Raw genomic sequence first — 71,087 nt, 5'->3', positions numbered from 1 at the left:
CAACATAATGAAGTCAAAGGGATACAAATTGGAAAAGAAGAAGTCAAACTATCACTATTTGCAGATGATATGATTGTATACTTAAGTGACCCTAAAAACTATACTAGAGAACTCCTACAGCTGATAAACAACTTCAGCAAAGTGGCTGGCTACAAAATCAACGCAAGCAAATCAGTAGCCTTTATATATTCAAAGGATAAGCAGACTGAGAAAGAAATTAGGGAAATGACTCCCTTCACAATAGCTACAAACAGCATAAAGTATCTTGGGGTGACTCTAACCAAACAAGTGAAAGACCTATATGACAAGAACTTCAGATCTCTGAAGAAGGAAATCGAAGAAGATCTCAGAAAATGGAAAAATCTTCCATGCTCGTGGATTGGCAGGATTAATATAGTTAAAATGGCCATCTTGCCAAAGGCAGTCTACAGATTCAATGCTATCCCCATAAAGATCACAACCCAGTTCTTCATAGAGCTAGAATTCATCTGGAATAACAAAAAACCAAATTCATCTGGAATAACAAAAAACCAGGATAATTAAACTATTCTCAACAGTAAAAGAACTTCAGGGGGATTCAGTATCCTGGACCTCAAGCAATACTACAGAGCAATAGTGTGAAAAACAGCATGGTATTGGTACAATATCAGGCATGCGGATCAATGGAATAGGATTGACGACCCAGAAATGAACCAACACACCTATGGTCACTTGATCTTTGACAAAGGAGCTGAAAGCATCCAGTGGAAAAAAGATAGTCTTTTCAATAAATGGTGCTGGTTCAATTGGAGGTCAGCATGCAGAAGAATGCGAATCGATCCATTCTTTTCTCCTTGTACTAAGCTCAACTCCAAATGGATCAAGGGCCTCCACATAAAACATGACACACTGAAACTAATAGAAAAGAAATTGGGGAAGACCCTGGAGGACATGGGAACAGGGAAAAAGTTCTTGAACACCCATAGCTTATGCTCTAAGATCAAGAATTGACAAATGGGACCTCATAAAACTACAAAGTTTCTGTAAGACAAAGGACACTGTCAAAAGGACAAAACATCAACCAACAGATTGGGAAAGGATCTTCAGACAGAGGGCTAATATCTAATATATACAAAGAACTCAAGAAGGTAGAACCCAGAGAACCAAATAACCCCATTAAAAAGTGGGGTACGGAGCTAAACAAAGAATTTTCACATTAAGAACTTCAGAGGGCTGAGAAACACCTTAAGAAATGTTCAACATCATTAATCATTAGGGAAATGCAAATCAAAACAACCCTGAGATTTCACCTCACACCAGTCAGAATGACTAAGTTCAAAAACTCAGGAGACAGCAGATGTTGGCGAGGATGTGGAGAAAGAGGAACACTCCTCCACTGCTGGTGGGATTGCAAGATGGTGCAACCACTCTGGAAATCAATCTGGCGGTTCCTCAGAAAACTGGGCATGACACTTCCTGAGGACCCTGTTATACCACTCCTGAGCATATATCCAAAGGATTCTTCAGCTTGCAATAAGGACACATGTTCCACTATGTTCATAGCAGCCCTATTTGTAGTAGCCAGAAGCTGGAAAGAACCCAGGTGTCCTTCAGCGGAGGAATGGATACCAAAAATGTGGTATATTTACACAATGGAGTATTATTCAGCCATTAGAAACAATGAATTCATGAAATTCTTAGACAAATGGATGGAACAGGAGAACATCATACTAAGTGAGGTAGCCCAATCTCAAAAGATCAATCATGGTATGCACTCACTGATAAGTGGATATTAGCCTAGAAACTTTGAATACCCAGGACATAATCCACAAATTAAATGATGTCCAAAAAGAATGGAGGAGTGGCCCCTGGTTCTGGAAAGACTCAGTGCAAGAGTATAGGGGAATTCCAGAACAGAGAAGCAGGAAGGGGTAGATGGAGGAACAGGGGGAGGGAAGAGAGCTTATGGGACTTGCAGGGAGTGGAGACCCAGAAAATGGGAAATCATTTGAAATGTAAATAAAAAATATATCAATAAAAAAATTCCTCAAAGTATTCCATATAGAATGAACACTCTCTAATTCATTCTATGAAGCCCCAATTACTCTGATACCTAAACCACACAAAGATGCAACCAAAAAAGAGAACTTCATACCAATATCGTTTATGAATATAGATGCAAAAATATTCAATAAAATTCTTGCAAACCAAATCCAAAAACATATCAAAACCATCATTCACCACGATCAAGTAGGCTTCATCCCAGAGATGCAAGATTGGTTCAATATATGAAAATTCATTAATGTAATCCACTATATAAACAAACTCATAGAAAAATCACATGACCATCTCCTTAGATGCAGAAAAAGCATATGAAAAATCCAGCAGCCCTTCATGATAGAAGTATTGGAAAAACCAAGAATTCAAGGCCCATACCTAAACATAATAAAAAGCAATTTACTGCACACCTAGAGCCAATATCAAATTAAATGGAAAGACACTTGAAACAATCCCACTAAAATCGGGGACAAGACAAGGATGCCCACTCTCTCTATATCTATTCAATATAGTACTTGAAGTGCTAGCTACAACAATAAAACAACAAAAGGAGATCAAAGGGATACAAATTGGCAAATAAATAAAGGTATCACTATTTGCAGATGATATGATAGTATACATAAGTGACCCCAAAAATTCTACCAGAGAACTTCTCCAGCTGATAAACGACTTCATCAAAGTGGCTTGATATAAAATTAACTCAAATAAATCAATACTTTACCTTTATACAAATGATGAACAGGCAGAAAAAGAAATTATGGAAACAACTCCCTTAACAATAGTCACAAACAATATAAAATATCTTGGGGTAACTTTAACCAAACAAGTGAAGAATCTGTACAACAGAATTTCAAGTATCTGAAGAAAGATATCGAAGATCTCAGAAAACGGAGAAAGCTCCCATGCTCATGGGTTGGCAGAATTAACATAGTAAAAATTGCTGAATAGTACTCCATTGTGTAGATATACCACATTTTTTGCATCCACTCTTCTGTTGAGGGATACCTGGGTTCTTTCCAGCATCTGGCAATTATAAATAGGGCTGCTATGAACATAGTAGAGCATGTATCCTTATTACATGGTGGGGAGCCTTCTGGGTATATGCCCAGGAGTGGTATAGCAGGATCTTCTGGAAGTGAGGTGCCCAGTTTTCGGAGGAACCACCAGACTGCTTTCCAGAGTGGTTGTACCAATTTGCAACCCCACCAGCAGTGGAGGAGTGTTCCTCTTTCTCCACACCCTCTCCAACACCTGCTGTCTCCTGAATTTTTAATCTTAGCCATTCTGACTGATGTAAGATGAAATCTTAGGGTTGTTTTGATTTGCATTTCCCTAATGACTAATGAAGTTGAGCATTCAGCCATTAGAAACAATGAATTCATGAAATTCTTAGGCAAATGGATGGAGCTAGAGAATATCATACTAAGTGAGGTAACCCAGACTCAAAAGGCGAATCATGGTATGCACTCACTAATAAGTGGATATTAACCTAGAAAACTGGAATACCCAAAACATAATCCACACATCAAATGAGGTACAAGAAGAAAGGAGGAGTGGCCCCTGGTTCTGGAAAGACTCAGTGAAACAGTATTCAGCAAAACCAGAACGGGGAAGTGGGCAGGGGTGGGTGGGAGGACAGGGGAAGAGAAGGGGGCTTACGGGACTTTCGGGGAGTGGGGGGGGCTAGAAAAGGGAAATCATTTGAAATGTAAATAAATTATATCGAATAAAAAAAATGGGGTACAGAGTTAAACAAAGAATTCTCACCTGAAGAACTTCGGATGGCGGAGAAGCATCTTAAAAAATGCTCAACTTCATTAGTCATTAGGGAAATGCAAATCAAAATAACCCTGAGATTTCACCTTATACCAATCAGAATGGCTAAGATTAAAAATTCAGGAGACAGCAGGTGTTGGAGAGGGTGTGGAGAAAGAGGAACACTCCTCCACTGCTGGTGGGGTTGCAAATTGGTACAACTGCTCTGGAAAGCAGTCTGGCGGTTCCTCCGAAAACTGGGCACCTCACTTCCAGAAGATCCTGCTATACCACTCCTGGCCATATACCCAGAGGATTCCCCACCATGTTATAAGGATACATGCTCTACTATGTTCATATCAGCCCTATTTATAATTGCCAGATGCTGGAAAGAACCCAGGTATACCTCAACAGAAGAGTGGATGCAAAAAATGTGGTATATCTACACAATGGAGTACTATTCAGCCATTAGAAACAATGAATTCATGAAATTCTTAGGCAAATGGATGGAGCTAGAGAACATCATACTAAGTGAGGTAACCCAGACTCAAAAGGTGAATCATGGTATGCACTCACTAATAAGTGGATATTAGCCTAGAAAACTGGAATACCCAAAACATAATCCACACATCAAATGAGGTACAAGAAGAAAGGAGGAGTGGCCCCTTGTTCCGGAAAGACTCAGTGAAGCAGTATTCGTTAAAACCAGAACAGGGAAGTGAGAAGGGGTGGGTGGGAGGACAGCGGAAGAGAAAGGGGCTTATGGGACTTTCGGGAGTGGGGGGCTAGAAAAGGGGAAATCATTTGAAATGTAAATAAAAAATTATGTCAAATAAAAAAAGAGAAAAAAATGAAAAAAAAAATTGCTATCCTACCAAAGGCAATCTACAGATTCAGTGTAATCCTCATCAAAATCCTAACACAATTCTTCATAAAAATGGAAAGAGCAATTCTCAAATTCATCCGGAAAGGCAAAAAACACCTGGATTGCTAAAACTATTCTCAACAATAAAAGAATGGATGGGGGAATCACCATTCCTGAACTAAAGCCATACTACAGAGCAATAGTCATAAAAATTGCATGGTATTGATACAGGTACAGGCACATAGATCAATGGAATAGAATAGAAGACCCAGAAATAAAACCACACACTTATGGACACTTGATCTTTGACAAAGAAGCCAAAAATATACAATGGAAAAAAGCAAAGTATCTTCAATAAATTGTGCTGGTCTTGCTGGCTGTGGGTATGTAGAAAAATAAAAATAGACCCATATTTGTCACATTGAAGAAATCTCAAGTCCAAGAAGATCAAAGATCTCAAGATAAAGCCAGATGCACTGAATCTAATAGAACAGAAAGTGTGAAAAAACCTCAAATTCATTGGCACAGGGGAAATTTTTTTCTTTTTTTTTCTTTTTTTATTCAATATATTCTTTATTTACATTTCAAATGATTTCCCTTTTCCTAGGATCCCCCCTCCCCTAAAGTCCCATAAGCCCTCTTCCCTTCCCCTGTTACTAATCCACCCCTTCCCGCTTCCCTGACCAGGTATTCCCCTACACTGCTGCACTGAGCCTTTCCAGGACCAGGGGCATCTCCTTCCTTCTTCTTGGGCATCATTTGATATGTGAATTGTTTCTTGGGTATTCTAAGCTTCTGGGTTAATATCTGCTTATCAGTGAGTGCATACAATGTGTGTTCTTTTGTGATTGGGTCACCTCACTCAGGATGACATTCTCCAGTTCCACCCACTTGCTTAAGAATTTTATGAATTTATGGTTCTTAATAGCTGAGTAGTATTCCATAGTGTAAATATACCACATTTCGGAAAATTTCTTAAACAGAACTACAATGGCTCACACTCTAAGATCAAGAATTGATAAATGGGACCTTATGAAACTGGAAAGCTTCTGTAAGGCAAAGGCCATAGTCAATATTCAAATCAGCATTCTACAGATTGGGAAAAAATCTTCATTAACCCATATCTGATAGAGGGCTAATATCCAAAATACGTAAAGAACTCAAAAAAAAAAACAAACAAACAAACAAACCAATCAAAAACTTGGGTATAGAACTAAACAGAGAATTTGCAACAGGGGAATCTCAAATGGCTGAGAAGCACCTAAAGAAATGTTCAAAGTCCTTAATGATCAGAGAACTGCAAATCAAAACAACCCTGAGATTCCACCTTACACCAATGAGAATGGCTAAAATCAAAACCTCGGGTGACAATACATGTTGGCAAGGATGTGGAGAAAGAGGACCACTCATCCATTGCTGGTGGGATTGCAAACTCATACAACCACTCTGGAAATCAATCTAGAGGTTCCTCAGAAAATTGGAAATAGATTTACTTGAAGACCCAGCTATAACACTCTTGGAAATACACCCAAAAGATGCCCCATCATGACACAGCGACATGTGATCATAACAGCCTTTTTGTGATAGCCAGAAGCTGGAAACAACCCAGATGTCCCATGACAGAAGAATGGATACAGAAAATGTGGTTCATTTACACAATGGAATACTACTCAGTTATTAAGAACGAGGACATTCAAGTTGTGCAGGCAAATGGACGGAACTAGAAAATATCATCCTGAGTGAAGTAACTCAGGCCCAAAAGGACATGCATGGTATATACTCCCTAATAGGTGAATATTAGCCCTAAAAATTACAGAATACCCAAGATACAGTCCACAGAACTCAAAAAGGTCAACAAGCTGAAGGGCCCAAGTGAGGATGCCCCAGTCCCACTTAGGGGGAGAGAAAGCAATCACAAGTGAGGAGGAGGGGGGGACCTGGATGGGAAAGGGGACAGAAAGGGGAAGAGGGGAACATGACCAGGTATTGGTTGGGGAAAAAGGACTGAAGCCCGTATAGCCAGCAGAAAGAATCAAAACAGGCAACCTTGGAAGGTACGAGGTGGGGGGACCCTACAGAATGTACCTGAGATCTGAGAGGTGAGTCTCAGGACTTAAAGTGGGGAGAGGGAACTTGTAGCGCCCACCTCCAGCAGTAAGACAGGGCATCAAGTGAGGGAAGAGGTTGCCCTCCCACAGTCAAAACTCTGACCCATAATGTCCTGTCTGAAAACACTGCAGGGACAAAGAACCTGGGGAAAAGGAAATCCAGCAACAGGCACAAAGAGGGATCCAGCTCAAGGGGAGGTCCCAAGGCCTGACACTATTACTGAGCCTATGGAGTGCTCACAAAAAGGGACCTAGCATGACTGTCCTCCAAAGGACCCAACAAGCAGCTGAAAGAGACAGATGCCAATATTTACACCCAACCAATGGACAGAAGCTACTGACACCTGTGACTGAATTAGGGAACGGCTGGAAGAGGACCAGCAGTCTCAACTAACCTAGACCCCTCAAGAGCTCTCAGACACTGGACCACCAGGCAGGCAGCATACACCTGCTGATATGAAGCCCCCAACACATACATAGCAAAGGACTGCCCAGTCTGGGTTCAATCAGTGAAGCCACACCTAACCCTCAAGACATGGAGGCCCCAGGGAATTTAGAGTTCAGGTGGTGTGGGGGTAGGCAGTGGGGGGATATCCCTGTGGAGACAGGGTGGGGAGGAGGTATGGGATGGGGAACAGTCAGAGGTGAACTGTTCCCTCCTAAATTAAAACCCATCAACATTTTTCACATTTTCTCCTTCATATCACCTCTATCCTAGCCCTATGAAACTTAGTTCTCAGGGAGGATTTGAGGTCATGTCATAATTCTGTTGTTATATAATTTTATGACATTCCGTTGTGTACATGCACTATATTTTCATCATATATCTGTCAGTTGTAGGACAGTTAGGGTTTTTTCCCTATTTCTTAGCTATTGGGAATAGAGTAGTAATGAAGATGGCTAGGCAAGTATCTGTGGAATAGGGTGTTGAGTCCTTTACACATATGCCAAGAAGTGGTATAGCTGTGTCATATAGTGGCTGCACCAGTTTGCAGTCTCACCAACAATGAATGAAATTTCCCCTATTCCCCTCATTTAGGGAGCAGGGATCAAGACAGGGTTTCTCTCTGTAGCACTAGTTATCCTGGAACTTGCTCTGTAGACCAGGCTGGCCTTGAACTCACAGAGATCCACCTGCCTCTGCCTCCTGAGGGTTGGGATTACAGGTCTGTGCCACCACCACCCAGATTCCCACATCTTTTCCAGCATTTGTTGTCAGTTGTTTTGACACCAGCATGACTGGAGTAAGATGAAATCTCCTAGTTATTTCCGGGGGTGTTGCTTTGTTTTGGTTTCAAAACATGGTCTCTCTGTGGCACACAGGCTATTCTATAATTCATTGTATAGATAAGGATAGCCTCAAAATCTCAGAGATCCACCTGCCTCTGCCTCCTGAGTGCTGGCATTTATGATGTACAACACCAAGTCTGGCTCAAAGTTGTTTTGATTTTCATTTTCCTAATTGCTAATGGTGGTAAACATTTGAGATATTTATTTCTTAGCCATTTCTTCTGGAACTCCCTGCGCAGAGCCATAACATGTTTTTTTAATGAAATGTTTGTTTGCTTGTTTGTTTGTTTTGACACTTTGGTTGATTAGTTCCTTATTCTGAATATTAATCCTCTATATAACTGTATAACTGGCAGACTCTCTCCCACTCTTTGGGCTTTTTCCTCACTTTATTATGTCATTAGCTATGCAGAAGCCTTTTAGTTTTACAAGGTTCCACTTCTCAGTTGGCATCCTTCATTCCTAGGAAAATGAAGTCCTATTCCGGAAGTTCCTTCCTACACCTTTATCATGTAGGGTGGATAGCTACCTCCTCCTGGAGGTCTTACCCAGTAGTTTCAGTGTTTCAAGTTTCACTTTGGGGTCTTTGATTCTTTTGGAATAAGGTGCCCTCCTCTTCCTCCTCCTTCTCCTCCTCCTCCTTCTTCTTTTTCTACTTCTTCTTCTCCTCCTTTCCTTCTCCTTCTTCTTCCTCTTCCCCCTTTCACCTACCCTCTTTTTCTTCCTCCTCCTGCTTTCATGTTTTTAAATAATCACATAATTTTCATCTTAGCTTTCTTCAAACCCCTTCTTGATCCTTCTGGAAACTATGGCCTTTTTACCTTTGGTTATTATTGTTTTACACACACACACACACACACACACACACACACACACACACCTGCTCTCAATATTCTTTGCCTGTCTGCCATTATTTGTGTGGGAATAGAGTCCTATGAGATTTCCTTCTTCCATGTGAGCATGTGTACTGGTACTACACTCTAGGAAGTTGAAAAAGATCAGAGTTTCTAAAGTCCTAAGTGGATGTGTGCTGCTTGTATGGCCACAGATATGACAAGGACTCCAAAACCTCCATCCCATAGGAAAAGAGTAAAGCCTTACTCCTAAGGGGTTCATATATGTAATGATGTAATGTGTGCAAAAAAAAAAAGTCCACCATAGCTTTCTCCCAGTCCCCTGGATATTTATGGCCTGAAGACTGCTACCCTACAGTGATGTCTTAATCTGCCATTAATGAAACCTGTCCCCTTGTACAGCTCTAAATAATAACTCTGTATGTATAAACCCTGCCTTTGGCTCTCAGACCACTGCAATGGGAATCCAAGAAATTGGGATTTTCCTAAGAATCTCATGTTGAGAAAAGTAAAAGAATGAATCTTATTACCAACCAGAGGAGTTTACTTCCTGAAGAGAGATTTCACTTAGTTCTAACAACTTCTCACACAACCTTATGAGAGAAATAAGCATGGTGTTAATGCTGGGTGGGTCCATACCTCAGACATTCAAAGCCAAAAATGAGGGAAGAAGGTGGCAACCTCCTTACAACAGCTGTGGGCCAAGCAGTGACATGATGCCATTAATTCTCGTGGCACTATTGGTGCTGAGATTCTGGACTATAGTCATAGTGCCACCATGTTCTTGCAAGAACAAGTGCTGACAATGGAATGTGCACATTGACACGAACATACTTTTATACTTTAAATCTTGAAGAATTTTTAAGAGTGGCCTAAATTTTAGTTGCTACATGTTTGAGTGGTACTACGATATGGGATGGCAGATTACTGGACTAGCAATGACAATAAAAATGGATGGATCTCTGATATCGTTAGATAGCTCAGTTAACACACAAGAACATGAAACATGATTCTTTGTTGTGATATGGCCACTAAATCCACTTAAACTCATGTAAAGGGCTAAAAGCTTTAATATTTGTTGATAGCTACCTCCTCCTGATACTCCTTGTTCCCTCTTCCCTCCTCCCTCTCCATAATTCCTTTTCTCATAGATCTGATAAAACACCTGACAGACACACCTTAAAGAAAGAAGGGTTTATTTTGGCTCCACTTTCAACAAATCCACTGCATCACAAGAGGAAACAGCTGGTTGCATTGCATCCATAGCTGTTACGTTAAACTTAGTGAAAGTCAACACTGTGATAAAATTCTAGGTACAGATAATGCCAGAGACATGGACCTGAATGGACTGATCTGCCACCATGACAAGGGCCAAGATTCCACATTCTGGTTTAATATTTTTTCAACTGACCTTACACTTTAGCAGAGTGCTTGTCCACTCCTAGAATTCTCTTCACTGCATTCTTTACATCTTTGTTTCTTAAGGTATAGATCAGAGGATTAAGGCTGGGGGTGACTATGGTGTAAAAAAGGGTAAAAAATTGTCCTTCCTCATGGGATATGGTATTCTGTGGTTTCATATACATGTAAATGAGTGTTCCATAAAACAGGGTTACTACTGTGAGGTGAGAACCACATGTATTAAGGACCTTTCTCCACCTTCTCGCTGACTTGATCTTCATCACAGCCTGGGTGATAACTGAATAGGAGATGAGGATTAGAGATAGAGGTACTAAAAGAAATATAACTCCAAGAGTAAACACAACAATCTCAATTACTCTAGAATAAACACAAGCCATCTTGATCAATGCTGGCATTTCACAGAAAAAATTATCCACTTCCCGGTGCCCACACCTTGGTAACTTCAAAGTTAAGGAACAAAGAATTAATGCACTGCCAAGACCACCCAACCATGCTGACAGCACCATCTTCTGGCAAAGAACAGGGTTCATTATCACTGTGTAGTGAAGAGGTTGACAGACAGCAGCATATCGGTCATAGGCCATCACAGCCAAGAGGAGACATTCTGTGGCTCCCAGGTCCAGGGCAAAGAAGAACTGAAGTGCACACCCTCCATATGTAATAGACTTCTTAGAGCCCCATAGATTTACCAGCATCTGTGGGACAATGCTAGTTGTATAACACAGGTCCACAAAAGACAAATTACATAAGAAGAAATACATGGGAGTATGGAGCTGAGAGTCCAGATAGGACACTAGAATAATGGTTGTGTTTCCTACAAGAGTCACGATATAGAAGACAAAGACAACTGCAGAGATGATGTGCTCCAGTTGGGGTCGACTGGAAAATCCCAGAAGGATGAAGTCTGTCTCAGAGCTTTTGTTATTTATTTCCATTGCTCCTTAGGAAAGGCTGGGAAACAATATTATAATAATCAAATTTTATTTCAGCATTTTGTGGAATGGAAAGTCTCTGACTTTTGTCATTTGTGTCTAAAATCCCTGCATCTGCCTGTGTCTTCTTATTGACCATAAGTAAATTTTAAAATATTTGTCGGTGACCAGAGCATCTCCATAGTTACTTGTAGCTGAGTGATTCTATAATGTGCTGAACTCAGTCCCTGTGCATTATAAAACACTGAAAACTATGAATATTTAGTATCATCTCACTCATTTTGGGTTAAAGCATAAAAATTATAAAAGTAAGTTTACACACTATACATGTATAATATATACATACAAATGTGTGTGTATGTGCGGTGTGTGTGTGTGTGTGTGTGTGTGTGTGTGTGTGTCAGGGTTTTGAACTGTTACTTGTGGTGGCCTTGAACCACCATACCCTGCTGGAATAGAAAAGATCTTGAAATTTTCCTCTGGGACTATGGCATTTATTACTTGATTGCAATTAATATTTCCTTTATCAAAGAAGATGGGCTTCAAGCAATTATCTTATTTTTACATGCTCCTCCACTTGATAACAGAATCACATTTTCTTATATTCATTTACAGATGCCTAGATCCCAGCCATTATAATGATCATAATCACACCACGTCCTCCTATTCCTTGTCTTCTGAGTTCTTTTCTATTCAACATCATGGGCATTGTGCTTTCTGTATCAGCTTTGGTGTTCACAACTACACTTTTTTGTGATTGCTGTTGATATGTCTTTGTCAGGAAATAATAAACTTTCTTAGTATTAACCTTTATGTGTTTATCCCATTTTAATACCTGTAAAGTATTGTGCTACACATGCTGCTGGACTTTGTGGGTTTCATATATGGATTTTATATATTTCAGAGTTAAACATTGAACTAGTTCTAGAATCTTTAGCCATCACAGACACAACAGGGATGTCAGCTTCTGGTCACTCAACCACTCCACAGAAGTAGCAGGCAGATGATCAGCAAGAGACAGTTCATGGGATAAGCAGTGTGGTAACTTTCCTTATCAAATTCACCAATCATGAATGGCTTTTCTGGTTACTTTGCAGCCTTAATGGAAAAACTATCACCTGGTTACCTTTAAAAGAGAATAGATAGGGAATAAAATTTTCATCAATCTTACTATTTCTGAATTATGTGACATATCCTTACATACATGCTATGTTTAGTCATTCAATATCTCTTTTGTCAGTGAACTATGACCATGAAGTTCAGAACTAGAGTTTCTTATACTTAGAGTCTTCGTAGGGGCATGAACATAAAGCCTTGTGTTTATTGAAATAAGGTAGGGATAAATTATCTGGAGTAAATCATCATGGCATAAACCTTATTTAGAGCATGAAGATACCTTAATTATAAAAAAGAAAGATTTATTCACAAATTACATGGATTTAAATTGTAGTTTTCCAAGTGTGAATGTGTTAACTACATGAGTATAAGGTTTTTATATTAATAGAATGTCAACTAAGTCAAGCACAGTGCTTCAATAACTTGAGTTTCTTTTCCTTTTCCTTTTAATTTTTTCTTGGCAGGTGAGGGGGCAAGGCTTTTTGAGACAGTCTCTTATAGCGCAGGCTGGTCCTTGAACCTACTATGTAGCAAGGTATGATCATGAATTCCTAATCTCTTTGCCTCTCCCAAGTGCTGGAGTTGCAGGAATGTGCCACCACCCCTGATAAACTTTACTCAATGTTCATGGCATGAAATCCAAGGCAAGAACTATACTCTTGGGTAGGAATTTAACATGTTTGAATATTAAGCTCTTCATATGTGAAGAAAATATAATTGTATTCCCTTCTTCAGTGGTAGATTATGAAAACTCATGAAAGTTCTAAAACTTGAGCTTATATTAAATTTTAAAAGAACAGACTAGCCACACTTCAAGCGAGCATTATTCTCCCTGACCCCTTCACATTTTGTGTCATTAGTTTTATATGACGGTTTAGAGTTAAATTAAAATGCCTTGATTTTTTTTAACCTGGCTTCTCAAATATACAAATGCACTTCTATGTGCAACACAAAAGCATAGTGCAATACATTTGTTCTGCAGAGAAACCTTGGAGCAGGAGAAGATGTCAGCTCCCAAATTTCTGTGCTTACAAATTACCCAAGGTCATTGGATTTCTTAAAGAAAATGTTCAGAATTTACAAGCCATGATATCTAAAGAGGAAACACACCTCAGAAGTTCTGACTTTAGCCTTCTGCAGCAGCATAGATGTTCTTTCCAGAGAGCATTCAGCAACCCCCATTGTGCAGCTCAGTGAAAGGGAAATCAGCTTTCCATTGAAGTGGTGCCTCAAGGGAATCTTAGACTAAGCACAAACTCTCCTTTGGTGAAATCTAGGCACTGGCTCTGTCTTTTAATTCCTAAAGTAACACCAGTAGGTCTATTCACCATAGCTTCTCATCTAAAATGGTATTTATTAATATGTAAAATGGATACAGTAATGAAACAAGGAAGATGCTGAGTAGATAAACAGTCTAGTAGATAGGGTGCAGTCAAAAAATGGTACAACCATCTCAGAAGCCTCCTCTGCATCTTCCTCTTCAGAACTCTTCCTGAACCATCCACTACCATAATATTTACGGCTTGATGACACTTGCTTTTCATTTTATTGGATTAAGCATATAAATACAAGTGTATGTTGGAGCTTATCCAAAAATGGAGGTCCAACAAAATGGCTCAGCAGTTAAAAGGAGTTAAGATCGTGGGTTCAGACGACCTTTGTGACTACTGCCACCAGTCTCTGCTGCTCCTTTACTGTATGAACTCTAGCAGGATAATTGGCTTTTATACATCTTGGTTTCATTCACAATCGGTTATTCAAACAGCATCTGACTGTTCAATATTTGAAGAAGGCTTACACGGCAGAGTAAATCTAGAATTCTTAGCTTGGTGCTTGATACCTGAAGACCATTCAGAAACTTCACAGTACACAAACTATTCTACTCCTTTGAGGCCTATACTGATCCCTTTTCTGTTGGATGCAGCAGACAATACTCACCCACGGACAGGATAATTAGAATCTGTTTCCAGCCAGGGAGAGTTCAAAGTTGCCATACTTTTCTCTAGTTCAAATGTACCCATGTTCCCACTAGGATGATCTCTCCTTTCATTAGTATCGCACAGAAATTATTGCATCCTTGTGCATGAGGATCTGAAAGAACTGAAAGAAAAGTGACATGAGCTACCAGCCATATCTAGATCAATCCCACAAACCCATTCACACTTAAAAGCAACAATTGGACTTAGGTTCAATAGTAACAGTATCTATTTAATTTGAGTAGTTGGATTGAAATTAGATCTGAAAACAATGAAAGAACCAGTGAACCAGTCTTGACTAACCATTTTTGGTTATCTGTGATAATATTTGAAACCATTTATGGCATCTTTTTACTAATTATTAGACCTACTGTCTTGTATGAGGGCACTGTGTTCTTCGACTTGTATTCCAAGACTACTTGACTATAGCAAGGAAGTACTTGTGCACAACTCTAAAGGCTACTCTGTTGGTGTGGTTTGGACCTGAGGGGATTGGTGTCCCACAGAGGTGATTAAGGAAGTCTATGATTGTAGTCAGAATCCTATCCAAATTTTATGATGAGATCCCTTAAGACAATGCTTTTGCCTCTTCCTTTTTATATTTCAAAAGAAATTAATTTCATAGTTTTAAATGCATAGTATTATATTAAGCTTATATTGAAAATCAGATGTGTGACATATCTATGAAGATTAATACATAATTTGAACTGTCTCTTGGTAAATGGATATCAGATTGAAAAACTTGTTGTCTAACTGTCACAGCTATAGAAAATAGTTTCATCTCTTAACATACTTCTGAAGTAATTGTTAGTATATGAATTATATCATCCTTGTTCCATTGTCAAGGAATTAAAATAACAGATGAAAAAAATGGCTTTGGTCCCTGTATCCTTTTTACAGGTGAAAATTCTTGAGGCTGCCTTCAGTCCAATGACTGGAAATTTTAACACTAGTTGAGAACCTCCTGCCTTCCCACTCCTCCCTGATTTCTATCTGATTCATAGGAAATCATAGTAATAAGTCATGGTCATTACACATGCATGTTTTAAAAATATTTTTTTTACCCCACATTCATATGTGAGTGCTTAAACAACATGTGTTCTTAAGCTTATTTGCTTTGAATTTAAGCAAAAAATGTAGTTTATGGTAGTCTGGAGGATTTTCTTTTTCACATAATATTTTTGTAAGATTTATTCAGTAAGTTGTGTCTAGCTATGGGTCACTGTACATTATTATAGATTGTTATAATCATTATATATTATAACACTATTATAATGCTGCCATTGTTACCATGCATTCCCTTGTTGATAGACATTCATACAGATTATAATTTTCAACTTATGTGAGTCCATGATGAGTGATTTCATATAGGTCTAACTGAACACATGCTCAGGAAAGTCATAGTCTCTATGCCTAATATAGGGAAATTGCTGGTGTATGGAATATGTTAGGAGTAATAACAATCTATTTCTCCCAAATGAATCTTATCAGTTTGTCTTACACTTATCACATACAGATTATTCTATTGATCCACATTTTCGGCAGCACATAGCATTATAGACATTCAAATTATTGCCAGTTGAAATGTAAATACTGTCTACCTGTGCCCTTGTGCTGTGGGATTCTGATAAAAGAGTAAGGACATCAAGGTTTCTTCAGGGAAAAGGTATTAATATGCATATGCAGACTTGAATATTTTCTTGTTCATAAAGAACCCAAATGATGGAGACTGGAGAGATGGTTCAGAGATTAAGAGCACTGACTGCTCTTTGCAGAGGTCCTGGGTTCAATTCCCAACAACCACATGGTGTCACAACCATCTGTAATGGGATCTAATGCCCTCTTCTGGCACACAGGCATATATGTGACTAGAGCACGCATATGTATAAGATAAATAAATAAAAGTCTTCTTAAAAAGAAAGAATCCAAATGGTTTAAAAACTTGAGGTGTGCTCTATTCACATATAGTACTATATAAAATAAATAAAGTCTTTAAAAGAAAAAAGAAATTGAATGGTTAAGAAAAAATGGAGGTGGGATGATCTTTTCTTCTTTGACTCCCTGTATGGTAACTTACTGGTTTAAAAGAAAAATTAAGCTGGGATTCTAAAGATGCCCTGGATGTAGAAGAAGGATGGATCACTGCAGCATGGAACAAGGTCCTGTGTATGCATTTTGACAGAGACTAAACCACATAGAAGATTTTCTGTCCTTTCTTCAAGGTCTCTGGAAGGCATACTAAGCATGGCAGGAGTTGTGGTCAAGTTTAATATGTATTCAAGAACAGTGCTTGGCCTGCCTGGCTACTTTTGTTTTACTTTTCCGTGGTTCTTGGGGCCCTTACTCGCCTTAGATGCTTGAATCCATTCAGGACCAATGCACATCATCCTGGCTTACACTCCTGTAGCATCATCACATGGGTGTCTAGTTTTTCTTCCAATCAAGGCTTCAATAATGCTGGAGACAGACCTTGTCACCAATGAGACTATGTAGAATGGAATCAAAATGGACTTCCAGTGCTATAATCATGTTATTTATGGAGATTTTAAAGACATCAAAAGTTGAAAAGTATCCTCCAAATATGTTACTGGGGTTCTAACCAAGTCTGTTTGGGGACATGAGCAGGATAGCAGGTTTGTGATATACAATCTGTTGATGTCCCACTTTGGGAACTCGATCTAATGTTGTTGGATGCATTTTTATATGTTCATGTCTTGAGTGCATCCAAATGCCTTGAAAATAAAACTTCTTAGACATTCTTGTACAGGACCTCCAACATGAGCTGTTACATTCCTGGAAGAGTCTCCAAGTGTTCAAGTGCTGGATGGCAGAGTCCCTTGGAGGACAGTATCCCGGGAGGGGAGAGAGAGAGAGAGAGAGAGAGAGAGAGAGAGAGAGAGAGAGAGAGAGAGAGAGAGAGAGAGAGAGCCTGTGTATCTATGTGTCTGCGTGTCTGTGTTCCCTTTAATTATTTCCTCATTCTAAGTCAAGGTTATCACATGGTTTCTCAGACTTCATTTCCAAGGGCTTACATACATTAAAGTATATGATGATTGCTTCAAAATCTGTAGTCTGGACCCTGGTGATTAAGATTCTCTGTGTGTGTGTCTGTGTGTGAGTGTGTGTGTGTGTGTCCCTCTAGCCATTCCCCAGCATGGACATTTGGGATTGAAACATGCATAATGACCCTTATATTTACAAACAGAATCATTCCATTTTACATACATAACCCCTTGAGTCCCCCCTGGCATTCAAAGCAGATCTAATTAAGCAGGGTTCATGTGGTTCCCTGGCCATTTTGTGGTCAGATGTGGTCCTGTGGTCACAAGACAGAGAGTCTGGGACTGTAGTGGTGAGACAGAGAGGGAGACAGATTAGTAACAATAAATGGCAGTAATACATCCTACACACACAAAAAGAATTATTGCCAAAAAAAGCTTTTTACCACACTTTCATTCAACTAGGACAGTGACTGGGACAACTGTAAAAATAGATGAAGTCCAGGAGTGGCAGTTTCTATGGAAGACAAGCAAGAACAGTTTGTTTATTTCATCGGCTAGTGGAATCTCAAGATAATACTGCCTGTAAGCTGGTCAGCCTCTGGAGTAACCAGGGCAAGTCTGGAGTCCTCTGGAGCCACAGCTCAGCCTCTCGGATGGTCAGTTTTCAAGGCATGGATGGCTCAGGAACTTGCTCTCAGTTATCCTTCGATGCCTGTGCTGGATCCCGGGAATCACCTCTGCCACCTTTACTTTAATGGGAGTGGAAACAATCAAGCAAGCAATTCCAGCAGGAACCCAATGAGGTTTTACTCATAACCTAAAGGGATCCTGTGCTAGGTTTTCAGTGGTCATAGCTTGGTCTCACATGCTTGCATAGCTGGCTAATTGAAAACCATGTTGCTGAAAAGCTAAGACAACTTTTTAGAACAGAATACAACCTTGAGCACCTATTTTGAATACAAGTGGTACTGGCCCTGGAGGAACAAGCAGTTTCCATATACACACAAACAAAAAAAAGTTAAAGGTTTAATTTGACCCTTTGATAAAAATACTGCATATTTTATAATAACTTTTTTGTCTTTAGAACATCTTTTTAAATCTTTTTCAAAATGTAATTAAGATCTAATTTTTTAGCTGAGCCGTGGTGGCACACGTCTTTAATACCAGCATTTGGGAGGCAGAGGCAGGTGGATTTCTGAATTCAAGGTCACCCTGGCCTATAGTGTGAGTTCCAGGAAAACCAGAACTATACAGAGAAACCCTGTCTCGAAAAAAAAAAAAAAAGAGAATCTAATTTTTAATATTTCTGCTTCCCTCCACCCCCCCTCACCTCTCCCATCTCTTCCACACCCACTCCCTCCAAAATTTACAAATCTCTTTTACATTAATCACTATTGGGGCATATATATAGATGTATGTATATATCAACAGTGATATATATGTGTGTGTGTGTGTGTGTGTGTGTGAGAGAGAGAGAGAGAGAGAGAGAGAGAGAGAGAGACCACTGAGTCTGTTCAGTGTTGTCTGCATCTATATGCTCCTAGCACTGACTACTTGGTATTGATAGAAATCAGAGGGCTTATCTCTTCCTCCCAGCCTCATGCTCCCAGAAGTAAAACTTAGACTCAAAATATATTTACAAATACCTTGGCCATATGGCTAGTCTCTTCTCTGACTAGATCATAACTTAGATAACCCAATTCTTTTTTAATTTTTTTAGATATTTGCTTTATTTACATTTCAAATGTTATCCCCTTTCCTCATTACTTCTCTGAAAACCCCCATCCCAACCCACACAAACCCTCTCCATCTTTCCTGACCTGGCATTCCCCTACACTGGGGCATCAAGCCTTCCCAGGACCATCTTCTCTCATTGATGTCTGAAAAGGCCATCCTCTGCTACATATGTAGATGGAGTCATGGGTCCCTCCATGTGTACTCTTTGGTTGGTGGTTTAGTCCATGGAAACTCTGGGGGTACTGGTTGGTACATATTATTGTTCTTCCTATGGGGCTGCAAACCTCTTCAGCTCCTTGGGTCATTTCTATAGCTCCTCCATTGGGGACCCAATGCTCAGTCCATTGGTTGGCTGTGATACATGGGCATTTTGATCCTCCTTCTAAGAAGGACCAAAGTATCCACACTTTGGTTTTCCTTCTTCTTGAGCTTCATGTGGTCTGAGAATTGTATCTTGGGTATTCTGAGCTTTTGTGCTAATATCCTCTTATCAGTGAGTGCAAACCAAATGTGTTCTTTTACAATTGGGTTACCTCACTCAGATGATATTTTCTAGTTCCATTCATTTGCCTAAGAATTTCAGGAATTCATTGTTTTTGATAGTTGAGTAGTACTCCATTGTGTAAATATACCACATTTTCTGTATCCATTCCTCTGTTGAAGGACATCTGGGTTCTTTCCAGCTTCTTATTGTGATCATTTCATTAGATGCTGAGAAAGCATTTGACAAAATCCAACACCCCTTCATGATAAAAGTCTTGGAAAGATCGCGAATTCAAGGCCCATACCTAAAAGCAATATATAGCAATCCAGTAGCCAACATCAAACTAAATGGAGAGAAACTTGAAGCAATCCCACTGAAATAAGGGACTAGACAAGGCTGTCCACTCTCTCCCTACCTGTTCAATATAGTAATTGAAGTCCTGGTCAGAGCAATTAGACAACAAAAGGAAGTCAAAGGCATACAAATTGGAAAGGAAGAAGTCGAAGTATCACTATTTGCAGACGATTTAATAGTATACTTAAGTGACCCCAAAAATTCCACCAGAGAACTCCTAAACCTGATAAACAACTTCAGCAAAGTGGCTGGATATAAAATTAGCTAAAACAAATCAGTAACCTTCCTATAATCAAAGGATAAAAAGACTGAGAAAGAAATTAGTAAAACAACCCCCTTCACAATAGTCACAAATAATATAAAATACCTTGGTGTGACTCTAACTAAGCAAGGAAAAGATCTGTATGACAAGAACTTCAAGTCTCTGAATAAAGAAATCAAAGAAGACCTCAGAAGATAGAAAGATCTCCCGTGCTCATGGATTGGCAGGGTTAATATAATAAAAATGTCCATCTTGCCTAAAGCAATCCACAGATTCAATGTAATCCCCATCAAAATTCCAACTCTATCCTTCTTAGAGTTAGAAAGAATTTATCTGGAATAACAAAAAAACCCAGAATAGTGAAAACTGTTCTCAACAATGAAAGAACCTCTGGTGGAATCACCATCCCTGACTTCAAGCTACACTATAGAACAAGCATGATAAAAACTGCATGGTATTGATTCAATGACAGGCAGGTAGATCAATGAGATAGAATTGAAGACCCAGAAACGAACTCACACACCTATGGTCACTTGTTCTTTGACAATGGAGCTAAAACCATCCAGTGGATAAAAGACAGCATTTTCAACAAATGGTGCTGGTTCAACTGGCAGTCTCCAGAACCCAATTATTTTAACCTACATTCTGCCACATGGCTGACTGCCTGTGCTCAGGTACAGTGTGTCCATTTACTCACATCAGCCTGGGCAGATCTTCCCATGCCTGACTATCCCATAATTCTTTCTCCTCCTGGATGTCCCACTTTCTATTTCCTGCCTAAGCCATAGGCCACTGGCTTTTTAATTGACAAGTGATGCATCTATACAATACACAAGATACTCACTGTACATTGCCTTGTCTATGTTGGCAAGTGTCAACTGTTGTTGACATGTTGGTATGTTGATATGTCAACTCTTGTTGGAATCGTCAGGTCTACTTTAGGCAGCCAAATTGTTGAGATTCCATGGGTGGAGTTCCCTGTCATTGCAAGAAGGCACAATCTCACAGCAGACTTTCCTGTCCTCTGGCTCTTAGAGCCTTTCTGCTCTCTCTTCAGTGATGTTCCCTGAGTCTTTGGTGCAGCAATTATGTTGTATCTGTTGGGGCTAGGTATCTGTACTCAGTTTTTCTCTGCATTTAAATTAGTTGTGGCTTTCCATAATGGTCTGGTTCTTCAGCCAAAGGAAGCTTCTTTGATGAGGAGCAAGATCTACACTTCTCTGTGGGTATAAGGATACGAATTTGGAGTGTAGTTTGGAATTATACTGGTTTAGAAAAGTAGTAGTAGATTCTTATCTCAAGTCTATGACCTCTCCAACCATGGGCAACTGTCTAAAGTTACAAGAGCAGGAATAACAACCTCCTGTGAAGCCACTCTTAAATACAATTAGATATCATTGGTAATCTCCAAGATAAAAGTATCACTATTTCATCATTTTGGAAATGATCCTAACCCAGACATTTTATAGTTGAATAGGACTACATAACGTGCCTCTCACTTGGCACATTGCAAAGCACATTCTGATTCTGTGATAGCCAGTCCTCAAGTATGAAGCTTCTGGAAGAGTTCCAGCTCAATTACTCCAAGTCTTGTATCAAAGGTGTATCATACTTTTGGCAATAGGGCCTTAACCTTCAAATTCTGAAAGGCAACCAAAAGTAACAGTAATAGCCTATCTTGTTTTGGGAAGGGTGCTATCTAAATTTTGTATCAACTGACACAAGTTGCTTGGAGTCATTTGGCAAGAGGGAATCTCAACTGAGAAAATGTTCTTGCCAGACTGGCCTGTGGGCAATCTTGTGATGTATTTTCTTGGCTGATGATTGAACTTGGAAGGCCTACCACGCTGTGGGCGCTACCATCCATGAGCTGGTTGTCCTGGTTGCTGTAAGAAAGCAGGCTGGGAAAGCTATGAAAAGCAAGCCAGTAAGCATGACTCCTCCATGGGCCTCTGCATCTTTGCCTACCTCCAGGTTCCTGCCTTGAGTCTCTACCCTCACTTCCTTTGAAGAGGAACTGTGAAATGGAGTATAAGCCAACTAAATCTTTTCCTCTTTATATTGCTTTATGGTTGTGGCCTTTATTGCAACAATGAAACAATAAGACAGAAATTGGTACCAGATTCATGGGCTATTACTGTGAAAGATCTGGTCATATTTTGGAGAACTAGACAGTTGTTAGCTACCATGTGGGTTTTGGGAATTGAAGGAAGGGACCTCTGGAATCACACCTGGTACTCTTAACCCCTGAGCCATGTCTCCAACCCCTCTACAATAGATCTTAATATCTGGAATGATAATCCCTCCACATTATTCTTTTTTGCCCTGGATTGCTTTGCCTACCCTTGTTATTTAATTGTTCCACATGAATTTAGGATTCTTCAAGAGTGAGAAGGGTATTTTGATTAGGATTGCACTGAGTATGCAAATGCTTTGGTAAAATGGTCATTCTCACAATACTAAATTTCGCAACCTATGAACATGAGTTGTCTTTCGTTTTCTAGTGCTTTCTTCACTCTCTTCCTTCAGGGATCTCACGTTTTCATTGTAGAAGTCCTTTAGCTTTGTCAGGTTAATTGTAGATGGTTTTTATGTCTATTGTGAGTAGGAGTGCGAGCGTGCTCTTTCTTGGCGTGTTTGTTGGTAAATCAGAAAAGCTATTGACTTTAAAGGTGATTGTTTCCTGTCACTTAGCTGAAATTGTTGAGCATTTCTAGAAGTTTTCTGGTAGAATTTTCAGGATCTCATATGCATATCATTTGCAAATAGGAATAATGACCTTTTTTCTCCTGTTTATATCTCTTTAATTTCCTTGTCTTATTGTTCTAGGTAGTGTTTCAAGCTCTGTATTGAAAAGTAATGGGGACAGAGGGCAGGCCTATCTTGCTCTGATTTCAGTAGGATTGCTCCAAGTTTTTTTCATGTAGTATACTGTGACTGTGGGTTTGTCACATATCTGTTGAGGTATGTTCTCTCCAGTCCCACAGTTGTATCATGAAGGCATGTTGAATTTGATCAATTTTTTTCCTGCATCTACTGAGATGATCATGTGATTTTTGTCTTTAATTCCACTTATATGATTTATTACATTTATTGATTTATGTATTTTGAACCATCTCTAATATAAATCCAACTGGATTATGGTGGGTGATACTTTTTATATGTGTCTGTATGAATTGTAAGTATTTATTGAGCATTTTCTTATTTACATTCATCAGGAATATTTCCCTGTTTTTGTGTATTTCTTGGGTACATGTGTCTTTCTTGATGAGGATTGTTTTTGAGTTTTTTTGTTTAAATATATATGAGAGAGAGAGAGAAACATTAAGTGTGTAAGAAGGTGAGGAAGATCTCAAAGGAGTTTGGGAATAAAAAACATGATGTAAATTGTTGTATGAAATTTTTTTCAACAAAAAAGAAATAGCTTAGAAATCCCATTGATAAGTTAAATGCAAAATGGGGAAGAAGTACAAACTTTATTTGAAGAAGGTTTTAGCTACATAAATTTTAGTATCAGACATGTTAGACTTAAATAATTAATGTATAGTTGAGTATTTAAATAAATTTCCTATAGATGTATTGAAATTAATAAAATGACATGGATTTGTGCCCATTCATTTGTGGACATTCTCTCATTCTAAATGGAATGACAACAAAGTCATTTAGTTTGATTCAGCAAATAAAATTTCTACAATGGATGTTTATAAAATAAATTAATAAATAACAAATAAACCAACAGTGAATGGTTCTCCATACTCTTATTGATTGCACAGGCTAAGCCAGGGTGCTCTACCCACACACAGCATTGGCTGTGGCCACACACCTTGGCTGGACCCTAGCTGGCAGCTCCGATGACACTAGGACCTCCAAGGTGGCTTCATTAAAGACTGGCATCAGGCCTAGAGTGTCCATCCCTGATTAGGATTAATTCTATCAAGGTATACCATCTTTCCATAGATTTGGGAGTTTCTAGTAGAAGTTTTCAAGCCTCTTCTAGCACCTTCTCATGCCAAAGCACATCACAGAATCACAAGGGATGGGAAAATAAATTGACAGTGAGAGATTTCTTGGAGGCCATGTTTATAGGAAATCTACAAAAATGTAATCCCACTCACAAAAATAAGGCAATAGATACTGACATTTTTTTTTCAAAAACACACAACAATGTAAATGCAGGTATGCATGACTGCAATGACCGCAATCAACATATACCTTCAAAAAATTACTTTAACAGCCTTGGCTCTCCAACCAAAAGACAGAGAGCTGACTGTGAATTGAAACAACACCCATCCTTCTATTATCTACAAGAAAGTCATCTTAGCTTTAAAGACAGGTACCATCTTAGATTAGACTGAGCAGATAAACAAAATTTCTCCAAACAAAGAGGATTAGGAATCAAGTAGGCATTGTTATTCCAATAGCTGATAAAATATAGACTTTAAACAAAAAGAGACAAAGAGCTAGAGGAGTCAAGGACACCACAAGAAGACCTACAAAGTCAACTAACCTGAGCCCATAGGGGCTCAGAGAGACTGAACCACCAATTAAAGAATATGCAGGGGCTGGACCTAGGGCCCCGCACATTTGTGGCAGATGTGCAGCCTGGTCTTCATGTGGGTTCCCTGACAATTGAAGTGTGGGGGAGTAGGCTGTCTCTGATTCTGTTGCCTGCCCTTGGATCCCCTTCCCCTACCTGGACGGCCTTGTTGGACCTCAGTGGGAGAGGATGTGCCTAATTAGCCCTGCTGGGACTGGATGTCCCAGGGTGGGGTGGCACCCAACAGGGACATCACCTTCTCTGAGGAGAAGAAGGTATCATGGGGGAAGGATTTATGGGGGCAGGACTGGGAAGAGAGAAGGGAGGGGTTGCTATTGGAATGTAATGTGAATAAAAACTGAAATTTTTAAAAAAAGAGAGAGACAAAGAAGGTCACTTCACTTTAACCAAGAAGACATTACAATCCTAGGTTTATATGTGCCAAATTCTGATTCACCCAATTTCATAAAAAGTATATTACTGGAATTAAAGATACAGATTAATATTAACCCATTAGTAGTAGTAGTTTAAATACCCCACATCCTACAATAATCAGATCATCTGAACCAAAACAGAGAGAAGCTGTAGAGATGACTTATCGGTTAGTGCTTGTTCTAACAGAGGACTGTATTTGATTCTCAGATCTCACAACCATCCATAACTCCAGCTCCAGGGAATGCAGCACCTCCAAGGACACCTGGCAGGCACATGATGACCAGACAAGCATGCAAGCAAAACACTCATACACATAAAATAAATATTTAAAAATTAAAAATAAACTAAAACATCAGAATTAAATGGCATCATATATCAAATAGACTAATAGATTATCTATAAAATATATGACTCAAATACCACAACACTGTCTCTAAAATAAACCACTTCTGGGACACAACATAAATGCTAACAATTCAGAAAGATTGAAATGAGTCCTTCAATGCAACAAAATTTAACAGCAAACAATCTCTAATAAGTATACAAACATATAGACATTAATCAAGTCATTATTGAATGATAAATAGGTCAAAGATGAAATCGGGAAGGAATTTTAAAATTCCTGGAACACACCAATACTTAGAAACAGAATAAAGACATACATCAAGAAGATTGTCCACCATGAGTTAGGTTTATTCTAGAGGTACAGGGATGGTTTAACATATGTAAATAAGATGTAATAAATCACATAGGTGGACTGAAAGACAAAAACCACATGGTCATCTCAGTAGATACAGAAAAGGCCTTTGACAATAGTTCAGGACTCAAGGGAACATGTCTCCCACATCATAGAAGGTATATAGAACCCACAGCCAGCATCATCCCAAATGTAGAAAAGCTTGAAGCAATGCCACTGAAATCAGGATTTAGGCAGACCTATCCACCCATCCCTTTTTTATATCATACTCAACGTACTAGCTGGAGCAATAAGACAAGAGAAGGAAATTAAAGGGATATAAATAGGGGGAAAGGTCATAAACTACTCTTATTTATAGATGACATGATTATACACAAGAAATCCAAAACTACTTTTAGGAATGGTCAACAATATCAGCTAAATGGCAGCATACAAAGTCAAGTTAAAAAAAGATCTGTACGCTATCAAGTGTTGTGAGAAACAGATCATGGACACACTCCTATTCACACCAGCCTCAGAGAAAATGAAATATCTAAGCATTTACCTAACCCAAGAGGTAAGATATGTCTAAAATATAAACTTTAAATCTTGAAGAAAGAGATAAGGAAGATACTAGAAAGTGGAAAGACATTCCGTGCTCATGGATTAACAGAATTAGTGTTGAGAAGATTACCATTCTACCAAAAGCTATTTATATATTCAACACAATCCCAGGCAAAATCCTCATCTCATTCTTCACATAAATAGAAAAAGTACCCTAAATGGAACCACAGATTTTTCAGATAGCTAAAACAATACTGAGGGGGCAGCAGAGAGCAATACTAGAGGGATTACCATTCCAGACTTCAAAATATAATATAGAGCCGTAGTAGTAAAAGCAATATGGAGCTGGCACAAAAATATATCTGCAGACCAAAGGAACAAAATAGAAAAACCAAACGTGAATACATGTGACCACAGCCATCTGATAGGTGATGAAGATTCCAAGCACTGGAGAAAAGAAAGCACAAATAGTGGTGGAAAAACTGGATGTCCACTGTGGAAGAGTGAAATTAGATTCTTATCTATCACCATGCACAGAAAGGATCGAAGATCTAAATATGTGAAAACTGAAACTGTTTAAAAGTAAACATAGACAATGTCTGACATAAAATGTGTGTAAAGGACTTTCTGAACAGGACTGTTTTATCCAAAAGTTAATAGCAGCAAACTGCCAAGTAGAACCTTGTAAAACTGAATAGATTCTGCACAGCTAAAGAAACAGTCAATGGAGCAAGGAGGAAGTTCTCAGAACAGAAAAGAATCTTTGCCAGCTATGTAACTAGCAGAAGATTAATATCCAGAATATAATTTTTTAGAAGAACCAAAATGAACAAAAATGAACTGTGAAACTTGAGTAGAAGGTTCTCAGAAGAAATGAAAATAGCTAAGAGTTCTGTCTGGCTCTTCAGTTCTACCCCACTGTTCATTGTGTCTTTCCTCATAGACCAATACAACATTCTTTTTATTACTATCGCTCCATAATGCCACTTGAAATCTGGGGCACTGATTACTTCATCAGTGTTTTTATTATCTAAATCTTTTAACCTATCTTTGTGTTAAGGGTACTTTGTGTTTCCATGTGAGGTGGAAGACTGTTTTTTTCTATTTCTGTGAAAACTTTTGGTGGAATTTTTGATGGGGTTACATTGAATGTGTAGATTGCTTTTGGTAGGATGGTCATTTTGACAATATTAGACTTACCAATCCATAAGCATGAAAGACCTTTCCATATTTAAATCTTTTCTCTTCCATGTCTCAAAGATTTTATTATACAAGTCGTTCACTTGCTTGGTTAGCATTATTCCAAGATATTTTTGAGGTTATTTTGAAAAGTATTGTTTTTCTGATCTCTTTATCACACCATTAGTCCCTTTTTTATAGGAAAGTTACTGATTTTTATGGATTAATTTTATATATTTTATATAATATATAGTATAATATATACAATTACATATATAATTATACAATTATAAAAATATAAATGTAATTATAATGTGTCATATATATATATATGCTGTAGAAGTGTCATAATGGAGTTTTTAGGCTCATTTATGTATATAATCAGATCATCTGTAAATTGATATTCTGAGTTCTTCTTTTCCTATTTGTATTTCCTTGATCTCCTTCAGTTGTCTTACTGCTCTAGCTAATATTTCAAGTACTATATTGAATAGATATGGAAGAGTTTCTGTTTTTAGTGAAAATGTTTTCAGTAATATGAGTATGTAGTGCCCTTCCCTATCTTTTCTGAGTGGTTTTGGTTTGGGGTTTATTTTGTCAGCTATTTAAATAGCTGTGCTGCTTGCTTCTCAGGTCCCACTTAGAATACCTTTTTTATCCCTTTACCCTAAGGTGCTGTCTATCCCTGGTGATGAGGCTTGTTTCTTGGATGTAGCAAAAAGTATGCATCTTGCTTTCTAATCCAGTTTTTCTTTTATTTTTTGGAGACTCGAGTTATTAATATTGAGTTATTAATATTTAATATTGAGGGTTATTAATTAGCAGTGTAAATCTTGGGTTCTTCATGGTAGTGGTGTGGGATTTCCTGTCCTCTTTTTATAACTGTTCTGGGATTATTTGTTTCTTGCATCCTCTTGGGTTTAGTTAACCTTCTATTTATACTAAAGGCTTCCTTCTAGTGCCTTCTGTAGATCCAGATTAGTAGTCAGAAATTGTTTAATGTTTTTTGTCATGAAATGGTTTCTTTCTCCATCTATTGTGATTGATAGCTTTGCTAGGTATAGTAATCTGAGCTGGCATCTGTAGTCTCTCACAGTTTATAGAATATCTGTCTAGGCTCCTCTGGCTTTCTGAGTTTTCCCTGAAAGCTTGGGTATTGTTCTAATAGACTTGACTTCATATGTGACATGGTCTTTTTCCCTTGAAGCTTTTAATATCCTCTTAGTTTTATAGTATTTGATTATGTGTCACAGGGAATTTCTTTCCTAGTTCTGTCTCCTTGGTATACTGTATGCCTCTTGTGTCTGATAGATATCCCTTTCTTTACATCGGGAAAATTGTCTTTTATGATTCTGCTAAAAATGTTTCCTGTGCCTTTGACTTGGGTTTCTTCTCATTCCTCTGTATCTATTAATTGTAGGTTTGATCTTTTCAGTGTCCCAGGTTTCCTGCATGTTTTTTGCCTGAATTTTTTTCACATTTTCTGTTAGTGAGCTATCCATTTCTTCTGCCTTGTCTTTAGCACCTAACTTGCCTCTTTTGCATCCCCTAATCTATCGCTGTAACTTACCTCCGAGTTTTGCATCTCCTAATCTATCCCTGTAACTTACCTCCGAGTTTTGCATCCCCTAATCTATCGATGTAATTTACCTCCGGGGTTTGTGTTTGCCTTCCTAAGTTTTTTTCACTTTCCATTTTATTTCAATTTGGCTTTTCTTTAGCATTTCTCTGTTTCAGGTTATTTGAACCTGTTTCTAGTTTGTGTGGCTGATGCTTTAGCACACACCTTTAGTTTCTCTGTCTGGAATACAGACACGGCCTACTACTCACCTTTAATCCCAAACAATTAACTTTACCTTCAAGTTAATTCATAGAAGGAAGCACCAATGTTTGAAAGTGATGTCTAATTGAGTGCCAGACAAAGTAATAAATCAGAGAAAGATTTGACAGAATAGGAAACGCCCAACTCTCCTGGTAAGAGAGAGGAAAGGGAAGCTATTTAAGGGAGAAACAGACAGTACAGAAAGGAGAGTGCAGTACAAGAACACAGCAGAGTTCATGGAGAGCAGTGCAGTAGAGATGAGAGGGAGAACACAGCAGACCAGAGGGAGTGGCAGAGGGAGAGCACAGCAGACCAGAGGGAGTGGCAGGTTGACGAGACAGATTGAAGAGAACAAGCTAGACATCGGTAAAAACAAAATGAGCAAGAGAATGAGAAGGAGCAGAAGATCAGAACAGATTGCTAGTGTTAGTTTGATGTCCAGTAGAGCAATTCAGTAGAGGGAGGGAGGGAGAGAGAGAGAGAGAGAGAGAGAGAGAGAGAGAGAGACCAAGAGACAGAGACAGAGAAAGACAGAGACAGAGAGAAAGAGACAGAGAGAGGAAGACAAAGACAAAGAAAAAGAGACAGAAGGAAAACATACAAACAGAGAGAGAGAAAAAGACAGACATAGAGAGACAGAGAGAGAGAGACAGAGGAAGACTGAGAGAGAGACAGAGAGAGAGGAAGACAGAGACAGACAAAGACTGAGAGACAGAGAGAGAGAGAAAGACAGAGACAGAGAGACAGAGGAAAACAAAGAAAAAGACAGACAGACAGAGAGAGAGACAGAGACAGAGGAAGACAAAGACAGACAGACAGAGGAAGGCAGAGACAGACAGACAGAGAAAGATCAAGAGACAGAGACAGAGAGACAGAGACAGACAGAGAGAGAGAGAGAAAGACAGAGACAGAGAGAAAGACAGACAGAAAGAGGAAGACAGAAAGACAGAGACAGAGAGAGGAAGACAGAGAGAAAGACAGAGACAGACAGACAGACAGACAGAGGCAGAGACAGAGACAGAGAAAGACAGAGACAGACAGACAGACAGACAGAGAGACAGAGGAAGACAGAGGGGGGCTCTAAGGGTCTAAGACTCTCTGAAGGGAGACCTCAGACTCAGTCTGCAAAGGCAAAGAACATTTATTCTGCAAAGGCAAAGAACATTTATTCTGCAGAGACAACCAGCATGTAGGGGTCAGCCATTCTATGTGTCTTAGTCAGGGATTCTATTCCTGCACAAACATCATGACCAAGAAACAAGTTGGGGAGGAAAGGGTTTATTGAGCTTACACTTCCACCTTGCAGTTCATCACTAAAGGAAGTCAGGACTGGAACTCAAGCAAGGTTGAAAGCAGGAGCTAATGCAGAGGCCATGGAGGGATGTTTCTTACTGTCTTGCTTCCCCTGGCTTGCTCAGCCTGCTTTCTTATAGAACCCAAGAACACCAGCCCAAAGGTGGAACCACCCACAAGGGGCCCTCCCCACCTAATCACTAATTGAGAAAATGCCCCACAGCTGGATCTCATGGAGGCTCTTCCCCAACTAAAACTCCTTTCTCTGTGATAACTCCAGCCTGTGTCAAGTTGACACACGAAACTAGCCAGTACAATTGACCCCTTGTCAACTTGACACACAAACACATCACTATTAAGCCTCAACCCTTACTTTCTTATTCATCCCCAAGATCTAAATTACTTTAAAAGTCCCACAGTTTTTACTTATTAAAAGTTCAATCACCTTAAAATGTCCAATATCTTTAAAATTCAAAGTCTTTTAAAAGTTCAAAGTCTTTTAACTGTGGGCTCCACTAAAATACTTTCTTCCTTCAAGAGGGGAAACATATCAGGGCACAGTCACAATCAAAAGCAAAACTCAAACTCCAAATATCCAATGTCTGGGATCCAACTCATGATCTTCTGGGCTCCTCCAAGGGCTTGGGTCACTTCTTCAGCTCTGCCCTTTGTAGCACACAGCTTGTCTTCTAGGCTTCAGCTGCCTGTACTCCACTGCTGCTGCTGTTCTTGGTGGTCATGGCATGGTACTGGCATCTCCAAAACGCTGCTATCTTCCACTGTAATTAGGCTTCACCAATAGCCTCTCATAGGCTCATCAGGGTGACAAGCCTCTGCTCCTATGCATGACCCCTTCATGTCCTGGGCCATCAATTGCAACTGAGGCTGCACCTTCACCAATGGCCTTCCGTGGCCTCTCACTGTGCCAAGAGCCTCAGCTGCTCTTCATGACCCCTTCATGCCTTCAAAACCAGTACCATCTGAGTGACTCTTACACAGTACCAAGTCCAGCCACAGCACAAAATACAACTGTGGCTATCTCTGGAACACACTCTCTGTGCTCTCAGAAAACACTTTCAAGAAGATTTCATCTCAGTGATGCTGGTCTCTTCTTAATCACCGCTAATTTCTTAGCTCCAGCTAACCAGCATCAATAGTCCCAGTAACACAAAGGTTTGCTTTAGCGATTCTGGTATTTTGTTACTTACAGCTGATTCTTCAGCCCCAGCTAACCAAAACCACAGAATCTTCACAATCAAAACATGGCCACTTTAAGAGTCTTTAATCTTCCCTCTGAAGTTCACAAGCCAGGCCTCCATCTTCTGCACTGTTCGTAACATTGTCTTCCAAGCTCCTACAGAACTTTCCACAGCTTTTCTAGCTCAAAGTTCCAAAGTCCTTCCACAATCCTCCCCAAAACATGGTCAGGTTGTCACAGGAATACCCCACTATGCTGGTACCAATTTGTCTTAGTCAGGGTTTCTATTCCTGCACAAACATCATGACCAAGAAACAAGTTGGGGAGGAAAGGGTTTATTGAGCTTACACTTCCACCTTGCAGTTCATCACTAAAGGAAGTCAGGACTGGAACTCAAGCAGGTCAGGAAGCAGGAGCTGATGCAGAGGCCATGGAGGGATGTTTCTTACTGGCTTGCTTCCCCTGGCTTGCTCAGCCTGCTCTCTTATAGAACCCAAGAACACCAGCCCAAAGGTTGTACCACCCACAAGGGGCCCTCCCCACCTAATCACTAATTGAGAAAATGCCCCACAGCTGGATCTCATGGAGGCACTTCCCCAACTGAAGCTCCTTTCTCTGTGATAACTCCAGTCTGTGTCAAGTTGACACACAAAACTAGCCAGTACACTATGAAATGGCTACCCCAGACAAAGGCTCATAGGCCTTCCTGTAGGGAACTAGGGGAACACTTTAGAAGGATTACATAATCTAAATTCCATTGGTGGGTGCTAGGGGCTCCCAGGTGGTCTGCATTCCTATATCATGAACGTTTAACCATAAGATGAGATAGGGCTGCCCAGTATAGACGGCCCATTAGATATTTTCCCATGTTGTGGTTATCCCCAGACTATTCTGGGACGGGGTTTTATGGTCTTGTTTCTGGATGTTATGGGGTCTGTTCCTGGAGCTGGTGCCTTGTGGCCTTTTTACCGCCAAAATCAGGCCTGGCCCTTAAATGGAGACAAATGGGGGTTATGTTGTTCTTTCAAAACCAGATTGAATCAGTCGCCTTAGAGTGGAGTTTGAGTCAGAACAGCTCAGTTGAATCAGCCAGCCAGAGATCAGAAAGAACTAGAAAGTGTGACTTTATTCAACAGCAAGTCCCAGAGGGTAAAATCATTCTGGGCCTAGAATAAGACTGTCCAGGGCCTAGGTGCTTCCAGGACCAGGCCTAGGTTTGCAGACGGATACAATGAACCTCCCAGACAACAATTACATCAGGTGAATAAAAGCTACTTTTACAACTAACTTTCCTACTTAGATGCTATTTTCATGTCTTGAATTATTCTCACAATTTCATTTAACTGCTGTTTGTGTTTTGGGGGTATTAAGGTATTTATTAATATCTTCTGTAATGTCTTTGAATATATAACTGCTATTTTGAAGTCCTCGTCTTGTGTTTCACAGGAATCACTTTTCTCGGGGCCTATTACCACAGGGTTGCTGGCTTCGGGAGGAGACACATCGTCTTGTTTGTTCACATTTGTGTTTTTTTCCTCTGGGATGTAGGCATCTGAGTTATAACATTTGAAATGTTTCTGGTCTCCCCTTTGTCCATTCTTTGGTTACCATTTGCCAGTCTAGGTCTTAGCCAAGTGTGGGCGTGTGTGGCATCCCTGAGTCCCAGCCAAGTCCTCTGGGTGAAGTGTCCCTGGTAGAGAGGTTCTGCCAGCCAATGAGGAGTCAAGTGGATGGGGAGCACAGAAAAGCTGAAAGGGGCAAAAGGAAGGACTAGGGAACTCTGGGTCAGCACCAATCGGCAAAGACCCAAGGGGCTGAGGTGAGCCAATAAGAATCAGTTTTTTTTCCCTATATATTTTTTTATTCGATATATTTTTTATTTACATTTCAAATGATTTCCCCTTTTCTAGCCCCCCACTCCCCAAAAGTCCCATAAGCCCCCTTCTCTTCCCCTGTCCTCCCACCCACCCCTTCCCACTTCCCTGTTCTGGTTTTGCCGAATACTGCTTCACTGAGTCTTTCCAGAACAAGGGGCCACTCCTCCTTTCTTCTTGTACCTCATTTGATGTGTGGATTATGTTTTGGGTATTCCAGTATTCTAGGTTAATATCCACTTATTAGTGAGTTTTAAAACAGGAAAATATCTGAAAAAAAAAAAACCCAACATCTCTGGTTCCCACTGGTATATTTCATCATTCGGTCCAAGCAAACAAGTAAAACCAAGAGAAGAAAGGGGGCATGGACCAGCCTGGTTTGGTTGTGCACACCTGTTAAACCCAGCACTTAAGGAGACTGAGGCAGGAGGATTGCTGCAAGTTCTAGACTACTCAATGAATTCTAGACCAACCTGGGCTATATAGTGTGAGAATGCAGTCTCAACTGCCAAAACAAAAGGCATCAAAAGGAAATGTGTTATTCTTGCCCATCAAGAAAAGTTTGCTTGGCTTCTATTCTCGGTTTCTGAGACTTTTCCCATGGAGTTCCCTGGTACCTTTAGCCCTACCCCTCAGCTATAGGAAAGTAGAAAGGACTGGAATTTGAGTTAGTAAAGCTATTGTGGATAAAGGGATCAAACCTTTATAGCAAGGAAGCACTCAGAGTCTCCATTCTGGACGATGGACTGAAGTCCTGAGAGGAATGCTAATCCAGAGAGAGCTTGGAAACTGGGTTTGTGCCTGGCCCCTCACTCCGCATCTGTGTTTGTGGCTCTTGGGTTGTTGTGTCCTTTATATGTCCAAATATGGTAAATATAAATAAATGAGTTCCCAAGTGCCATAGGTCATTCCAGGAAGCCATGAATCCTGGGGATGGGTGGTGAGAACCCTTAGCTTAAATCCAGTCAGGTAGAAATGCAGATGAGCTGGAGTTTAACACTGACTTCTGAAACAGGGGGCAGTCTCAGGGCTGCCCCCTTAATCTCTGGAGTCAGGATCAACTGTGAGAACTGAATCCTTGAACATCGAGTTGCTGCACATGGTGAATCAAAAAACTGATTGTTGGACTGGAGAGATGATGGCTCAGTGGTTAAGAGCACAAACTGTTCTTCCAGAGGTCCTGAGTTCAATTCCCAGCAACATGGTGGCTCACAACCATCTGTAATAGGATCGGATGCCCTCTTCTGGTGTGTCTGAAAACAGCAACATTGTACTCATATACATAAAGTAAATAAATCATTTTTAAAAAATTGATTGTTGGTCATACAAGCAGAAACTGTGAGATGGGCAACTCACAATTCAGCATGGTATCTGACCACCACGCCCCTTCTGCCAGACTGCTGACAAACAGGGTCACGGATGGGCAGGAAGGAGATGCAGGACAGCGAGGGAAAACCTGCAGGGCCTCACATTTACATATAGAAGGAAGAAGGAACACACTCAGGCAGTGTGGTCCAGTGGTGTGAGGTGCTGGATTACGGTTACAGCCTCTTTAAGGATGTGGGTTTGAATCCCACTGTTAATATACAGTTAAGATATTTTAATGGCAGGATATGGTAGCACAGGCCTCTGTTCCCAGCACTTACAAGGCAAGTGAAACATTGAGAGTTTGATTCCAGCCTGGGTTACAAGGTGAGTTCCAGGACAGCTGGGGCCACATAAAGGAACCCTGTTTCAAAATTATATAGAAACATTATTTTATGTATATTATATGAATTTGATGCATTATATATATATATATTTTTTTTTTTAATGGATGAATTAGTCCTGGAACCTTTAACTCACTAGTGCCTGGTCAGACTCAGGGAGGACCCTCAGGAAGAGCACCTGAGGTGCCTTACATCCATACTCCTGCAGCACCCAGCCCTGAGCAAACTGGATCCCATGTCCCTGTGGCCTCAGGGCCACCCTCTCTTTGGGGCAGTTTATTCCCATGCTTTGGAATTCAGCTCCTTCTGAGAGACACCCACCCCCTCCTAGCCTAGACATCCTTCTCCCAGTTTCAAAGTTACCACTGAAGGGACTATGAAAGGAAGCACACAGAAGGGCAAGGGCACCGCCATACAGAAGGGACAGTTTAGCAGAGTTCTCTAAGGGTTTGCAAACATCAATTTATAGTCCATAAGTAAAAGGACCTCTCTGGGTAGGTTTTGAGTGACATTCTAGAAGTACTTTACTCAAAATACAGATGGTAGAAAAAATAATAATAATCATATTATATTATAGGGTATAGTATATAGTATATAGTATATAGTGTATAGTGTATAGTATAGTATATAGTATATATACTATATACTATATCTGGTGTATATATAGTATATATACACTATATTGTATATTTTATATTATAGATTTATTATATATTATATTTATTATATATTATTATATATTATAATATATTGTATATATTATAGTAATATGGATTATGTACTAGATGGGAAGTTGATTCCCAAATAGTTCCCATCAATTACTGCTGAAATGAATTATTTCACCCATAAATTTATGATTAGGAAGAGTGGTAGTTTAGAGGAGAAAGACCCCCATAAGCGCATATGTGAGTGAACACTTCATCCCCAGTTGGTGGGCCTGTTTGGGAAGAGTTTGGAGATGGGGTTTGTTGAGGAGCGGTGTCACTGGAGATGGGCTCTCTCTCCTCCCCTCCTCCCCTCCTCCCTCCCCTCCCCCATCCTTGTACTATGGCTGGAGATATTAGCTCTGGGCTGTCGCCCTAGTTCTATGCTTGCTGCCGTTATATTTCATGGATTCTAGCCCTCTGGAACCATGAGCCCCAAATTAAATGCTTTCTTTTATAAGATACTTTACCCATGGTATCTTGCCACAGCGATAGAAAAACAACTAAGGCAGGAAATATTACCATAAAAGCGTTTTAGAGTTGTGTCACAGGAAGTGGAATCTAGGGAGCCGAGGGCGCATTGATGATGTAGAAAACCTTGGCAGAGGTAGGATTTTTCATTCCGGATACAATCCTAAACCCAGCGCCTTAGACGGCTTGGACACGACCACACGAGAGTGCTTCCTTGAAGGCCCCTGGGTGTCCTTGCTCCTCCTACCCCATTAGACAAGTGCTGGAGACCAGTGGTCTCTGTTTCTTAATCACCCAGGAAGGGGGAGAGAGACTCGCAATCACCCCACTGACCTGCAAGTCTGTGATCTGCAAAATAAAAGCCCCCCGGCCCCGCATCCCACCACAGCCCACCACACTGCAGAGTTCAAGGCCCATTTAGTCACCGAGAGACCTCATACAGCGGAATTCCCACCAGGTAAAAAGCCAAAGAAGAACAGTTGGCATTATGACCTAGTCTGTATTAGCAAAGTTCTGCACTCCCCAACCCCCGAGTTCCTTTGTGTGTGTTGGGGGGGGGGGGGGGGGGTGGTGAGAGGGTGTCCAGTGAATTTTTACTCCTGGACCAGAAAGATTCGACTCAATAAAAAAAGTCTAAGTCCCTCAGTCAAGGAAGATATAAAACCAAAAGGTTCATTTCTAACAGGAAAAAAGAAGTCAGCAAGTTCCTTCAAGTTCAGCTTCCACAGGGATCTCTGCGTTGTCTTCAAGTGGCCTTCTACAGGAGTGGACTGGCTGAGTAGCATCATATCACCCTGCACCCTTCCTTCTCAGCACTTGGAAGGTGTTATTTCCCAGGAAAATTAGGATAACGACTAAGAAAAAATAAAAAGGATTCCCAGGAAAATCAAAGCAAGTAATCAACTACTTTTGCCCGGTCCGTTCATCTGAAGCTATGTTTTCACTTGTGTGACTCTGAGCTCTCTACCTGGCTGTCCAACTCTCTTCTCTCGGCCCTGTTTTGTTCCTATCAACCGTAATCTCCACAAACAGCAAGTCACTAGACTTTAAAGTTAACCTTCGGGGACCGACCTGGAACAAAAGCGCCGCCTTCTGGTGGTGTTTGCTTTAATGCTGTATCAACAGCTCCTTGTCTCTTAGGAACGTCAATCCAGGAAGTGATTTTTCTCTGTAGTGTTTGCTTTTTTGTTGTTTTTGTTTGCTTGGGTGTGTGTGAAGTAGACTACAAGTAGAAAGATGAATAAAGTATATCAGAGAGCAAGTGAGCATCAAGATCTATTAGCTCAGTGGCCAAGCAATGCTACCAACCTGAACGGACCCCCTTTCTCCGGATCCTAGCCAGTCAGGATCCCCTCGGCTACCTCGAATTGAACAGGAATGGCAAATGATTACAGAATGCAGCTACGAGCATGCTACTGGAGGTTTATAACTAAGTTCTAGCTCCGAGTGTCCGGACAACAAACTAGAATCAACCGCTCGAGTCACACGCCAGAGACGATTTGTGAAGCCCAGAGAGAGGACATTTAATCTAGGGGACCACAGTGGGAAAGCGCTAAACCGGTTCGATGGCTCCACGTCTACCATCAAAGGGCAAGCAGAAACTTGGAGAATATATTCTGTAGTACGTACTATACGTGTGAAAGAGGGTTTGGGGTGTGCATAACTCGGAGCATCTCAGACCGGCGCTCTGCCAACCTCTGCTCTCCTGCAGGGAATGTGTAGACTTTGTTATCACTGCTGCCACTTGAGGGAGCAATGTGACTCCTTTGAATGGTTAGTCGGCTCCGCCGTGTAGCCTCAGAGTCAAGGATGGATCTCTCCTTTAGGGGGATTTATGTCACCATGGTGCGAACTTCTCCGCCAGATTCTCTGGTGCTTGCGATTAATTCTGGTCCCTTGATATAAAATGTCTTAGAATCCTAGCTAAATACGACGCACTGAGAATTCAATGTTCCCTCTCTTTAGAAAAACCGATTTAAAGCATTTTAAACAGTGCTCTTGTGCCGGTGGACCCTAGAAATTTTGACCTCTTCTGCTTTTTACCAATCAATGCATTTAAGGGATTCCTGCCTCAGCCACCAGGAAACTTCCAGCCGCTGGGAAGCACAGCGAGTTCCCACTCGTCTCCTTTACAATTTATCTTTACAACGCGCGGTACCAGCCTAGCCAGCTTCTCAAGAAAATGGTCTGCGAAATTTCCCTCTCTCTGAATCATCCTTCTAGCATGAGTTTTTAAATGTTAAAGCCTGGAGACATGGGGAGGAGAAAGGAAAGTAACGGGAAAAGGGGGAGTCAATGGCCCAACAATTAGGAACACTTGTTGCTTTGTTAGAGGATTGCGTTCCCGGCTCACCGCTACAGGGCAGCTCAGGACCGCCTCTAACTCTGCGGGCGGGCAGGCGGGGCATGTATACACTCAGGCACAAACACTACGAATAAATATAATAAGATTTATTTGTTTATATTTAAATATATGTCTGTTCTGCCTGCGTGCATGTCAGTGTGCCGCGTGGATGTCTGGTGCCCATGAGGAAAGAAGAAAGCGTTGGGTTCTCTGGAAGTGGAGTAACCGCCTGTTAGGAATAGTCCGTGGATTCTCGCAACAGAACCGAAGTCCTCTAGCGAGAGCATTGAACATTCGGGAAAAAAATCTCGGTCTTCACAGGATCAAATAATTAGTAAAAATTTGAAAAACATAAAATTGCATAAGTTGATTGTTTGTCGTTGGATTAGCACAAGTACATTGGATACAAAACTGAAGCGCACTTAGGAAAACGATCATTTTACTGGACAGTGGTCCGACCCAAACAAAAGTTTGAGAGGTCAAAAAAGTTTGAGAGACAAAATATCATATTCCCTGACCGGGAATCGAACCCGGGCCGCGGCGGTGAGAGCGCCGAATCCTAACCACTAGACCACCAGGGAAACTGCTAGCGTTCCTCTTTCAAGAACTATGACCTTCATTCGCCAAATGCCTATCCGGTGTGTCCATTTTAGATTTATTCATTTAACCAACCGCAAATTCCAGCAAACCAAATTCAGAAGATATAAAAGAGTACGATAGGATCGATGCCCCCCTGCTTATATGTAGGAATTGACCCAGAACACATTATAGAAAATATATATTTACACGTTGCTATATTCAATATGAGCAAGATCATTAAGGCACTATTTGAGACAGTGTCTCAGTCCTGAGCGGTAACTCTACGAAGACTAGCCCTGAATGTAAAGAGATCCGCCTGCCTCCGCCTCCCAAATACTAGGTTTAAAGGCGTGCACCACCACTCTCGGCGCTAAGGAAGGAGAGTTTTAAAGAGTAATTTAAATTGTCTCCTCGCTTTTCTCTTTATGATATAGAAAGGTATATGATATTTGAACATCGAAATTCTTAGTTAATCTTAAGAGTGTCTAAGTGACGCTGTAGGCGTGACCGTTTTTCGGTCACGCCCAGCCTGGGCCTACATGATAAAGTCATTAGAACTCAGCGTAGAGTGCTTCTGGGCGGGGCCGAAATAGCTCAGTTGGGAGAGCGTTAGACTGAAGATCTAAAGGTCCCTGGTTCGATCCCGGGTTTCGGCAACCGTGTGCTTTCTTTTCTCCAGGTATTTTTTTGTTTGTTTTGCTTTATTTAATAAAATTATATCTTCCTTTAGTCTTTGAGCTGTTTCGTTTCAAAGTTCCGTTTCTCAGAACTCACCTCTTATTTATTTCCATAAAATCTCAAAAGCTTTAAGTGAAGCCAGCCCAGGTTCTCTTGTCTTATGGCGATAGATCACGACAGACTCAGCTACAGGCTGCCCTTCAATCCAACTGATCATGACCACCAACTTCCAAGTTTCCACATGTTGTGGCTCTTTTTTGGTCCTGTTTAATTTTCGTGGGTTGCAAGCCAATTGACAACTGCCCCTTCAGCAGAGACTCCACTCCCCCCACACGTTTATTCCTGTATTATATGGTGATTCTATTTCATCATTTTATTACTATAACTTTTTAGAAATAGTTGCTTCTCATGGGCTGTATTTTTATTCTTATTTAATTTTTCTACTTTTAAGTAATTTCACATATATTTTTCAAGGATTACAAAAACGTCCGATTTGTTGCCTAACTGCTTCCTGCAACAATACCTTATAAAACACAGTCCAGTGTCACAGTCCTGATACTAACTTTACCTCTTGTCCTTTCACAAATACACAAGAATGCTAAACAATAAAATAATATAAACGAAATAAAAACACAAGAAAACTGCTTAAGCAGAGATGGTTTATAATTCCTTGAAAATACTGGGCTCTGCCGTTAAAGACGAAGGGTCACAACCAAAAAGTCAAAAATAAGACTTGTGCCCGGTTGTGTTGACATGAGCATTCAGGCCGCAGCGGCAGGGAGGATCTTTATGAATTCAAACCCAGCCCAGTCTACACAGCGAATACCAGACCAACCAGGGCTATAAGGTAAGAGTCTGTCTCAAAAACAAAACAGGTAATAATTATAACTCTCTTCTGACTGTCTTGTGGTATTTTACACCTCCTGCGGCCATTTCCACCACTGTCTCTGTGAATCATACGTATTTAGGACTTTTTTGTTTTTTAAGTAATGGCAAACTGAATTCAGCCTAGGGTAAAGTTTATGACGGTATTTTCTTCTGGTTTTTGTTTTGTTAATAAGTGATGATCAAATCAGGGCCCCACCGCAGGACGGACCGGCCCTGGACACTAAGCCGCGCCTCCGCCCAGGTTCTACTCCTACGGAGCCTGGATCACTCGGGTTCCCAGCCTCACTCCGGTGTGGAAACCCAGCTGCACAGTGATGGGGCCTGTGTGGTAGCTGGACGCTCCTTGGCAGATGTTCGCTCCTTGGAGGCGCGGCCGTGTTGGGAGTGTTTCCCTGGGGCTGGGCTCTGGAGTTTCAAACGCTCGACCTGGGCTCATTCCCGTTAGGGATGGAGACGTCTCAGCTGCCTCTCCAGCACCAGACTGTTTGCCTCCTTGTTTCCACCATGACCGTGATTGTAAAGGAGTAAAACCTCTGAGGCAGTCCAATTAAGTGCTTTCTTTTATAGGAGTTACAGTGGCCATAGTAGCTGTCTCTTCACAGCAATAGAACCCTGACCACCACCACCACCCCCCCCAAAAAAAACAAAAAAACAAAAAAACCACCATAAATACTCAGAGTTTTACCTATAGCAAGCAAAAATGACATGGGCAGGGCAGCAGGAGAGACACCTGAGAACAGCGTGACGGGAACGACACGCGGAGACCATCCCTTTGCTAGTGTAAACAGCCAGTCTGAAAAAATAAACAACTCCAAGCTATTTCTTTCCTTTTTCAGCATATGAATTTTTGTCACAATCGTTAAATAGGATATCCCTAAATAAAATGTATGAAGCCATAGCTCAGAATTGAGTTCCTTTCTGCCCTTGGTCCCTCCCAATAGACCAAATCGAAACAGAGTCACTTGTTCTATTAAGCAATCAAACAGAGCTTTGAAACAATCCAGATAAACAAGTGTAAAACACAAGCCAGTATGATAAGGGGAGACCTGCTTTAGTCACAGGGGAAGGAAACGTGAAAAGATTCATCGTTTTTCTTGTTGCTCATTTCATCTTTAGTCATCCTCTTGCACTTACAAAGCCTCCTCCCTTCAAGGCCCCGTACTGGAGCCCCTTTCAGTTTGATGGATTGCATACTGCCAAACTAATAAGAACCACATTTATTCCTTGATAAATCTGAAAAGTGATCCTAACCCTGAAGAAAAATAGAAAGTCTTGCTATCCTAAGTAAGCAAATCACACGCCGTGCAATGGCATAGGCTATGAGGACATCAAACGTGTAAGTAATGCAAAGGGTCACATGGATTTAATCCTGGCATCCACGAGGCAGAGGCAGGTGGATCTCCATGAGTTTGAGACTAGCCTGTCTACAGAGTGAGTTTCAGGACAGCCAAGGATTCTGTCTTCGTTAGGGTTTTACTGCCGAAAACAGACACCGTGACTAAGGTAACTCTTATAAGGACAACATTTCATTGGGGCTGGTTTACAAGCTCAGAGATTCAGTCCAGTATCATCTATATAATCCCGTTGTGTGTCCTTCTGTCTGTTGTTAAAATAGGATAATCAGAGTTTTCCAGTGTTGTCTGGTTGGTGATGCTGGCATTTGCATGATAATCTTTCTCATCTTCATTATCTGAACTCTTGAAAAATATGGTCATCCTATTCATAGAGTTCAAAAATAAACTATCAGCATCTTGGTACAAACTAGCACTGTCTACATTACCTGATACAAACTAGCAGTTAATCTACATTACACGGGTAATCACTCAGGACTACACTGGACTACACACACTAACACTGGGCACTGAAGATCCCTGACTGGGTCACGTGTAACGCTTAGACACTGTAATACTTATAACACTTGTCACGCTTTATAAATGGGAAGTCCGGGTCCTCAACAACAGCAGAGACAGAGACAACAAAACCACTTTGCTTGGGGGGGGGGGGGAATATTTTAAATGGTTTCTGTGTTTTCGCCAACTTCTGCACTTGACGCAGAACACCAAACACTCAACAGTTCACAAATCCGAGGGAGACACTAAGATTTAGAGAAATACTGGTGTGAAACCAGTTCAACCTCCAGGCAAATCTGGGTAACTCGAGTTTTAACTTTTTCCTGTTGTCACACTAACAGATTCCCAAGAATTTATATAAAGAACTATTTATTCATTAAGTTTTGTGCCCTCTTGTGTCCTTTGGACTCCTGGACGGAGAAGTAGTAAGAAGACTGCGTGCAGTGTGTTGAGAAGGCTACGGCACTTAGGAAGCCGACCTTGTATATTTGATGTGCAGCAAAGAGGGTGAGGAGTGACTGGCGAAGGAAACGCTTTTGTTAAGTCCACAACCCCTTGCATATATGTCCTGAGGGGGAGCAAAAGGATCAAAATGACTCTTTTTTTATCTAGTTGAGTTTTGGGGAAGTGTTGAGTCTTTGAGATATTTTGGGGGCCGGGGAGAGGGGCAATTTTAAAAATACCATCTGAGCTAACGTTAAAAAAAAAGAAAGAGAGTAGAGGAGAGGAGAGAAGAGAAGAGGAGAGAAAAATAAGAGAAAGAAAAGAAAAGAAAAGAAAAGAAAAGAAAAGAAAAGAAAAGAGTAGCGTGCATATATTACTACAGAGAAATGTTCCAGTTCTAATGCCACTTGCCTCCTTAGCGCAGTAGGCAGCGCGTCAGTCTCATAATCTGAAGGTCCTGAGTTCGAACCTCAGAGGGGGCAGTTCTTTTTCTTTACTTTTCTGGCTGTATTCACATTGTTAAAAATTCCAAACTGTCTCTTAATTGCCTCCTGAATTCCAGAACATGAGCTGCCTGACATCATTTCCAGATGTTGTTCTTCTATTCACGTTTCCTCTTTAAACAGCATTCTCTCCATCAACTTAACTTATTGAAAATAAGAACGCACACACGAACAGCTAATACTGGATTTTACCTGAAGTCCTCCTTTCCTAATAGATACGGACCTCCGTTACCACTATACACTCGATATATGTTATGATCTGGCTAAACACAGTTGTCCAAAATACCTGGTTTAGTGGCTGAGAAACCCTTCAGAAAGAAACATACGACCCTCACTACACAGATACTGACCCGGGAAGGAGAAAAACAGTAGCGCCCGAACAGGGACTTGAACCCTGGACCCTCAGATTAAAAGTCTGATGCTCTACCGACTGAGCTATCCGGGCTCTTGTAAGCTGGTGTTCTTGAGTGAATAAAGAAAGAAACATTTTTTTTAAGCCAATTTGTTTTTCTTTTCCTTTTTTATTTTTCATCTTACATTTGGCCAACTGACTTAAGGTTTTATTGCCTGTTATTTGTCGCTAGAATGCAAACTCCAAGCGAGAACTTTTTTCCTGCGGTGTTCAGTGTTAAATCCTCGCCCCTTATGTAACAGCAAGGACCGAGCTGGCAGACAGTGATGCCCAATTAAGTCAATGCAGCGACAGCAATCGCAGGAAATGGCGGCTCGCTTGCTGGGCGGGGTGCGGAAGAGGTCAGGGTTTCCGAGGAAGGGCACCACGCGCTGGCCAGGGTGGGGACAGGGGAGCTGCTTCAGCCGGTGACAGCGTCCGTACTGAGATGAGACGGACGCTTGGGACACAAACGGGGGAGGTGAGGACAGTCAGACAGACGAAGAAACAAACAAACATACCAACACAAACACAAACAAGCAGGGAGCACACAGCAAGTCGGCCCCTTCCTGCCTCGCCTCCCGCCCGCTCCTCCGAGCGCCGACGTGGGGGCGGCGGCGGCGACCGAGCCCGCGGCGGGGGCGGCCCGAGAGCCGCGCACGGAACCCGACCCGGGACACTCGTCGTCTTCGCCTTGGTGTTTTTTAGATTTTCCCCGAGCCTTGCCGTTCGGTTGACTTAGAAATCCCGGGAAGACCGAGAGCCCGGCCCTGGTGAGAGTGGACCAGAAGGGTTTGTGGTTTGTGTTTATATTTTAGTGTTGTTTCACTGTGCACGTGGGGTGTCGTGAGTGGAAGGATCCGATGGTAAAGCCACGCCGGAAGAAGCGCGGAAAGGACCAAACCGCAACCACACGCACCGCACGCCTTATCCGCAACCACACGCACCGCACACCTTATCAGCAACCACACGCACCGCACACCTTATCAGCAACCACACGCACCGCACACCTTATCCGCAACCACACGCACCGCACACCTTTCACTCCCGCTCTCTGGCCTCCCTTTCTTCCATACCCTGGGCGGGGGAGTTTGCTGGCCTTGGTATTTATGAAATAACCAAATGCCAAGCATATTTGAGAGGCACCTGAAAATTCTCCTGGCTCCAACAGTGTGGATGGCGAAAAATTAGTCAACTTAATTGTTTGTAAAGACTGAGCCTCGGAATCCGCCATGTAGGGATGCACCTGCCTCTGCCTCCCGAATGTTGGAGTATTCTAGGTGTGCTCCAACACACAGGTCGAGAGTTTGATTCTTAATGAAAATCTCTATTTTATAATTTTGTAACAGACAAGTATTACACAAGCAAAACCACCTGTTCCATTTCATTAGTAGATTTTGGGTCTCTGTGCTCGGTGTTATTAATGCACTATCAGTGTAATATATAACTGTAAAAAATTTAGGCTGCCCCCTCTGAGGTTCGAACTCAGGACCTTCAGATTATGAGACTGACGCGCTGCCTACTGCGCTAAGGAGGCGCCCGTAGGCAGGGCCTCCGTGATCATGTATTCCTGCTGGTCCTGGAGCTGGGCCGACGGTCCGGCAGTTGCAGTTCCGTAGTTGTGATATGATAGCGCCTAAGAACTCTGCGGTGAAACTTCATGATTCGAAGCCAGAGCAGAGCCTGCGCCTCCGCGATAGACCGTCGAGTGCAAAGTGAGAGCTCGCGGCGGAGAGCCGCGTGCAAAGGGAGGAGCCTGGCACCTTACGGCTACTCCAGGAAGCGCAGACGTAAGCGACCCACAGCGTGGGTAGCGTGGCCGAGCGGTCTAAGGCGCTGGATTAAGGCTCCAGTCTCTTCGGAGGCGTGGGTTCGAATCCCACCGCTGCCAGCAGTTCTTTTCTTGATTTAACTTTTGTAGGCTTTATTAAAACTAAGTGGTCTTTTGCCATGGTTCAAAGTGTTAGGCAAAGAGGTAGTGTGGCCGAGCGGTCTAAGGCGCTGGATTAAGGCTCCAGTCTCTTCGGGGGCGTGGGTTCGAATCCCACCACTGCCAACTGTACTTTTGTGATCTCTATTGGACAGCACAGTTTTGGTCCCTTTGATCAGCCAGGATTCTTCTCTCCTACCACTGCTTTCCCAGAGTCGTCTTGCGGCTAGACACGGTCCAGCCTCGGCCACCCAAGAAGCGGACTCTTCCCCGCCTCTTGTCCTCAGCACAGCCCTCTCGCCTCGTTGTGACCCCGAACCGCGCTCGTCTGAGCTGTGTCTAAGAAATGGCACAGGAAACAAAGGCGATCGTAGGACACCGCATGGAGTGATTCCAACAAAAGCGCATTACGGACCACGGCGCGTCCCGCCTGCCCGCCGCCCCTTGATTTCGCGCTGTCCCTAGACGGCCGCGCGGCGCTCGGGGGGCACGGCGGGGACTCGGAAGGCGGGCTGCGCTCCGGAGAGGGGGCGAACGGGCGTCTACACTGCAGGAGAGCAGAGGGCGGCGGGGTCCGGGGGCGGGGGAGAGAGGCAGGGGAGAGAGGGGGCCTGCGGCGTGCAGAGAAGACGAAAGAGACGTGCGCTGCAGACCGCGAGGCCGCTTCTGTGGCCCAGTGGCTGAAGACGAACGCTTTCTGCCGAGAAAGCGAGCGGCTGCAGTGACAGTGCTGCCCGGTCAGTCCGGAGGGCGCGCGTTCCGTTAAAGTCACGGCCGCTTCCGTCGGTGAGCCGGGCGAGCGCTCGCAGAGAGCGGGGGCCAGGACGGGAGGCCGGCAATGAGCGCAGACCGGGGGCGGGGCGGAAGCGGGGGCGGGGCGGAGGAGGAGGGGCGGGGCAGAGGAGGGGCGGGGCAGAGAAGGGGGCGGGGAGGCAGCAGGAATGAGCACCGACTCCAAGGACTCTTGTACGAATGCGTCACACTTAGGCCCATTTATTTGCGTGCTAACCAAGAAAATTAATTGGACAAAGAAAAAGAAACAACTCAACGAACAACCCAACAGGAAAATAAATAAATAAATAAAAGAACCAAGGACACAGCTGAGCCATTCATGAAAAATGAAAGGAAACTTCTAGCTTGTTACTATGAAACAAAAGTTTGTAACAATTTCAAACAACACCCAGGTTCCTGTCCTCTTACCATAAGCTTTTTTTTTTTCCAATCAGAATTTACAGAAGGATAGTGGGGCAAGGGAGTGAGGCAGGGTGGTTCCATGGTGTAATGGTTAGCACTCTGGACTCTGAATCCAGCGATCCGAGTTCAAATCTCGGTGGAACCTAAGCCTTCTGTTTTCTTCTTTCTTTGCCCTGTTTCACATGGTGAACTGTTATATTAAATTCCTGCATTTATTCTCTGCAATGAATAGTTCCTTCTGTGTTCCATCATTTAGTTCTTGATGGCCTTGGTCGTGCTCAAGGTCAACTCAGTCAACTCCTCTGTCAACTGTGTCACTGGAGTTTGTTGCACATTTCCTACACCGTTCGCGCAAAATTTGAAACAGTTCATGTAGTATATGGCTGCCACGAGCCCGTTCTCCCACAGGGGTCTCAGTTTTGTGCGTTGGTGCTTGGTGGCAAAGGCACTTTGGGGCTTCAGTGGGAAAAGCTTTACGGAAGATCTGGCGTAAGCTAGCATAGAAAAGGGAAAGGACAGACGTGTATGTCTGCCAAAGCAAGAAAAGTACTGCTGTCAGGAGTGGGATTCGAACCCACGCCTCCAGGGGAGACCAGAACCCTCAGAGCGAGGAAGCTATGCTTGAGTCTGGCGCCTTAGACCACTCGGCCACCCTGACAAGCTGCTTATGCAACAATTAATGATTCTTTCAACTGCAAGAAATGTGTACGCATTTAACTGTATTTTAGATTTTAGTTATGGCATGGAAACACGACTCCCTGCAAAGTTAACTAAATTATTCTTCTCTATCTAATCAGAAACGTGGATAAAAAGAAAAAAAAAAGCTTGTGTTTTGGTGTGGTTTGGTTTTCTCCAATCCTGTCTGGAATCCAGCTTCGTGGCCTCGGTTCCTGGTCCTTCCAGAGTGTGGCGGGGTTCAGAGTCCTGAGGACCCTGCAAGCTCAGTTCTGGCTCGGAGCCTTTCACCCGGGTCCGGCGGAGCGCGCGGCTCCAGCGGTTCCGAGCCGGTGAACGAAGGCTCCGTTAGCGGAGCTCGCGGGGTGGGGAGCGGAAGCCCAGGCTGGATGAGCACGGAAATGGAGTTTATGACACTGGCTGCGGTGTAAGCCGGAGAGGCAGAAGCCCGGGCTATGAAAGTGACTGACTGCACGTGTGAAAAAGAAAAGGTGGCAAGATCAAGAATTAAAGGGCAGAAACATTGGGAGGAAAAAGCCAAGAGGGAGACGAAGGAAGGAAAGGTCAGTACAGAGCTCAAACCCTTTGCTACCACAGACTCCAGAGCAGGCCATGGCCAGGCACACGCCGACCTGCCCATCTTTGGAAACTGGTATCATAGTAACAGCAGACGACATCGAACAACAGACAACAATGAAGTACTCCTAAGAAATGGTTGGGTATCAGCGCGACTCCGAAGAACCGCTGGGTTATACAGCCTCCAGAGTCAGAGTTTTCATCTCTGATCTTAAATATGAGCAAGAATCGAGGGAAAGCGGGTGTTTGTGATGACATTTCTACAATAAAGAAAAAAGTAAATACAACAGGGCATTGAGGAGGCCCTAGGAAAAGACAAATACAGCACGGGAACCTGGAGTTGTTGTTACTGGAACCATCTCCTCCAGGAGGTAAAAGAGAGGGAGGAAAGTCGTTAATAGTTTAGTTGCAGAAAGTGTTTTGAAGTTACAAAATAAAGCTGAAGAAATCTCCTAGAATACGGGTGGGGGAAATGAACAACAGAGCTGATAAGCCCGTTTTTAAGGTCTGGTGGAAGGTATGCCCTCAAACCTGGGGCTTCCTGAGAAAGAAGGGGGTGGGGATCCCAGAAAAGAGAGCCGTTCTCCAGACCGAAGATCTCCAGATGGAAGGGTACATCCTTCAAGGCAAGTTTGTCAGGACTATCAGGAGAGATCAGTATTTGTGTAAATAAAGAAGAAACAAACACAAAAGTGATAAAGTATTCAGATCAGTTTTTTTGTTTGGGTTTTTCTTGGTTTTTTTCGAGACAGGGTTTCTCTGTGTAGCCCTGGCTGTCCTGGAACTTACGCTGTAGACCAGGCTGGCCTCGAACTCACAGATCCGCCTGCCTCTGCCTCCCAAGTGCTGGGATTACAGGCGTGTACCACCACCACCTGGCTATCCTTTTCTTAATACATCAAAAATGAAAACTAGAGGACAGGAAATCAATGGCTTACAAATTAAAAAATAAAAATCCACAGAGAGGTCTGCTGATGGAGCCCTGGGGGAGAGCCTGGGGATTCGCCACGCAGGCAGGCAGGCACGTCCCTGGAGCACTCCTGACTCATTCTCCTCAGTAAGCCGCACAGGCAAGCGTGGAGCTCACGGTTACTCAGGGGCTCCGGGACCTTGGACCTCAGGCCTCATCCTTCCAAGCAGTCAGGATGACAAGTCATGATCAGTCACGTCTAGAAGTCTACACCAAGGCAAACTATTGATTAAATGTAAACAGACATTTTCATAACGTTTCTTTATTTAGGGAGGGGGCAGAAGCCATGCCGTGCACGTGGAAGTCCGAGGGTATCTTGCAGAGTCAGGGCCCTCGTCCCATCATCCAGGTCACACAAACCCAACCCGCGCACGGAAGCAAGCACCTCTACCCACAGACACCTTACCAGCCCTAAACATTTTCAAGACTCAGATTTTATGTTCCATGTACTCTTTCTCAGGAAGTTTCTGGAGAATTTTTAGCAAGCTGATAAAAGCATGTGATAGAAGAGAGAGTAACAAACACAACAAGAGAACTCGAGGGATAAGAGACAGCAGACTCCACACCTTTAATCCGTAGACCGTGTCACCCACAAGTTCCCCTCTTCAGTACCTGCCCCCACTCTCGTGTCTCACCACAGCAACCACAAGACAAGAACCCTCCACACACAGGCCGCGTGTCCGGATGTCTCTGAGGACAAACTAATTGCCACTAATTTGCATCCTAAATGGGAAAATCTCTGTAAATCATAGCTAAGATATTTCCTGGAGGGGAAAAAAAGCCATTCTAGTGACTTAAAAACCTTACCCCAGCAACAACTCAATAAAAACGCCTGCACTTTCCCGGGTCTGTAGGAAAATGGGATTTCTTGAGAGCTGGGTTAATCCTGTCTTTGACCCTTTTCTTTCCAGTTAGGAGTTTTGCCTGAGAGTTCATACTCAGTCTCAAGTCATTTCTGTAGTCACAGGGACATGTTTCTCAAGTGTGTTCAGTACATATAGGTTAAGCGGGGGGCCTTCAGGATGACTCAGAGTGTGTGTGTGTGTGTGTGTCTGCTCACGAGGAGCATTGACACACAAGTAAATACTAATGAGTGCATGTACTTTTATAATTTTTGTTTTTTGTGATTATAATCGATCGTCCCCTTTCCTCTCCTCCATGTGCCCCTCTGCCCCTTGCTTTTCTCTCAAACTCATGGCCTGTTTTTCTTTAGTTGTTGTTAGAGAGATGAATCAGCAGTTAAGAACACTGGCTGCTCTTCCAGAGGCAACAGATTCAGTTCCCAGCACCTACTTTGGATGCTCAAGACTACTCGCCCCTCTCTCTCCGGGCATCCCACCCCCTCTCTGGCCTCCAAGGGCATGTGCATTTATGTGCACACCACACACACTATCACTTCCTTCAGACACACCAGAAGAGGGCATCAGATCCCATTACAGATGGTTGTGAGCGACCATGTGGTTGCTGGGAATTGAACTCAGGACCTCTGAAAGACCAGTGAGTGCCCTTAACCACTGAGTCATCTCACCAGCCCACGTGTAATTTTTTTTTTAATGTTTAAAAAAAAAATCTTTAAACTTTTTATATAATGAGGTCTAAAAAAGGATGCTTCTGAGTAGGAAAATTAAATTGACATATTGCCTCAAATATATGTCATGAAAATATGTCACAAAACTCAGTTTTAAATTTTTGTTTGTGTGGTGGTTTGAATGAGATGTTCCCCATAGACACTGAATATTTGGTCTTCAGTTGGTGGTACTGTTTGGGGAAAGAGGTGTGGTCTTGTTGGAGGAGGTATATCACTGGAGGTAGGTTTAAGAGTTTAAAGATTTGTGCTATTTCCGTGCTCCCTCTGCCATTTTGAGTTCACACATAAATATGGTGTGAACAATCTCGATATAGATTCAAAACTGTGCTGTGCCAAGGAATCCCACGCCACCCTGGCAAAACCACAGGCATTGCGCTTCCCTCTCTACCTCCACTCTCGACACTACTGGCCAGTGCTCTGTCTATGATTTTCATATGTCAAAACTACCATGAAGAGGACGGCGCGATGATCCGGTGGCTAGGGCACTGGCTGCTCTTCCAGAGGACGCAGGTGTGATTCCCAGCACTCACATGGCAGCTCCCAGCCACCTGGAACTCCACTTCCCAGGGATGTATGTGTATATGCACACATGCTGGCAAAATGCTCAGACGCATAAAACAAACAATTCCTTAAAGGGGGGTTAAATGGTACCTCAATCGACCCCACTCACTCTCCTTGCTCTTATTTACACACATGTGCACACACGTACACACACATATACACTTAGTCGTAGTGTAGAGATTTGAACTCGGGATCTTTCACATGCTAAGTAAATGCTCTATCACTAAGCTATAGCCTCAATGGTTTTTATTTATTTATTTATTTACTTATTTATTTATGATTTTTTGGATTTGTTTTTTTCAAGACAGGGTTTCTCTGTATAGCCCTGGCTGTCCTGGAACTCACTCTGTAGACCAGGCTGGCCTCGAACTCAGAAATCCGCCTACCTCTGCCTCTTACAGGCATGCGCCACCACCGCCTGGCTCTCAACACGTTTTTAATCTCCCTCTCTTCCCTCTCCCCACCTCTCCCTCCCTCTCCCTCCCTCTCTTTCTCCTCTCCTTCAGTGGTCCCACCAAGTTGCTCAAACTGACCTTAAGCTCTTGCCAAGTTTGGTTTCAAACTTTTGATCTTTCTGCCTCAGTCTCCCAAGTAACTGGGATTGCAGGCCTGTGTAGGTCAGGCCTGACTTGATGAGCATGTGTGTGTGTGTGTGTTTGTGTGTGCATTTTAGATATATTATTATTACTGCTTTTCCCTTCAGTTCTAGAACCAAGCCCACTAGGTAAGTGATTCACCATTTGGCTCTGTTCCCAGCACCTGGAGTTCTTGATTTGTCTATTATCCATCTTTCCTTCCAAGAAGTAATTTTATGAGCATGGGAACATTTTTATTATTAGTGTATGTTAACTGCACAAAACAACCGATTAGAAGATTTTCAGCCGGGCGGCGGTGGTGGTGCACGCCTGTAATCCCAGCACTCTGGGAGGCAGAGGCAGGCGGATTTCTGAGTTCGAGGCCAGCCTGGTCTACAGAGTTCCAGGACACCCAGGGCTACACAGAGAATCCCTGTCACAAAAAAAAAAAAAAAAAAAAATTTCATACCAGTTTAAACCCCATTGGTTTATATTCTTCCCATTACCGTCACCACCTCGCCCCTCTGTTGATCTACTTCCTCCTTCCAAACAGTCCCTTTTCATATCTCACACATTTGATGTACATATTTAAATTAGCATATATTTATTCCACAAAATAACAGGTTTCATAATGTTATTTTCAGATGTGTATACCTGTGTATCAAATATGATCATGTTCATATCATTACCATCTATCAGTTCCTATTCTTCTCTCTGTATTTTCTTCCTTCCTTCCTTCCTTCCTTCCTTTCTTTTTAGACAGATGCTCACTACGTAGCTCTATCTTGGAACCCACTATATAAAACAGGCTAGCCTCAAACACAGAGATCCACTCACCTCTGCCTCCCAAGTCCTATTTTTCATGTTTTATTTTGCTTCATGTGAGTTACAGGGATCAAACTAACTGTATTAGTTTTCTGTTGCTGTGATAAAACTCTATAGCCAAGGCAATGTACAGAAGAAAGAGTTCATTTATGCTTAATGGTTGCCAAGGCTTAGTGTCCTTGATGGTGTGGACAACAGGGAAGCAAACAGAGAAAGATGCTGACGGCTTACAGCCCAACCCCAAAGAAAGAGCAACTGCAAACGGCCCAAGTCTTTAAACTCTCAAATCCAGCCTCTAGTGACACACCTCCTCCAACAAGGACGCACCTCCTAAGCCTGTCCCACACAGCACCAACTGGGGATCAAGTCTTCAAATACACGAGTCTATGGGGGGCATCTCATTCAAAACATCACTCTCAGGTTGCCAAATTTTCATGGCAAGAGCCTTTACCTACCTTCTCCCAGACACATTTCACTTTTTAAAAACTTAGTCTCCACTTACAAGAGAAAGCACGTGATACATCTTTTGAGTCTGGCTTATAACCTTTAATTTCGTTCTTCTTTATGGCTGAATCGAAATCTGTTGTGTATATGGATCACATCAGCTATTCGTCTCTTGGTGGACACCTAGACTGATTTACTGTCTTGGCTATCATGAATGGTGCATCAGTAAGCATAGATATCCTCTCCATGCATTCTGCTTGATTACACCCAGGAGCAGGTTGCACTGTAGATCGAGAGGAAGGGGAACATTAACAACCATCAGCAATCTGGCCATTAGTGTATAGACACCATCTTAATCCCTTGCCAATATTTGCTGTTGCTTAGCGTTAATGACAGCCATTATGATCGGTAGGAGGTGGAACCTAGTATTTCTATTTCTTTAGTGGCTAAAGATGTTGACTAGTGTGTTTTGTGTGTGTGTGTTGATTAGTGTGTTGTGTATGTGTGTGCGCACACGTGTGTGCACACTCACGAACACTGGGCATTTTTACTTCTTTTCAGAATGGTATTTTCACTTCATTTGACCATTTTTTTTTTTAAGTTTCGTTTTCTTGTTGTATTGAGCTCTGGGTTGCATGAATGTTAATTTTGTTTTTTAAGTCTTCCACATATTAAGGATATTTACTCATCTCCTATCAGATGATTAAGCAATTCAGAATTGTTATTTTGTTCCCATAAGTGTATAAAAGTTATCCTTGGTACCATTGGTGGGTTTCCCTAGGGTCATTCTCCACCAGCCCACCAGGACAAAGTGGGCAGAGTCTATGAACAGGGTTTCCGAAGGCCTGTAAATAGAAATGGAAATGACACTCCAGGAAAAGCTCTGGGGAGACAGATCAACTTTATTCAAGATAAACCGAAGGTTCTAGAGCTTTCGGGAAGGAGGTAGGAACATCTAGGATGGCCAAAGGTCATTGACCGAAGGCTAAGGTACTGAGATGCCTCATTAGCATGGGGAAGCATTCCAGGACTCTCACGTGCTTGCTGGACAGGTTTTTACTGGAGGAAGATGAACCTGTAATCTCATCAAGCTACGTGACATTCTTCAGGTAGATGGTGTGGGGGGTGGGAGGTGTTTTCTAAGGTAGACGGTGTGGGGGTGGGGGGTGTTTTCTAAACTCCCAAACAAGCAGAAGCTCTGCTGACAAAGGGAGTCCACCATTTTGCACCAAGTTCCGGGTTTTTTGGTAATGTCAGACATTGACCTTAGCAGCAGGGTTTCTCTGACAACCACAGTTGATACTCAAAAAACGGGGGGGGGGGGGGGGGGGGGAGGGGGCTGGAAACAAAATTCATAGCAGTAATTTCATTCATTTAACTACTGAATCATTTCCAAATAATTTGCAAACAGATAAGGTATTGCAATAATTCAGGTCAAGTTGGAGGAACAAACATTAAAACTGAGAGGACAGGACTGTGGACGAGGACTTGCCTAGCTTACTGCCCTGGGTTTGGTCTCCAACACTGAGAACACTGGAAATGAGAAGGCAGCTAAGCCATAAAGCTCACAACAAGCCTCCCGAATTTAGCTGATACAGAGAAAACCGCCATCACCTGGGAAAGGAGGGCCAGCAGCAAAGGAGGGCCAGCAGCAATCACGGAAGAGGAAGCTTCCCTTTCCCCTACCTCCTCCTCCACCTTTACCCTACTTACCTGTTTGCAGGCTGCCTTGAGGTTAGGAAAGAGGCAGGACAGCATGAGCTGTGGATGACAAGGCGAAACCCCAGAGCTGCTGACCTAAGAACACATATCTGCTATCTGCATTTCTTAGTTATACGCCGGCTTGCAGAACAGATTTCTTCCTTCTGGAATAAGAGTGGGACTTTCAATTCTTCCAGCTTCCGTTTTGAACCAGTGTAGACTTCGGTGCGGCCTAGGACAAGTATTCTACCTTTTAGTGGAAGTGTTCTGAGGTTTTTTTGAGCCTGGAGTTTCAAAGGGCAGTTGGGAGAATGGAGTCTTGGGTGAGCAAGACTTGTTAGCACCTGGGATTTCTTGTCCCATGGGGAAGAACCAAGCAGAATCCCACGAAGTGATGGCGCTGGGTACAGAAATTCCCCGTTGCTCAAACACAAGAGCAGAGTAAGAGAGTAAGAAAGGCCGTGGCAAAAGTGGCAGCGCACACAACTGCAAATCTATTCTGTGCTAAGAAACTAGGCTACAAGACCTCCTCAGGTCATCTGAAGACTCATGATTGGGCAGAAACAAGCAAGTTTTAGGTTCTACTCAAGGCCATTCGATGCACGGGGAACTTCATTTAAACTAATGGATAAAGATCTCTATGGCTCAAGCAGTGATTTTTTTTTTAAACAAAAAATGGGGAAAATTCCTGAAAGCAATAGGGTATGGGGGCTCAAGGAGGACACTGAAACGGATTGCTGGGAACTTATTAGAAGAGTTATTAACACCATGGGCGGATGGACAACACAACCGTGGACATTTAGAATTTCTGGCCCCAGCTCCACAGGGGCCAGGCCGGAGGTGATGGGTGGGGGAGGGGGAGTGTTCTGAGAATGAGGCCCACGTGGCAGAATCCGGGCTGTTTCTTCGATGGTCTCATAGGAACCCACAGCCAGGTTGGATCCTCAGCAGGTGGCAGGGAAGAAGACAGAAAAGGGTGTCTGTCGCCAAGTAGCCCTTTGACACGTCTGGTCTGGCTACCTAACTTGAGCAAGTGAGAAGCTGGGCACCTGAGGAGCCTGTTAAGAAGTTAGGGACTCACGGGCGGGCTCTCGGTGGGGTGGCTCCCTAGTAGCCCAAGGCTAGGGAGATGGGGGAGGACTTCAGTAGGTAGCAGGGTCTGGTCAACACTCGGGTCGGGATTCTATCAATCCCCATTTCACGCGAGAAGGAAGTGAGGCTCGGAACGATAAGCCGACCTACTTTAGGGTGGAAATAGAACTGGGCTTCTTCATTTCTACCACTGAGAAAAGTTGCTGATAATTAACCCTTTTTCTAGCGATTGTTAACCCCTGGAGTTGGGTGTGTTTCAGAGTGCTTCACACACTGGGAGGGGCTTAGCTGGTCTCCGCCCAGCTTTCCGGCATTTATGCAAAGCCATCTTACTTTTAAAGGAGCCGAGGTCTAGGCACGAAGAGGAAACCCAGCAAAAAACTACGGGTCCACAGAAGCCTCGAGTGTCCCGACGCCACTGCCGGGGACACCCTGCTCCCACTGCACGGGGCAGCCACCGCCGACTCGCGGACTGGGTAGCGGTGATCCAGGACAGCGCAGAGGAACCCCTCCTTCCCGCCCCGAGAGGAGAGCGGCGCGGGAAGCCAGGCCCCGCCCCCGGCCCACCTCTTCCGCTAGGCCGTGAGGAGTCTGCGCGGCCGCGGGATCCCTTCCGACGCGGCCACGTTGCCCGGTGAGCCAGCCCGCGGCGCCCGGTTCCCGACACCCCTCTGCTCGGCTCTCGGCCGGGCTCTGGGGCCCAGGCCTTCCCACGCCGTCCGTGAAGTGCAGCTGTGCGGGGACGGGTCCGGCCGCCCGAGAGCTCCGCGTGCGTCTGGGATCCCGGCGCCGGAGGCCCCGCCCCGCTCCGGAGCTGAGAAGCGGAGCGAGCGCGCCGGGCTCCGCCAGAGCTCGACTCCGGGCTCATGCCCTGCGGCCCAGCCGGCTCGCGCCATGGCCTCCGGGAGCGTGGCCGAGTGCCTGCAGCAGGAGACCACCTGCCCCGTGTGTCTTCAGTACTTCGTGGAGCCCATGATGCTCGACTGCGGCCACAACATCTGTTGCGCGTGCCTCGCCCGCTGCTGGGGTGCCGCGGAGACTAACGTGTCGTGTCCGCAGTGTCGGGAGACCTTCCCGCAGCGCCACATGCGGCCCAACCGGCACCTGGCCAACGTGACCCAGCTGGTGAAGCAGCTGCGCACCGAGCGGCCGTCGGGGCCCGGCGGCGAGATGGGCGTGTGCGAGAAGCACCGCGAGCCCCTGAAGCTGTACTGCGAGCAGGACCAGATGCCCATCTGCGTGGTGTGCGACCGCTCGCGCGAGCACCGCGGCCACAGCGTACTCCCGCTGGAGGAGGCGGTGGAGGGCTTCAAGGTAGGGCCGGGCCCGCGGACAAAGGGGCGAGCCGGGGGCTTCCTGGTTTGCCGCCGAGAAAATGGCGAGCCGGACGTGGGGCCCACCGCCGCCGTCATTTCCTCCCTGTCGGCTGCGGAGCCTCCGCGCTCAGACTCAGGAGAGCCCGCGGCTGGCGGGGCCGGGAGCGTCCCCACCCCCATCCCTACCCCTTCTCCTTCCCCGAGCGCCCCCTGGTAACTGCCACTACGCGTGCCGTGCCGCGGCTGGGACGGCGCGCGGAGACCCTCCCTTGACAAAGGAGGTGCACATGGAGCCACGTCCACTTCCATAGCTATGCCTTGGACACTTGGAACTCGCTCTGGCCCAGGATCTCAAGCCAGACAGTCACTGGTGGCCGGCAGAATTCACATCCAGCAATGCCTGTCACTTAATCTATGTCCCCAGCGCTTCCCTGTAACCTGTTTTAGAACCTAATGGAAGTGTGAACAGAGCTCTTGACTGCTTGAGTAAATCTTTTAGCCACTCTCAGACTCGGGAGATAACTGTTATGAAGAGGAAGTGAACTCACAGGACCTGAAGAGAGGCCTTTGTGGAGTATTAAACAAACAGTGGTACAGCTACACACTAATGCGAAAATGTTACATATAAAGTAGCTCTGAAGTGATAATGAGTCTATTTTGAGCACTGCAGGGATATATATATATCCCAACAGAGTTATATTTGTTTAAATATGAGCTCATCCAAATGTCAGTCACGTTTACAAAGCTGTCACCTGTATCATTTCACTCACTGGAGATAAGTTGTAATTTAGTAATGTTTGCCGATTCTGTGCATGAGGAAAATAAATCATTTTTCTGTATTCATCTGAGGAGTAATTTGCCTTTTGAGCCTCCTTACCCAGGTGTCTCATAACCTATGCTTCTAGGAACTGGGAGGTGGCTTGAGTTTAAATAACAAACTGCTAAGACTGCTGTGCTGGGTGGGCCCTGTGCTTTGGGCCCTTCCCAAGAATGGCACTGTGGTCTGAGGACAGAGCCCAGCCTTAGCATCCATAGTCTGGGTTCGCATGTGATAAGCAGAGGAACTATTCTGAGGGTGAGATCTGCAAAATCTTGAACTGGCCGACTATTTTACTTTCCTCAGGAGCAAATCCAGAATCGGCTGGACCACCTAAGAAGAGTGAAAGACTTGAAGAAGAGACGGCGGGCACAGGGGGAGCAGGCTCGAGCTGAGCTCTTGGTAAGGGGCCAGATCTCCAGCCTGCAGGGGCGGGCGGGCGGGCGGGGGGCGTCGCATCGGGATAGTAAGTGTCTAAACTACTCTGATAATCCCTGGGGATTCTCAGCCTTGCCACTTCTTGAAAATGGGATGAAGAAACTTCTCCCTGATCCTATGTAGACTGAACTTAAACATACGTGTATCAGCTTTGGGAGCCTTGTCCAGGGGGAGAGAGAGCCTCTGGGAATCCCGAACCCTTGGTCTGCTTCCTGGGTCTGACACTAGCCTGGTTAAATAGAGTGGTGCAGGCTTTCTGGGCCTTGGAATAGAGAGGTCAGATGAAACCTGTGGGTCTCCAGCAGCCAGTGCTGCCCTCTCTTCCCCAGAAATGGTAAATGGTTCCTTTTGGGCTGAGTCAGAGACAGTGAGGAAGTGAGTCAAGGTTGCCAAGTGGCTTGCAGTGAGAAACACCTGTGCCAGGGTGTCAGTCACACTGCTTTGGATACACTGAGTAAGTTGATTTTTAGCTTTAATTTTTGTCTAAGATTATATTGTATGTTTTATGCCTTTGACAGACTTAATCCAGCTTAAAAAAAAAAGTCCGAGCAGTTGAGTTCAGGTCAGATTTTAGCAAACTTTCTGAAAAGGGCCAGTAATGAGTATTTTTAGCTTTGTTAGTCTACGGAAGGTATATCACACCACCTCAGTTATTGGATCTCTTTTAGAGACAGCCATGTCTATTACATAAATGAGTGGCTTTTGCTAGACTCAAGTAAAATGTTTCTTGAATGCTCTAGAGCCATTCTGCTAACCATTTGTTTATTTAGAAATAGTTTCACTATGTAGCCAGGATGGATTTGAATTCTCCATATTCCTGCCATAGTCTCCCCAAGTGCTGGGGTTACAGGTATGCACGGCCACATTTGGTGTATAATTTCTTAGTTAGAACTTCAGGTTTTTTGAGATGAGGGCTCACATAGCCCAAGTTGATCTCAAATTCATTATAAAGTTAAGGGTGACCTTGAAGTTTCAGTCTTCCCACGTCTGCCTTCCAAGTGCTAGGAATACAGGCCCGGAGGAATTAGAAATGAAGGAAAGATGGACAAACTCGAGTAGAGACGTTGTGTGGAGAGGAACCCATAGGCACGCCCCAAGAAATCACTTACTGAGACCAAATAAATGAGTCCAGGAACCTTGTGCTTGATCATACCGGGTCACGTCCACAGAGCGCACACCTAACCTGACACTTGTATGTGACTGATGACTCAGTCTGCCAGCGAGGTGTCCGTGGGCCCCAGTCGTGTAGGACGATGGCCCTCTCCTCACTGTGCGTGCCATTCGCTCGCCTAGAAAGCCTGTCTAGTTCATGCTTACATGACATTCTACAAGACCCTGTGTGAACATGGATTTTAGGAAGACCGTTGAGTTTCTCTCACTGTCTTTACCCATCCTGAATCTGACTCTGATTTGACTAAGCCCCTTAAGGTCAGGGACTGACTGTTAAATATTTGAAGTAATTCAGTTCATGGTCATCTTGTGTCTGGTGTGTAAAGACTGGAAAGTGGGTGGGTGAGCACAGTGTCTGTTTTAGTGTAATTTGAAATGGGGAGGCCTTGGAGTTAAGTCATGGGGATTATTTTGAAGGGTTCTAGCAGAGAGTGAGCCTTTCCTATTCTTACCTTTGCTTGTCATTTACAGAGCCTGACCCAGATGGAGAGGGAGAAGATTGTTTGGGAGTTTGAGCAGCTGTATCACTCCTTGAAGGAGCATGAGTACCGCCTGTTGGCTCGTCTTGAGGAGCTGGACCTGGCCATCTACAACAGCATCAACGGTGCCATCACCCAGTTCTCCTGCAACATCTCCCACCTCAGCGGCCTGATTGCCCAGCTGGAGGAGAAGCAGCAGCAGCCCACGAGGGAGCTCTTGCAGGTGACCAGGAGAGCGCTGCAGGGCCGCTGGGTGGGTGGGCTCAGTCAGGCAGCATTCATGCTTCTGTAGTTCTCTTCAGACACTCCAGAAGAGGACACCAGACCCCACTCGGGATTTCTAGAGGAGCAGTCAAGTGCTCTTAACCAACTGAGCCATCTATCTCTCCAGCCCCTCCTGTGTGTGTCCTTTTTAACTGCTGAAGTGTTAAGCATTTTGGAAGGAAAACCAGTATACTAGAAATTGTGGTTAGTTCTTCAGTTGCATTGTGTCATGGAAGAGGCAAAAGCAAAACCTAGTCCTTGGGCCTTTCCTGCACTTCCCTTTGCAGTCTCGGCCCCATTAATCTCATTTGCTCCGAATAGGTTATGTGTAATAAAGCGTTTGGGCCTCGGGTCATTCGAGACCTTTTCATCATCTGGTAATTTTAATATATGCTTGTATTTTAACCATAGCCAAAGACATTGAGTGGAGAACTGGTAGTTAGCCTGCATGTTGCTATAACTGACCTGTGCTGGAGGGAAGCCAAATGCTCTCCCAGGGCCAGACCACCGCAGATGCGCTGCTGCCTGACCTCTGTCTTCATTGGCTTAAGTACCATGGAGGGAACTTAGTGATGGGTGAATAAGCTTTCCTTGTTGTGTTTTACTGAGTGCCATTGGAAAGGGATTGCGAGGTACTACAGTAGTGAGCAACTTGCGGCCTGCCATTCATTTCTGTTGCTGCTTGTATCTAAGTAGGGTTTTACTATTTTAAGACCTTTGGGAAAGGTGAGAAGGCTTTTCATCAAGGTGGAATTATATGAAGCTGAGATTAGATATCTATATGTTTTTGTCATATATAATCATGCACATAACATTCGTTACTGCTTCTCTATCACGTCAGCAGTGATGAATGTGTGTAGATTACAGAGCCTAAACTTTTAACTCTAAGAAAAAGCTTGCTAACCTGTTTTAACACAGGGGAAGGTAGTTTAAGGCTTGATAAACATCACTTGTTTTATTGCTAGAGAGAAGGGAGGCTTGGAAAGGGGGACTGTTGGCATGTGAGTCAGAATGACCAGGGTGGTAGGAGTAGATGACAGTCTTGATGTGGTTGATGCTAAACAATACCAGAGCCAAACTGGTTTAAAACTGTCATTACCATTGATGTACAACAGACAAAGAACCATGCTAGAGTTGAAAGTTAACCAGGTGGAGTGAATGGAAAGTGTCAGGGTAGAGGACCGATGGAAAGGTGATGATGGAAGACTTAGAGATGGGGCGATGGCTGTACCCTTTATCTGGAGGGAATGCGTAAAGGACTAAACATTTTGAAAGTGTAGGGAGGGTGTCTGATAAGGATCGCGGTTGCGGGGAGAGAGAGAACATGTGGACACTAGCAGAAATGGTGGGACATCAGAAGTAAGTGCTCCTAGGAAGGGTAGGGATGGAATAGTGGGTCTTCTGTTGTGGAGAGAAACTGGTGTGTGCCAGAAACTGGCAGCAGGGTAGGGTTGGTGGTGGGTGGTGGGTGTGATGGTGGGGGTTGGTGTGCATTTGCGTGGGTGGAGATGAGAGGACAGCTAGCTATTTGGGATCAGTCTCCTTCCACCACTGCTTGCCCCTCCCCCCACTCCTCTATGTTTATCCTTCAGGGTGCTCACTGTTCTGTAAGCACTGAGAAACAAAATTGAGCCTACTCAGGCTGGGATGTTTTTTGCATGAAAATATAACTTTCACCATTTCAAAATAAATGTCATTTCTATACCATAGAAATGGCATTTTAATAACTTATTTCTTTTTATAGCGTAGTGATACTATATTGTAAGAAAATCCTACTCTGTTTTAGACAAGGTTTTACACTGTATCCCTGGCTGTCCATCCAGTGTGTTTGGGGGATTATAATGGGGTTTTGTTTAGATTTGTCTTTGAGACAAAGGTTTGCTGTGTTGTCTAAGCTGGCTTCAAACTTGTATGTTCCTGCTTTGACCTCCAAAAGACTACAGTTTACTGCCAGTACCACTACATCCAACATGTGAGAATATTTACTACTTACTATGTGAGTCGTGACATTGAAGCTGGATGGTGGGAGTGTGCAAAGACTCAATCAGCAGAGAAGACCTGCCTATCCAGGACTCTTAGAGTTTAGGTCTTTGGAAAAGCATACTGCACAGAGGTCAGGAAAAAAGGCAAAATGTGCACTACCTACCTCTGTACACTTTTTCAGTTTTGTGAGATGGAGTCTCACATAACCCAGGTTAGCCTTGAATTTAGTTTCTACCTCATTTCCCAAGTGCTAAAGTTGCAAGCTGTTTAAAGTTTATTGGAACTTTTAACTACTTGAATTAGATAAGAGACAACATTGTCCTAAGATTGCAGGAGGGAGGACCTGGTGGTGGCTCATACTCATCTTCCTAACATTTATGAGGCTGACTCTGAATTGCTGTGAGTTCAAGGCCAAGCTGGGCTACAGAGTAGCCCTGTCACTTGGGAAGAAGAGGTTGGAGGATCAGGAGTTTAAGCCTTACTGGACCACATGAGACCTTGTCTGAGGATAAAAAAGCTGCAAGAATATCCTGTGAGAAAATGAGCAAAACTCACAAGAGACAAGCTGCGGAAGCGAAAGCTGGCCCATGGGTGTAAGCACATAGGCCAGCATTTACAAAAGGAGGAAGCACACACTAAAGCTACACTGGGGCGTCCCGTACCAGATAGAGGAGCAAAGTGTTCTGTGGTGGGAATCGGAAGTTGTCAGACCACGAATGAAAGTACATCGCAAAGTGATTGCTTCAACTGTGTGTGTGTGTGTGTGTGTGTGTGTGTGTGTAAGGGTGGGGGGTGTTGTATAGACCAAGGTAAGGAATCAATATAATAATCTAGCCTGGTCTGCATAGCCAGTTTCAGGCCAGCCAGGGCTAGACATAGTAATATCTTGTTTCAAGAGGGCCTATAAACTAATGGATGGTTTCTAATATGCACAGCTAAGTGGAAAAAGGCAAATGTAAAATAAGTATGGGTCCAGAACTCTAGCTCAGTGGTTGGGTGCTTCCTGCTCTTCTAGGAGACATGAGTTCAGTTCTTAGCACCCGGATGAGCTGGCGCATAGCTGCCGGCACCTTCAATTCCAGGGATCCACTGAGTTCTTCTAGGCTCTTTGTACACACAATACGCACACACACATTAAATTTTAAAATGATAATAGAGTGTGACACTTTGGGAGGGAAAAAGTTGGAGAACACATGTATGAGCTAGTTTTGCAAAGGAAACAAAATTATAGATAGGGCAAAGGGCAAATGAGATGGGGGTTAAGAGAGAGAAGGAAATTGAAAATTAGATGCATACAACAGTAAGGTGCTAAATGGGGAACGTCAACAGGAGTTAGTTGTGATTTGTGGTTATCTCACTTTTCTGTAAGTATACTGCGCATGCAGGTGCCTGAGGTCTACGCCCTTGAGGTTGGATTATGTCCTAACTAATCTTCTCTGTGGTGTCCCTGAGAGGGCGGGCCAGGCCCATAGCTGGGTTTTCAGTAAACTTTTGGAAGAAAACTCAGATTGTGCATATCATCTCATGGTTTTTCTCTCTCTTTTTCTTACAGGACATTGGAGACACACTGAGCAGGTATAGTTCTCTGTCCTTGTGATATAAACTAAGACTGTCTCAGCTCTTGTGTTTGTAAGTCCCCATTGGAGACTAGTGCCTGAGCAGCAGATGGCTTACTGAGTCGGCCTGAAAGGAGTCTCTATCCTTCAGAAAACTAAAGGAACCTTAGTTCCTCAGTGGAACTTTAGAACATGATTGAGCCTAATGGAGCACACTTCTAATCCCACCTCTTAGGAGGCAGAGGCAGGAGCAGGCAGATCTTTCTTGAGTTTGGGGTCAGCCTTGTCTATGTAGTGAGTTCCAGAACAGCCAGGACCAAACAAAGAAACCCTAAACCCTGTCCCAAAAGAACTCACTTTGGAACTTTTTGACAATTTAGTGTTGGTGTGGGAGAGTTCCCTTGTGAGGGTGCTGCTAGGGTTTGGGTGTGGGGACACCTCCAGAGCTTGACAAGAGTACAGGAGCAGTTATGACTCTTGCTTCCTGCAAATTTCAGAGTCTTCCCCATTATGTTATCTTAATCTTTAATGTGATAAGAACCAAGGGAGGCGAGACCAACTTGGAGTTGTTGGTTGTTGGTGGGTCGTATGAATTCCAGCTGTAGCCTTTTCTCTACTGTGCCATCAAGTGATCGAGAACTTTAGTGGTATGGTGTGTGCTTGCTGTAAACGGGGCTGGGATTTGATGGTCAGCATCAGAAATGGAGGGAAGAGAGGAGAGAGGTCAGACCAGAAGAAAGAAGGAGGGTTTGGAGCAGGCAAGAAGGCAACAAATGTAGCTGCAAGTTGGATGCTCGGGCTTTGGGGAGATAGATGGTGTTGAAAGTGTCAGCACCTTCAAACATGAGGCTAATGTTGAGGGAGCTGAATTTGGAAGACAATTAAAATACTTCAAAGGGAAATAATACAGTTTGATGTGTTGACTGGGAGATGGATGCAGGTAACTGGTCCTCAGTTATACTAGGATGGAGAGGAATTAGAAGTTGTAGCATTCCCAGTCATGTTTCCACAAAAGTAAGACTGCTAAATGTGGGTGCTTTGTTCTGAGACAAGGTCTTTTGTAATAGCCTGGTCTTCAAACCTGCCCCTGCTTCTTGCACTGAAATTACATGTGTGAGCTATCATGCCCAGTTTTGTGCTTGTTTTGTTTTCCCTCTTCTGCAGTACTAGGTATCTAACTCAGGGCCTTTCATGTGCCAGGAATGCACTCTACTGCTAATTCATATCCCCCATCCCCCACTCATAATTTCTGTTTGGTTTTTTTTTTTCTATTATTTACTTATTTAATGTATATGCGTACACAGCTGTCTTCAGACACACCAGAAGAGGGCATCAGATCCCATTACAGATGGTTGTGAGCCACCATGTGGTTGCTGGAAATTTAACTCGGGACCTCTGGAAGAGCAGTCAGTGCTCTTAACCACTCAGCCACCTCTCCAGCCCTATTTTCTGTTTTTTGATGCAGGGCTCAGATGGCAAGCCATCAACCTTCCATGGGGGTCACTATCTCAGATCCTAGAAATCTGTAAAGATTAGGTTTGGGGACCACAGAACTATATCTCAGCAGTTAAGAGCTCTTGCTACTCTTACACAGACTCAAGTTTGTTTCACAGCATCCAGCCGTAAGTTGCCTATTTCCAGATCCAAAGGGTCTAGCATCCACAGGCACTCAAATATGTGGCACACATACAGATACACACATCACTCTGTAGACCAGGCTGGCCTGCTGAGCTCTGGGTTTAAAAGCATACACCACCATCACCCATCCTATGAGTATTTTTTTAAGAATAGGTTTGACTGTATGAGTTCTGAGGTCAAAAGTTTCATTGACATGAAGTTTAAGCATACTACACATTTTTATAAGAAATGTGTAGTTAAATTGCTGGTATGGTGATGACTCCAGTGATCTCCAAAGACTTTTTTGTCACATTATGCCATGCCTTGGTTGTTTAAACCAAGACAACTATTGGCAGCTGATCTGCCAATAAGGTCTATGCAAATTTAAAGAATTACTGCATTCGTGTGTTTGTGTGTATATGTGATCTCACATGATCCATGAGCACACACCACAAAATGCAGAGAGGACGGGATATCTTGTGTGGTCAGGGAATTGGTTCTTTTTCTACAGTGTGGGTTTGGGGGATCCTCTAGGTACTTCTTTCCTGACCCTATTCCATTAGATGCTTAATCTCTCATGCAACTCAGTCATAAGGTGGAAGATGGGCTGGCGATGAGCTGCAGTGTGTGGAAGATGGGAGAAGCCAAATCTTTGCTGTGCGTCCCATTTTAGTGGTTAGGAAATTGTGTCTTAGTCCTCGTACAGTGTCTCTTGTCTAAAGATGGCATTCTCTGTTTGAGAACCTGAATATTCTGGATAATTACTCACGATAAATACCAATGGCTTTTATCATGGAAACTTTGCTTCCTGGCAAGGACAGCCTCATAATTCATCTTAATTTTGCAGACTTGCTTTTCTATCTGTTTCCTTCGTTTTGAAGGTTTGGGGGGCAGAATCTCACTAAGTAGCCCTAGATGGCCTGGGACGAGCAGTGCTCTTTATGTTCCTGCCTCCTGGGTGTTGCTGATATTGCCAGGAGGAGCCAGCACACCCACTGAGGACTTGCGATGTGCAAAGCTGTGAGCTAGTGCCCTGGGAGAGGGGGCAGTGAATAAGGTTATCTCTCACTGCCATTTAAGGAAAGTTGTAAACGCTGTGCTAGCTAGTTCTGAAGACTGCCTGCTTGTGTTGGACAGGTTACCTGGCCTACCCCGGTCCTCAAAAAGGTTGAAGAGTTGAGGGGAAGGATGTATTGTTACAATCTATAAATTTGTTTTATTTTAGGGCTGAAAGAATCAGGATCCCTGAGCCCTGGATTACACCTCCAGATCTGCAAGAGAAAATCCATATTTTTGCCCAGAAATGTCTGTTTTTGACAGAAAGTCTAAAACAGTTCACAGGTAATGTGAGGAGAGGAAGTGGGTTTATATTCTGAGTGTGAGGGTATTATTGTCATCTCAGGATGCATTTTCCAACCAGTTAGAGTCATAAACCAAATCTCTTTTTTGTTTTCAGAAAAAATGCAGTCAGACATGGAGAAGATCCAAGGTAAATTTACCTATTTACTGAGCTTTGATATTTCAAGTTTCTTGGGAAGAAGCTGAGTACATAGATAGTCCAGGGGGTGTCAGCAAGATGGCTCAGTAAGTGACGTCACTTACTGGACAAACCTATCCACCTGAGTCTGGTACTTGGAACCTACATAAAGGTGTAAGGAGAGGACAGACTCCACGTGTGTAATGAGACTTGTGATCACACACACACACATCATCCACATGCTTCCCTACTTCTTGACACCGTTGCTTTAGTATGGGTTTGGTTGAGGCAGTCATAATGTGTAGCCCAGCCTAGCCTATTACTCACCAGTCTCCTGCCTCAGGCCTTCAGCCTCTGGGGTTACAGGTTTAGCACCATATCCATACTCCACAGCTACATTTAGTTCAGTGGCTAGTAACTGGAAGTGGCATTCCTTGATCTGATTCTGTTTATTTCTCTTCCTCTTCCTTTGCCACTTCAAAGACTTGTGTGAAATCCTTGGCCAGCTAGAAACCCCACATAAATTAATGATGGCAGTGGGTGTCATTTGAGCCACCCAGCCTCTGCAGCAAAGATGGTTCGTACAAGTTCAGAGTTATATATATATATATATATATATGTCATGCATTTGAACTTTTTGCCTTTGCAGAATCCAGTGACTCTATGGAGGGTGGAATTCTTGATCTTGGCTCAGTCTGATACCATGTTTTACAAGTTCACACATGTTATCTGTATAGCCAAGGCTCCCAAACCCCCGAACCCTACAAATCCTTGCATGTGCAAAGCATAGCGGTGCATGCCTGTAGACCTAGTACTTCACAGCTGATCAGCGGTGAGCGGTGACCGCCATGAGTGTGAAGCCAGCCTGGGCCATAGAGTGAGTTTCAGGTCAGCCTGAGTTACAGAGTAACTGTCTTTTTAAAAGAGAAAATCCTGGGCAGATAGGCAGGTATGGAATCCTAACGTTGAATGAAGAACTCAGTACCCAGTTGACACAGGTGCTCTGGATTGCTAGTGGATTCCACTGCTTTATATGATTTTTTTACTTAACATGTTTCCTAGAAAGACACTGGTTCAATAACTTCTTTTCTTTCTTGTCTTTCAGAGTTGAGAGAGGCTCAGTTATACTCAGGTAGGTGCTCAAAGACAAGCCATGTCGAAGAAAGGATTAAAAACCCTGTGAGCCTAACCACAATTTTAAGTGCTTTGAGACTGCCTCATGTTTGAATCCTTTAGTTGCATATGTACAAGACATCATACAGCCAGAAGCCCAATAGCTAGGGATCTAAGGCAGGGACATCAGGAGTTTAAGGTCTGTTTTTTTTGTTGCATAGTTAATCTGCATAGATTCCATCTCAAAAAAGATAAGGGAAAACTTGAGTAGAGTGGATGTTCAAGGCAAAAGATACAAGAATGATTTGAAAGGTGGTAATATTAAGCTTTAGCTAAAGCTATTGACCACCAGAGTTTTCAAATTTAGAAATTAGACATATGTAAAGAAGTTTTAAAAGAAGTCTACAAAGGAGGTTGAGCTCTAGATGTGAGAAAAAGAATGGGGACTAAAGTTTACAACTGTCATTCACACAGAGGCAATCAGCTAATCTAACAAATTTTTAGGTTCTGAGACAGGGTCTTGCTATAGAACACTGGCCATGCAGCATAGGCCGGTCTGGAACTCCTGAAGATACTCCTACCTCAGTCTCCACGTGTGCCTCCATGCTTAGTTCCAACAGTAATTTTTTAAATATGCATTTTGCAGTGTGCTTGATCATATAATTATACAGCCTCTGGTGGGCATCTTGCTGTGTTCTGGGGAAGGAGGTGAAATGCCAGGTGGTCTTGAGTGGTCTTCCGGCTCTCAGCTGACCTCCCCTTTTGTTTCTACAGTTGATGTGACCCTGGACCCAGACACCGCCTACCCCAGCCTGATTCTATCCGATAATCTTCGGCAAGTACGGTACAGTTACCTCCAGCAGGATCTTCCAGACAACCCTGAGCGGTTCAATCTGTTTCCCTGTGTCTTGGGCTCTCCGTGTTTCATTGCTGGAAGACATTACTGGGAGGTAGAAGTGGGAGATAAAGCCAAGTGGACCATAGGCGTCTGTGAAGACTCGGTGTGCAGAAAAGGTGGGGTGACCTCAGCCCCCCAGAATGGATTCTGGGCAGTGTCGTTGTGGTATGGGAAAGAATATTGGGCGCTTACATCCCCAATGACTGCACTCCCCCTGCGGACCCCTCTCCAGAGGGTAGGGATTTTCTTGGACTATGATGCTGGCGAGGTTTCCTTCTACAATGTGACAGAGAGATGCCATACCTTTACCTTCTCTCACGCTACCTTCTGTGGGCCAGTCCGGCCCTACTTCAGCCTCAGTTACTCGGGAGGGAAGAGCGCAGCTCCTTTGATCATCTGCCCCATGAGTGGGATTGATGGGTTTTCTGGCCATGTGGGGAATCATGGTCATTCCATGGAGACCTCTCCCTGAGGAAGTGAACTTAGACCACAAGTGCTGTTGCCTGTAATCCTCCCCCAGGCACCAGGGGTCGTGTCTTGATTCCTGTCCATCACAGCTGGGCATCCCTGTCGGTTCCTCGCCCTACAGTGAGAGACAAGGTGTCCACTCATGGTCTCTCCTGCACTTTCCCTTCCCTTGCAGATTGTGAGATGTAATGAAAAGTATTGCTATTTCCCAGAAATAAAAACCAGATTCTTCCTCTGTGTTTCACATGTTTTGTTTTTGTTTGACACATGATTGAAGTACATAAAAGAATATGGATAGGATTTGTATTTGGAGAGCCACTTTCCAGATTCCTGTCCTGGCTTCTCAATGTGGATCACAATATGGAAGTATAGGCCAAATAAAGCCTTTCCTCCCCAAGTTGCTCTTGGTTAGTGTTTATCCTAGCAATAGAGAAGCAACTTAAAAGATTGATAAGATTGCTATGATAAACTTGACCTTGTTTTGGAAAGGATTTTGGAAGCGTTCGTAACTTTGGTTTGGAAATTAAGAGTGTTGAGAGAAGTGCAGATGATAGAGACCTAACTTTCAGGGGGGAGCAAAGACTATGGGTAATTTTATAAAACATTTGAATTAAGAATGTATGGTTTCTGCACAGCTAGGGCTAAAGAATTGGCTGAATAACAAGAAGCCAATACCACTGAAGTGCAACTTGTTTTTCTGCAACAGTCAGTGCTGGTTATCTGGGGCTAAAGGATCCACTAAATAACAAAATGCCAGCACTCTTGAGGTGAAATCTGGGAAGTATTTCCTCAGGGTCAGCATCTGAAGCAGTGATCCAGAGAAGGCAAGACTGCATCTTGGTCCTGGGCTACTTAAAATAAGCAATCCAGTGATCCTCTGGTAATTCTTCAGTTCCTGCCTCTAGGTTCCAGCTCTATCACTCACTGATGGGCTATAATGTGGAAGTGTAATCCAAATAAACCCTTTCCCTCCCTAAGATGCTTTTTGGTCAGCAATGGAGAACAAACTAAGACATTTCTGGACCAT

At 43.2% G+C, this 71,087-nt stretch overlaps 2 protein-coding genes and 9 non-coding genes across 11 annotated transcripts; 6 read left to right on the top strand and 5 right to left on the bottom strand.

Moving 5' to 3' along the window:
- Positions 1-10,321: 10,321 nt before the first annotated feature.
- On the bottom strand, positions 10,322-11,266 carry LOC127665078 (olfactory receptor 2W1-like). Its single transcript, XM_052157456.1, has one exon. It carries the CDS (start codon positions 11,264-11,266, stop codon positions 10,322-10,324), a length of 945 nt encoding a protein of 314 aa, XP_052013416.1.
- Positions 11,267-39,509: 28,243 nt separating this feature from the next.
- On the bottom strand, positions 39,510-39,581 carry Trnae-cuc (transfer RNA glutamic acid (anticodon CUC)). Its single transcript has one exon. It is a non-coding gene; the product is annotated as a tRNA-Glu (tRNA).
- A 581-nt stretch (positions 39,582-40,162) lies between these two features.
- Positions 40,163-40,235, top strand: Trnaf-gaa (transfer RNA phenylalanine (anticodon GAA)). Its single transcript has one exon. It is a non-coding gene; the product is annotated as a tRNA-Phe (tRNA).
- Positions 40,236-43,848: 3,613 nt separating this feature from the next.
- Positions 43,849-43,921, top strand: Trnam-cau (transfer RNA methionine (anticodon CAU)). The gene has a single exon. It is a non-coding gene; the product is annotated as a tRNA-Met (tRNA).
- Positions 43,922-44,314: 393 nt separating this feature from the next.
- Positions 44,315-44,387, bottom strand: Trnak-uuu (transfer RNA lysine (anticodon UUU)). Its single transcript has one exon. It is a non-coding gene; the product is annotated as a tRNA-Lys (tRNA).
- A 1,410-nt stretch (positions 44,388-45,797) lies between these two features.
- Positions 45,798-45,870, bottom strand: Trnam-cau (transfer RNA methionine (anticodon CAU)). The gene has a single exon. It is a non-coding gene; the product is annotated as a tRNA-Met (tRNA).
- A 272-nt stretch (positions 45,871-46,142) lies between these two features.
- On the top strand, positions 46,143-46,224 carry Trnal-aag (transfer RNA leucine (anticodon AAG)). Its single transcript has one exon. It is a non-coding gene; the product is annotated as a tRNA-Leu (tRNA).
- Positions 46,225-46,307: 83 nt separating this feature from the next.
- Positions 46,308-46,389, top strand: Trnal-aag (transfer RNA leucine (anticodon AAG)). Its single transcript has one exon. It is a non-coding gene; the product is annotated as a tRNA-Leu (tRNA).
- A 1,141-nt stretch (positions 46,390-47,530) lies between these two features.
- On the top strand, positions 47,531-47,602 carry Trnaq-cug (transfer RNA glutamine (anticodon CUG)). The gene has a single exon. It is a non-coding gene; the product is annotated as a tRNA-Gln (tRNA).
- A 408-nt stretch (positions 47,603-48,010) lies between these two features.
- On the bottom strand, positions 48,011-48,115 carry Trnal-caa (transfer RNA leucine (anticodon CAA)). Its single transcript has 2 exons — positions 48,078-48,115; positions 48,011-48,055 (listed from the first exon to the last, which is right to left on the bottom strand). It is a non-coding gene; the product is annotated as a tRNA-Leu (tRNA).
- An 8,928-nt stretch (positions 48,116-57,043) lies between these two features.
- On the top strand, positions 57,044-70,304 carry Trim27 (tripartite motif containing 27). Its single transcript, XM_052156884.1, has 8 exons — positions 57,044-57,778; positions 58,904-58,999; positions 60,677-60,907; positions 64,484-64,506; positions 67,330-67,445; positions 67,561-67,593; positions 68,687-68,713; positions 69,469-70,304. Exons 1-8 carry the CDS (start codon positions 57,359-57,361, stop codon positions 70,062-70,064), a joined length of 1,542 nt encoding a protein of 513 aa, XP_052012844.1. The 5' UTR covers positions 57,044-57,358; the 3' UTR covers positions 70,065-70,304.
- Positions 70,305-71,087: the final 783 nt, after the last annotated feature.

The sequence above is a fragment of the Apodemus sylvaticus genome, chromosome 14 (assembly GCF_947179515.1).
Source record: "Apodemus sylvaticus chromosome 14, mApoSyl1.1, whole genome shotgun sequence".
Taxonomy (NCBI): Eukaryota; Metazoa; Chordata; class Mammalia; order Rodentia; family Muridae; genus Apodemus; species Apodemus sylvaticus.
The sequence above is the reverse complement of the archived record's forward strand: the minus strand, read 5'-3'. Positions and strand labels throughout refer to the sequence as shown.

Excerpts from the sequence above, each read along its gene's own strand:
- LOC127665078 (XM_052157456.1), bottom strand. The coding sequence starts at position 11,266 with ATGGAAATAAATAACAAAAGCTCTGAGACAGACTTCATCCTTCTGGGA.
- Trim27 (XM_052156884.1), top strand. The coding sequence starts at position 57,359 with ATGGCCTCCGGGAGCGTGGCCGAGTGCCTGCAGCAGGAGACCACCTGC. Across the intron at positions 67,446-67,560 it reads AAGTCTAAAACAGTTCACAG|AAAAAATGCAGTCAGACATG; the intron begins GTAATGTGAGGA and ends TTTTGTTTTCAG. Across the intron at positions 68,714-69,468 it reads AGAGGCTCAGTTATACTCAG|TTGATGTGACCCTGGACCCA; the intron begins GTAGGTGCTCAA and ends TTGTTTCTACAG.